This window comes from Eptesicus fuscus, chromosome 6 (assembly GCF_027574615.1).
Source record: "Eptesicus fuscus isolate TK198812 chromosome 6, DD_ASM_mEF_20220401, whole genome shotgun sequence".
Classification (NCBI taxonomy): Eukaryota; Metazoa; Chordata; class Mammalia; order Chiroptera; family Vespertilionidae; genus Eptesicus; species Eptesicus fuscus.
The window spans coordinates 22362863-22434253 of NC_072478.1; the positions used below are offsets into that span (position 1 = coordinate 22362863).

Below are 71391 nucleotides of genomic sequence, written 5' to 3' on the forward strand. Positions count from 1 at the left end.
CAAGAAAGGTCTGTATTTACAAAATAAAGAGAAGGAAGCCCTTCATTCAGAAGGAGAAGAAAGCCCAACGGGAATAGGGAAACAATTAAGAAAGAGGGGAGGGACAAGTGAGGTTCGACCTTTGAGCCCAGGAGTTACCATAGTAACCAGTCTAAGGGAATAGTGACCAATCAGAGGGGATATCAAGGCACCAGGATCTGCAGCCTTTATAAGCCACAGGGAAGAGGAACCCAGTGGGACCCTTTCCTCCTCCCTACGTGGGACTCAGTTCTATGGGAGTCTGTACTCATTCTTCAGTAAGTCTCCACCCTTGCTCTACCACTTTCTGTCCGTGGACTCAATCTTCGATTCCGGCGGACAAAGAATTCGGGTTCCAGTCCAAAATAATTCGGTATCACAGGCTAGGACGTCACCGGCCAGAACCCAGTGCTCTGGGATTCTTTCTCTTAAGGACAGAATGGCTGGGGGTGAGGAAGGGATGGGTGGAAGGTGTCAAGGCTGGGCCTCAGCAAAGACTGCAATGGGGCCAGAGTCATTTAAAGACGTCCCCGTCACATTCCATTGTCTGTGTTTCTAAACAAGGGTCACGGTTTCCTACGTGGACTCCCAACTCTTGGGTTAAGACCTTAACCCCCTCGAGGCATAAGACCCTCTCATTCCAGCCTGGCCCTGCCTGCTGAGTCACCCTCAGGTTCCTCGGAATTCCATTCGAAATTTCCCGTGCCCAGGTGATGGCAAAGAGCTGAGCACGGCCAGCCCAAACCCAGGAAAGGGATCTATCTGAATGCAAATATACCAGGCGCGGCCGGGTTCCGCGGCGTTCAGGGTAGTCAGGCTCATCCTCCCGCCTACTGTCACTCAGACGCGAGGGGGCGGGGTCTAGGGAAAGTACCCAATCAAGGACGCCGCTGGGGCAGGTGGGTGGGGTGAGGCGCCGAGGGGCGTGCCCGTGCCTTCCGGCTCCAAGCCTGGCTGGGGTTTGCAAATCCCCTCCCGCTAACCAGTCCCCGGTGGCTCAGCCGCACCCCTTGTGCGGTCTGCACGGGTCGTGGGATTCGTAGGAAGGACTCGGGGCGACCCCGGAAACCCCGAAATGGTGAGTGTGCGGGGGGCCGGATCAGAAGACCCGGCCGAGGGGCTGGTGGAATCATGGGCGGGACGGCCTCCCCTCGGTCAAGTGCGGAGTCTTCGGACCCGAGTCCCCCGGGGGGCGCCGCTAGGACCTGCGTCCCCTCCGGCTCGCGGCGTGGGGGCTGAGCCGGCAGCCCCGCCGGGCGCCCTGTCCCGTGCCCGCGCGGGCACTTCCACCCGGCTGTGGTCAGCTCTGCGCGCACAGCCCAGCATCTTTCCAGATGGTGAGGTGACCACGTGGAGGGTGTCGTGGGGGCCACCGTACTCGGCCTCCCGGAATTCCGACGTGGGGAGGAGCTGTGGTCCATGAGGTCCCCAGTCCCAACTTTCACCTCCGGAGTGCCTGTTTTCTCCGGAGTCTTCCAAACGTTTGAGAAGCAGAGTCTGAAATTCACGACCCTTGCCCACGCCCTACTCCCCAGCCTCCGCCTAACTCTTAACTGGGACTGCCAAGAAGTCCCTAAAATTAAGATTCTCCCCCCCGCCCCCCACTGCCCCATTCCCAAGCGCCTCCTTCCCCTCTGCTTCTCACATCACTATCAACTATTTTTTCTCGCCGGTGTATTTCAAACAGACCCAGTATTTTAACTTGATCAATTTCCCCGGAGGCATGGATGGCTCATTTTTAAAGATGATATTTTACAAGAGAGGAAACGGAAAATTAACCACGTGGAACTAATTTCCATGAAATCCTTGTGCCTGCCCACCCAGGACCTTCCCTGGGCACAGAAGTCTTTTGGGCCATAGCCTGTTTGCTCAGTGGGTAGAGCGTCAGCCTGCCGACTGAGGGGTCCCGGGTTCGATTCCGGTCAAGGGCACATGCATGGGTGGTGGGCTGGATTCCCAGTGGGGGGCGTGCAGGAGGCAGCCGATCAATGATTCTCTCTAATCATTAATGTTCCTATCTCTCTCTCTCCCTCTGAAAATCAATTAAAAATTTTTTAAAAAGTCTTTGGGGGGGGGGGGTTCCTCCTGGATTAGTTACCCTTAAAAGCTTTATTCACTTCTGTAAGCCCCCGTTTTTCAGTAAGAGTAAAATGTATTTACTTAATAGTTTTAAAGACAGTTTAAAATAGTTCTGAAAGGTTAAAGTCGGTGGTGCATGGTCAGGCTAAAAAGCCATCTCATATGGGGAAAAATTGAATTTATTTAAGGAAAGGGGTTGGGGGATCGGGATATACAAAGGGAAGGGCTACACAGCGCTGAGCCAAAGGGTGTTGGGTCCATGATGGCAGCAAAAATATACTTAGGACAGTGGACAGGGAAGAGCTTAGGAGCCACAGGAAAGCCTAGGCGGGGCTGCTTTGGCTCACTGAGGAGTCTGAGAGGGGTCTTGATGAGCTGCTGCTGACCTTTGTTCTCGGGGTTGCAAGTCTCCAGGGGTCCGGGTAGAAGTTGGAGGAAACGTGCCTGTGGGGGAAGGGAACAGCACCAGCGATGGGCGGGGTCTCTGGAGGAAGAGCATTCCCTGGGTCCTTTGTCCTGAGCTTATTTATCTCTTTCTTGCTGGTGGAAATCTTAGGGGAGTCATCAGGGGAGGTCTTCATAGAATATTCTTCAGCTTTCCAGGAGGGCTCTTTCTGGGTCAGGGTCTCCACTGATTAGTCCGTGCCAGGGGCGGGGCGGGGCGGGGGTCATTAGACAATGTAACTAGTCCTGAGGGTCACTTGTGTGGTTTTGCTACTTTTCTGGGCCTGGAGCTGAAAGGTAATTAAGACCTAGATGTTATCTTTCTTGTTTTTCAATACATTTTATTCATTTTTTAGAGAGAGGAAGGGAGAGAGGGATAGAGAGAGAGAAATATCTATGAGAGAGTAACATCCATCAACTGCCCCTGCACACTCCCTATTGGTTATGTGCCCACAACCAAGGTACATGCCCTTGACCGGAATCGAACCTGGGACCCTTGAGTCCGAAGGCCGAGGCTCTAGCCACTGAGCCAAACCAGTTAGGGCATCTTTTTTTTTTTTTTTTTTTAATAAATATTTATTGTTGAAAGTATCACATATGCCCTAACCGGTTTGGCTCAGTGGATAGAGCATCGGCCTGTGGACTCAAGGGTCCCAGGTTCAATTCCGGTCAAGGGCATGTACCTTGGTTGTGGGCACATCTCCAGTAGTGGGTGTGCAGGAGGCAGCTGATCTATGTTTCTATCTAAAGAAAGTATCCTATATGTCTCCCCTTCACTTCCCTCCCCCAATTGACCCCTTCTAGTCCCCACCCCTTCCCAGGCCTCCTGAACCCTATTGTCTGTGTCCATGGGTTATGCATACAAATTCTTTGGTTGATCTCTTCCCAACCACCCTCCCCCACCTTCTGAAATTCCACTGTCTGTTCCATGCTTTCACATCTCAATCTATTGTGAGAATAAACAAGTCATCTTTTCTGTCAAAGCACAGTTTAGACAGCCGCCATTTTGGACTTCATGACTTGGCAGCTGCCATATTGGCCACATGGCTTGCAGCTCTCCTGTTGGGTGCCATCTTGAAACCACAAAGGCCAACCCCTGAGCTCCAATCAAGAGCACAGGACAGGTCAGGAGCATCAGGGATTATACAGTTGAGACTACCTGCTCCGTGTGCAAGGGCTTCCAGACCATGTGTGATCACCCTTCTACGGAGAAGTAAATATGTTTGCCTTGCTGCCTGGCTCCCAAGTGTTTTATATTCTACCCTGACTTAGGGGGCTGGCCTTATTTCTAACAATTCTATTTTGTTCATCAGTTGATTTTGTTCATTAGATTCCACATATGAGTGAGATCATGTGATACTTGTCTTTCTCTGACTAGCTTATTTGGCTTAGCATAATACTCTCTAGGTCTCTACCATGGCTTTTTTATCCACTCATCTACTGACTAGAGGCCTGGTGCATGACATTCATGCACTGGGGGAAGGGGGAAAGGGAGGTCCCTCAGCCTGGCCTGTACCCTCTCGCAGTCCGGGACCCTTGGGGGGAGTCTAAGCCGGCAGGTGGACATCCTCCAAGGGGTCCTTAGTGCTGCTGGGGAAGCGGGAGAGGCTCCTGCCACCACTGCTGTGGTCACCAGCCATGAGCCTGGCTCTGGCTGAGCAGCGCTCCCTCTGTGGGAGCACACTGACCACCAGGGGACAGGTCCTGAATTGAGTATCTGCCCCCTGGTGGTCAGTGCGTATCATAGCGACCAGTCCTTCTGCCTTTCGGTCAATTTATATATTAGCCTTTTATTATATAGGATGGGTACTGCACTGTTTCCAGATCTTAGCTATTGTAAATTGTGCTGCTATGAACATAGGGGTGCATACATTCTTTTTGATTGGTGTTTCTCTGTGTCTAGGACTTCCAGTACTGTATTGAATAAGACTGGTGAAAGGGGACATCCCTGTCTTGTTCCTGTTCTTAGGGGAAATGCTTTTAGTTTTTGCCCATTGAGTATAATGTTTACTGTACATTTGTCATATATGGCCTTTATCATGTTGATATATGCTCCCTCTATTCCCACCTTGCTGTGAGGGTGTTGAATTTTTGTCAAATGCTTTTTCCTGTGTCTATTGACCAGTTAACTATTCCAAAACAGAAACCATCCCCATTTTCTTCCATATGCGCTGTAATATTTACAAATTTACATTACCATGATTTTCTTTACAAATCCAGAGATGTCACTAACAAATCTGATTTTAAAATTGGGCGACCAGAGTTTATATGTGAGGTTTGCGGCTATAGACACATGTGGCATGTGGGGGAGGTCCGCTGCTTGCATTTATAGATGCTTATGGCATACAAAGGGTTGATATGATCATTCGATATTTGTCTTTCAATTCATTTATCTGATGTGTCACATTTATTAATTTGCAAATATTGTACCAGCCTTGTATTCCTGGAATAAATCCCACTTGGTCATGGGGTATAATATGTTTAATATATTGCTGGATCCAATTTACTAATATTTTATTGAGGATTTAGCATCTATGTTCATTGGGGATATTGGCCTGTTAGTCTCTTTCTTTGTAGTGTCTTTATCTGGTTTTGGAAGTAGGATAGATGCTGGCCTCATAAAAAGAGCTTGGAAGTGTTCCTTCCTCTTGGATTTTCTGAAATAATTGGAGTATAGGTGTTTCTTCTCTGAATGCTTGGTAAAACTCCCCTGTGAAGCCATCTGGACCCAGGCTTTTGTTTGCTGGGAGTTTTTTGATTACTGCTTCTATTACATCAGTTGTTATTGGCCTATTCCACTTTTCTGCTTCTTCCTGATTCGGTTTTGGGAGATTATATTTTTTCAGTAATTTGTCCCTTTCATCCTCATTATCCACCTTGTTGGCATATAGTTGTTCAGAGTATTTTCTTACAACCTTTTGTATTTCTGTGGTGTCAGTGGTTACTTCTCCACTTTCATTTCTGATTTTATAGATTTGAGTCCTCTCTCTTTGTTTCTTGATAAATCTGGCTAATGGTCCATCAATCTTATTTATCCTTTCAAAGAACCAGCTCTTGGTTTCATTGATTTTTTTTTTAATATATATTTTTAGTCTCTGTATCACTTATTTCTGCTCTAATCTTTATTATTTCCTTCCTTCTACTTACTCTGGACTTTTCTTGTTCTCTTTCTAGTTCTTTAAGTTGTGGGGTTGAATAGTTTATTATTAATTTTTCTTGTTTTCTGAGGTAGTGCTTTGAACATCCTTCTCAAGGACTGCTTTTGCTGTGTGCCAGAGATTTGGGGTTGTTGAGTGTTCATTTTCATTTGTTTCCAGGAAGTTTTTTACTTATTTCTTATTTTTATTGATCTCAGAGAGGAAGGGAGAGGGAGAGAGAGACAGAAACATCGATGATGAGAGAGAACCACCAATTGGCTGCCTCCTGCATGCCCCCCACTAGGAACCGAGCCCGCAACCTGGGCATGTGCTCTTGACGTCTGCAGGCTGATGCTCTATCCACTGCGCCAAACCGGCTAGGGCTGCCTGGGAAGCTCTTTATTCACCATCTATTTGATAGCCTTGTTGGATATAGCAATCTTGGTTTCAGAACCTTGCTTTTTATTACCTTGAGTACTTCATGCCTACCTGACATTTAGAAATAGCCACAGTCCCACTCAGCAACCACAATATCTGCTTGATTTTTTGGTGTTGGGGAGGCCACGATTTCCTTATTGACAAATTCACTTTAGCCTATTTATGTCACAGAAGTTCTAGATTACTTAAATTGCCATACAATTGGCACTCCTATTAGTGATCTTGGAGTCTCCTTCACTGTAGAGGTTTTAGTGACGGTCTTTCATGCCTCCTGGAGTTAATTATCAAGGTCCATTAGCTTCTGATGCAAGAACCTGCCTTAGTCCACACACTATTTGCCATTAGAACTATAGTCATCATTATGTATTAGCATCTCTCGTAATAGAGGCGCTCATAAAGACTGAGCGTGTGGTCCTACACTGAGCTGGCCGTTGTGCCTTTAGGCTAGGAAACCACAGCAGGTGTGGACACCTACTGATACCTTGGTTCTATGGCTTCTGCCACCTGTAGGATGGTTGCTCCTTCTATACTCAGTCTATTGAAGGAGACTATGGCATTGGGATTCACTGATTGGACAGCACTGGGGACTTGCACACGCTTTCAGGATGAGAATACACATCAGTAAATGGTGGATCTTAGTGGAGAGTTGTTGTTCTTTATCCCTTAATTGGTTCATTTCTGATAGAGAACCAAAGCCCAAGAGTCACCACCGTTAACCAAGCATCCGGCATTCACCTTACTACTGGTCCACAGTTGGCCCCCTCTGCATGTGTTCACAGACTCTTGGACTGTTGTCTAAGAGTTGCCCCTTTGTGGTAACAGAACTCTGGGAATGTCTTTAATCAGATACCTGAAATATAAAGCTAGGTAACATTTGTCCATTACCAAGTCTCCACTATCAGGACTCACCAGGAAATTGCTGATCCATGTTGGAGTTCCAGACACTGATAGTTTAAATCAGTTGAATGATACATGGTGTGTTTCATCCATGTCAGTCATCAGGGGTGAATTGTAACCAATCTGTTCTTTCTTTCCCGTAATGTGCTTTTTAAAAAAGCAGTTCTAGGTTCATAGAAAAGCTGATCAGAACATACAGAGAGATCTGTGATGAATATTAAACAAGTTAAAAGCAATACTTCCCAACAAGAATGTTTTCATTTTGCCAGCTGCATTGACTACTAAAGCCCTGGAGTACTTTAGGGACAATATAGCCAGCTGGACCTTATTAAAAGTTGTATTTCCACAGCTTTCATGGACTCTCATGTGTGGTGATGGGAATGGAAGAAAAAGAGTCTAGTTCTTCATTTTGTTTTTATTGATTAAATTCTGCCTCATGGAGAACTGTATAAGGAAGGGAATGAAAGTTTCTCTCACAAAGAATTGATAGTCTTAAAATGATGCTAATTGACTGCTACGCCCTCAAAGATGAAGGCACCCTGTCCCCCAGGTGCCCAGAGCCAGCCCAAGGCTCAGATAACAAGGGCTGGCCGAGGCTTGCGCTGCCGGCAGTGGCAGCAGCAGAGGTGTGATGGGGCGTCGCCTTCCCCTGATCACCGGGTCACCTTCCGGACTGTGAGAGGGGACAGGCTGGGTTGAGGGGACCCCTCCCTCCAGTGCATGAATTTTCATGCACCAGGCCTCTAGTGTAATGTTATAACAGTAAAGGTGCACAAATAATTTCCAAGAAGTAAGTGGACAAGGGAGTAAGTTTATGATGATCAGTCATAGAACAAATGTTTGGAGACAACAGAATCATATGTAACCTTCCTATAAATGGAGTCTGAGTATCCAGGGCTGTCAGTCTCACACATCCTACTCTTATACATATCTGGGGTGTTTTAGGACTCAGTGGCCATTGAGGATGTGGTTGTGACCTTCACCCTAGAAGAGTGGGCTTTACTGGATTCTTCACAAAAGAAACTTTACAGAAATGTAATGCGACAAACTTTCAAGAACCTGGCCTCAATAGGTAAGGATGTGTACTTTCATCTCATCAATTAGGTAAGTGTTTCTTGGTGATTGCTTCTCTCCACGTCGTCCCCCCCCCACACCCAATATTTGAATTGTGAAAAGATAGGACATTGGTAAATAAAAACTAGGCATGGTCACAGCTAAAAATGGACCCATAATCTAATATTTCTCTAATATAACTATTTTAGATTTGTTTTGTTTTGCTTGCATTTCAGGAAAAAAATGGGATGATCATGATATTGAAGAACTGTATAAAAACCAGGGGAAAAAACTAAGGTGAGTCCTATTTATAATAGAAAGTAGTGGCTGATTTGAAGATTTGATTATGTTAGGAAATTTTGAAAAAAGGAAATAAAAGAAATAATCCCTGCTTCAATTTTTACTTATATAGAAAAATTTCACCAGAATGACCTTTTTATTAGACATGGATACAAGTAGCTTACTTCAAAATAGTATTGTTACATTTTATATATGATGATTACTGTTTTAGTAATAGGTAGGTTGAAATCCTCTTTCAGAACATTGTTTCATTTTCTTAAGTAATTCTTTATTGTTGAAAGTATTACATGTGTCCCCCTTCTAACCCCATTGAGAACATTTCTTATATTGACCTTTAAACAAATCAGACAGAAAGCCTACCCCCTTTTTAACTTATTATTATTGATTTTAGAGAGAGAAACATCAATCAGTTGCTTCCTGCACACACTCCAACCAACTGAACCACTCTGGCCAGGGCAAAAACCTTACCCCTTTGATACAAACCATAAAAATGCAGTTCAAATACCCTAAAAAAAAAAAATTATTAATACCATTCTTCTTGTTTTTTACAGAAATCATATGGCAGAGAGACTCTGTGAAACTAAAGTGGGTAGTCAATGTGAAGACAACTTCAATCTTATTTCAGAAATGACTTTGAACAAGAAGACCACTGCAGTAAAACCACATGAATGCAGTGCACGTGGAAAAGTCTTTACGCATCATTCAGCCCTTGATAGGCACATCAGATGTCATGTTGGACACAAATCATACGAGTGTGACAAATACAGAGAGAAGCCTTACACATTTAGGACATGTAATAAAACCAGTTATCACCATTTTTTTTATAAACATAAAAGAAATCACAGTGTAGAGAAATCTTACAAACGTAAGGAATGTGGGGAATCCTTTAGGCATCACCAGTCTGTTCACAAACATGAACAGATTCACACTGGAGAGAAATGGTATCAATGTAAACAATGTGGAAGAGTCTTTAGATCTCATCAAGCCTTCCAAAAACATAAAAAAATTCACACAGGAGAGAACCCCTATGAATGTAAGCAATGTGGTAAAGCTTTCAATTGTTCCAGTTCTTATCAAAGTCATGAAAAAACTCATGCTGGCAAGAAACCTTATGAATGTAAGGAGTGTGGGAAGGCCTTCAGTTATCACTCTTCCTTTCTATTACATGAGAGAACTCATACTGGAGAGAAACACTATACATGCAAGGAATGTGGTAGAAGCTTTCGTCGTTACCGAACCTTAAAACGGCACATGAGACTGCACACTGGAAAGAAACCCTATGAATGTAAACAATGTGGTAAAGCCTTCAGATATTTTGTTTGGTTTGAGAAGCATGAAAGAAGTCATACTTGAAACACTGAATGTGAGGAATGAGAAAAGGCCTTCTCCTATTAACAAACCTTAAAAGTACACACTAGACTGCACACAGCAGAGAAACCCTATGAAATGAGCAATGTGGTAAAGCCTTTAGACATTCCTCTTTAAAAGTCATTAAAGAAATGAGAAAAAGTCTATGAATGTAGTTTGGTAAAGCCTACAGACCTTACAGTTTCTTTGAAACACAAGAGAATTCATGAAGAAAGCTTAATAGAAATTCATGTATAGTCTAGTGTTCCAGACAACAGCACAGTTATTGATAAATGTGTAGCCCTGGCTACAGGGTCTTCTGGTCAGGGTCATATACCTCAGTTACAATTGCCCCTGCCTTGGTCAGATGCCTGCAGGAGGCAACCAACTGATGTTCTCCCTCTCCTTTCCACTATCATGTTGAAGCCTATTGGGATTGTTGGGTGAGTTGAAGACTTTTTTTTTTTTTAACTTGTATTTTTATTTCAGGGAAGAAGGGATAGAGATAGGCACATCAATGGTGAGAAACATTAATTGGCTACCTCCTGCACAACCCCTAATGGGGATCAAGCCCAAAACCCGGGCATGGGGCATGACCAGGAATTGAACCACAACCTGATTCATGGTTCTACACTCGACCACCCAGCCATACCAGTTGGGCAAAGTTTACTTCTAATATGCAGTTAAGGTTAATTTGTTATAATATTGTATTTGGTTTGTGCTAAGAAGCTATTGAAATCTGACTGGTATTTATTGGGATTTTTTTTCCAGGACAGGATATATTTTCAAGTAACTCCAAGTAGGAAACCAGAGGGAGGGGCCCAGGCTCGGACATATAATGGCTACCTCCTCCCTAGCAGAACAGGGGGAGAAGGTGGCCCTACACTCCCGCTGTCAACACAGGCCCTCCCCTGCTCACTCTGCTGCAGCAGCGTAGGGGCAGAGCCCCAACTTCCCTGGGGCTGGGGCAGTTGATTCCCAGTCTGCTTTGCCCCAGGCTCCTTCCCAAGAGCATCTTGGAGGGGAGTGTGGGCAGAACAGGAGGCAGTGAGGGTGAACATTTGGCGCTGGTAGCAGTAGCAATGACATGTCTTAAGAATGAAACATGGAACAAAAAACAACTCAACTGTCCAGAGGTAGTTTGTGAACAGGAAAGATGGAACCAGAATTGTGGGGGTTGGGGGTGGAGGGGGACAAGACTCACTCCTTGTTAGTGCCTCATGTGAGGAGGAGGAGGAGGAACAGGAGGACTAGAGTGGAAGCAGATGGAGTCAGGGGCTCACAGCCCTCCTGTGCCCCAGGGGGCGCTGGTCAACCTAGTGCAGGGCTAGGCACCTCATGGAAGAAAGGAAAGTGGGTGTGAGCCACACCTGGTGAGACACGGGTTCGTTGGGTCATCTTGGGGCCAAACAATCCTATCCATGGCCACAGGTGCTGCTGCCAGGACAGTGGAGTGGGCTTGTCAGAGTGAGATGGGGCTCAAGCTCCCTAATGGGAAGCCAGAGGTAAGAGTGGGGAAGAGACCTAAACCAGGAGCCCAGTCAGCACTGTCCCCACCACCCAGGGGGCAGGGATAGAGCAGGCGTGGGTTGTCAGCTTTGTCAGGAGGCTGGGGGAATGCACGTGGGGGTGATAGGGTGCTGGGAATCAAGACCAAAGGAAAACTTACCTACTCGGACCACCAGGCCCATCTGGCGTAGTGGGTGGTGGAGGCCGGAGGAGCTGAGCTGTCCAGTCTGCAGGTGGCACGGTCACTGCTCCTGGGACGACTCCTGCGAGATGCTTTCTTCCTCCTCCAGTTTTTGGGGTTTGCCCCTTGGTTTCCTCCCTGGAGTCGTGGTGGTTTTCTGGGTCTTGGCAGCGCCCTTGTTTTTGCTCCCCTGTGGTCTACACCAGGTCTCGGGTGTTGGCACTTGGCTGGGCTCCTTCGGAGGATGCTTTCTCGGCCTGCCCCGCCCTCGCTTCTCAGTGCCGTCCTTTTCCTGCTTGGAGGCCAAGGGCTGGCTGGACTTCGAAGTCATCTTCCCTTCTCTACTGAGCAGGCGGAGGAGCGGTGGCTGAGATGCGCGAGCTCGGCCGCCGGCCTGTGGTTTGCGCTGCGGGCTGCTAGGAGCGACGGTGCTGGGCGCTGAGGACCCGCCTGGCTTTGCCGCCACCGCCGCTGGTAGCAAATATGGATGCCTTCTTGGAGCCGCGCCAGAAATAGCCCGGGCTCGGAGTCCCAATTAGAGGCTTATTGGGATTTTTCTACTGGTCTTGTATCAATACCTGTAATATATATACTCTACCAAAAGTTCCCCTTTTGGGTGACAAGTATAAGAAGAGCTTTATGCTTATAAACAGTTGGAATAGTTAAATAAGGCAAGTCTATGCAATAATATATATGTACACATATAATACCTTAATTAAAAAAATTGAAAAAAAAAGTCAATGCAATAAAATAGTTTTATGTGAATTATTTTAATATTTGGAGTTTTACTTTTTTCTGGATATTTGCTTAATAGACTTTGATTTAAGAAGAAATACCTGTGATTGGAAAAAAATCTAGATCTGAGGTGTTCCCCTGTGGATAATGTTATTGACCAGATTATTAATTTTCATTCAGGAAGAGAGATACATAGGAGTTTCAAAGACCATCTTTTATATAATTTTCTGGATTTTCCACTTCCAATCAAGAGTATCCTCAGAACTTCAACAACTCTTTTATATTCTTTTTTTTAAAAAAGAGAAGTAGATTTTCACTGATATTTTCAGAACACCCACATCAATGATTCACCAGGATTAGCATTTTGCTGTAAACCAGAAACTGATTCAGACTTTTATCCTGTCTAATAAAATAATATGCAAATTGACCATCACTCCAACACACAGGATGGCTGCCCCCATGTGGACAAGATGGCCAGCAGGGGAGGGCAGTTGGGAGGGACCAGGTCTGCAAGGTAGGGCAGATGTGGGTGATCAGGCCAGCAGAGGAGAGAAGTTGTGGGTAACCGGGCCTGCAGGGAAGGGCAGTTGGGGGCAAACAGGCTGGCAGGGGAGCAGTTAGGCATCAATCAGGCTGGCAGGGGAGTGTTTATGGCGTGATCAGGCTGGCAGGCAGAAGCAGTTAGGGGCAATCAGGAAGGCAGACGGGGCGAGCAGTTGGGAGGCAGTACTATTGGATTGTGAGAGGGATGTCCGACTGCCCGTTGGACATCCCGCGAGGGGTCCCAGATTGGAGAGGGTGCAGGCTGGGCTGAGGGACACACCCCCGTGCACGAATTTCATGCACTGGGCCTCTAGTATTGGAATAATGTCTAATTCCCTCTTTAGATTATATAAAATCTCATTTGTATGGGAGACACCTTATACTGTCAACAGAGCTAATTGGTGTGTTCCTGATTCACTTTGTGACATCTATAATTGTGTAGTCACAAAGAAGGATATGGGAGTTAATTTCTCCACTGGCTGCTTTGACCTGGTCCTTTCATGTGAGAAATGTGAGCGTAAGCATATTTTTCCTACCTGGAAGACTGGGGTTTCCGCTTACTTGTAGCTGAATGTATTCTTTCAAAGTTCTGAATTACTTTTCATGATGTGTGAATAAAAGTATGTGTCTATTAGGTGATTTTGTATTTGTGTAAACATCATAGAGTGGGCTTACACAAACCTAAATGGTATAGCTTACTGCATACCTACACTATATGGTATAGTGAAGTCTATTACTAGACTATAAATCTATGTAGCATGTCACTGTGCTGAGTACTGAAAGAAAGAAATTGTAGCACAGTGGAACCTGTATATTTAAACATCTGAATATGGCAAAGGCACAGTAAAAATATGGTATAAAAGATAAATGATATACCTTGAAAGGTCACTTAACCATGAATGGAGCTTGCAGGACTGGAAGGTGCTGTAGGTGAGTGGTGAGTGAATGTGAAGATCTAGAGGGCATTACTATAGACGTTATAAACACTGTGCACTTAGGCTAAAATAAATTTATTAAATGTATATTTTTATTGATTTCAGGGAGGGAGAGAGAGAATCATCAATGATGAGAGAGACTCGTTGATTGGCCGCCCCCAACATGCTCCCCATTGGAGATTGAGCCCGCATCCTGAGCATGTGCCCTGACCAGGGAATGGAACCATGGCCTGGTTCAAAGGTCAAAACTCAATTACTGAGCCCTGCTGGTTTGGCAAAAAGTATTTTTAATAAGTTAAACTTAGATTACTGTAACATTTTTACTTTATAACTTTTTTTGTTAACTTTTGACTCTTGTAATAACACTTGTCTGTGTCCCTATATGCACACAATGTGTTTCAGGTAAGCTAAGTGTTATTATAAGAAGTTAATTCTATCTTGGGTAATGATAATCGTTTTTCTTTAGATGGCAGAAAAAATAACTTAATGCTAAACCTAAATTGTAAGAAGCACAAATCATATTAGTAAGAAAAGCAATTTTTGTTATTTTTATGCCTTGGAAACCCGTTCCTGATCATATGTGCAGACATGAATGCCCTGCCCAAGGTGCAGAAGGGAAGGCCACTGAAAAACAAACTGTAGTCTGGCCCCGCCAGGTCGAACCTCAGCAAGGCTGCACTCTGGATCTGCTATGGAGCTCCCAGACCTCCTGGGACTGGCCACCCAACACTGAAGCTGTCCAGGCTGCAACAGGGCCCCGAAGACTTATATCACCAGGACAGAGCCTCAGGGAATGATTGAGTTAGCAGGTAAGCCAATCTCCTTTTAATTGACTGGGGCCACTTATTCTGCCCTCTCCAAATTCACTAGCACCCTTGTCCCCACCTCAGTCTCTATTATGGGCATTGACAGACTAGTCTCACAGCCATTAGCCACCTCACTCTACACTGCGTCTTAGTAGAGACCCCTTTTATTGACTCCTTTCTTGTTGTAGCTCAGTGCCCAACAGGGGCTACCGGGCATCCCCCCATAAAACCCAGTTGTCCAGAACAGCAGTCGCCTACCTTGGTTTCACTCTCACCCCACAAAGCTGAGCCATTACCATGGATCCTAAATGCCTTATTTCCTCTATGACTGACTCCTCCTCTAGATAAGAAATATTCTCCTTTCTTGGGCTGGCTTGGTACTCTCACCTCTGGTTCCCAACTTTAGTCTTCTTGCACAGCCCCTCTATGACGCAGCGAAGGGATCCCTCACTGAGCCGTTAGATCCCGAGCCCAGCTCTGAAAACTTCTCTCACCTCAGCACCTTCTTACACCACCCCCTTCCCAAAGAGCACCTTTCTTTACTGCAAAACTGCACTTACTTAAGAGTCCTGCTCCTATCAGAAGCTGAACTCATTATCACCCAAATCTTAGCATGTTATCTCTAAGGGAAAATATGGCAGTTTTAAATCCAAGTGGCTAGAGGCCTAGAAACAGACTGAGGAGCCGGCTCCCTCCTCCCCCACCCCCAATTCCTTTTCTCCAGCCTCATATGCCTGTGCATAATTTTCCAAAGTCTTTGGTAACGTAAAGACTTTGGAGCATTGCTGGGTTAAATGATAAACATCTAAATATTTTATTTTACTATTATTTTTTAAATTTATTTTTATTGATTTCAGAGAGGAAGGGAGAAGAAGAGAGAGATAGAAACATCCTATCTAATAATAGACAAATGTGCAAATTGACCGCACCTTTGCTACGCCCAAGCCACGCCCACCAATCAATCAGGATGAATATGCAAATTACCCCCACAAAGATGGCGGCTAATTTGCATATCAAGACAGCATAGAAAGAAGCCAAGAGCTTCAGAAGGGAGCAAAGCTGCAGAGAAGCAAGCAAGCTGGGGGGAGGAGAAGGGAGGAGTGGAGGTGGGGCCGGGGGAGAAGGAAGTTGAGCAGGCGGGGCCGGGGGAGAAGGGGCGGGGCCGGGGAGAAGGGAGGAGTGGAGGCGGGGACGGGGGAGAAGGGAGGAGCGGAGGCGGGGCCGGGGGAGAAGGGAGGAGCGGAGGCGGGGCCGGGGGAGAAGGGAAAAGCAGGCAGGCTGGCGGAGAAGGCGGGCCGGGGGAGAAGGGAGGAGTGGAGGCGGGGCCAGGGGAGAAGGAAGGAGAGCGGGCTGGCGGAGAAGTTAGAAAAGCAGGGGGGCTGGTGGAGAACGCAGGGCGGGGGACAAGGGAGGAGAGCAGGCAGGGTGGGGTAGAGTGCAGCAGGAAACCCTATTGCAGGATTTTTCCTGCAACGGGAACGCTAGTCAATGATAAGAGGGAATCATTGATTGGCTGCCTCCTGCACATTGGACCGAGCCCGCAATTCAGGCATGTGCCCTTGACCAGAATCGAACCTGGGACAATTCAGTCTGCAGGCCTGTCAGGGCCAGCCTGACAGGTTGTACTGGGCTGAGGTAGGGAGGTGGGACTGAGAAAAGAAAGAAAGACAGGACAGTGGGAATCGGGAGGATTAGGTTCTGCTACGTTCCCTCTAACCTCACTTCACTGTTAATTCATTTTATTCATAAATGAATGCTGAATTTTGTCAAATGCTTTTTTTGTATTCATTGATATGATTATATGATTTGTTATTGCTGTTCATGTGGTGTATCAGGTGACTGATTTGAGAATGTTGAAGCTACCTTGCATCTGGGGAATAAATCCCACTTGATCATGGCATATGATCTTGTTAACTTATTGCTGGATTGGTTTGCTAATATATATTTTTTAAAATATATTTTATTGATTTTTTTTGCAGGAGGAAGGGAGAGGGATAGAGAGTTAGAAACATCAATGAGAGGGAAACATCGACCAGCTGCCTCCTACACACTCCCTACTGGGTATGTGCCAGCAACCAAGGTACGTGCCCTTGACCGGAATCGAACCTGGGACCCTTGAGTCCACAGGCCGATGCTCTATCCACTGAGCCAAACTGGTTAGGGCTGCTAATATTTTGTTGAAGATTTTTGCATCTATGTTTATCAGAGATATTGGCCTGTCTATTTTGCAATCAGGGTAATGCCGGCCTCATAAATAGAGTTTGACAGCCATTCTTTCTCTTGAATTTTATGGAATAGTTTGAGAAGGATAGGTATTAATTCTTTTTTCAAACTTGGTGAGATTTACCTGTGAAGCCATTCAGTCCAGGGTTTTTGTTTGTTGGGAGTTTTCGGTTAAGGATTCAATTTTATTAGCAATTAGAGGCCCGGTGCACAAAATCTGTGCACGAGGGGGGGCAGTTTGACCCTCAGCCCAGCCTGCACTCTCTCCAATCTGGAACCCCTCAGGGGATGTCCACAGGGATCGGGCCTAAACTGGCAGACGGACATCCCTCTCACAACCTGGGACTGCTGGCTCCCAACCACTCACCTGCCTGCCAGCTTGATAACCCCCTAACCTCTCCCCTGCCAGCCTGATTTACACCTAACTGCTCCCCTACCATCCCAATTGCCCCCAACTGCCCTCCTCTGCTGGCCCATTAACCCCCAATTGCCCTCCCCTGCTGGCCTGGTCACCCCCAACTGCCCTCCCCTGCAGGCCTGGTCGCCCCCAACTGCCCTTCCCTGCAGGCCTGGTCACCCCCAACTGCCCTCCCCTGCAGGCCCGGTCACCCCCAACTCCCCTCACCTGCTCGCTTGGTCACCCCCAACTGCCCTCCCCTGCCGGCCATCTTATGGTGGTCATCTTTGACCACATGGGGGCAGCCAAATTGCTTGAGGGTGTGAGGGTCAATTTGCATATTACCTCTTTATCTATACTAATAAAAGGGTAACATGCTAATTAGACCAGACGTCTTCCAGACATCCTTCCTGACAAAGCTGGGAGCATGGCCAGCCTGCAAACTGCCCCAGGCCCCTCACCCAGGCCAGCACTGCCCCCCAGGGGGGACCCCCACCCCAATCGGGGGTGTGGTTTGCCTGCACACTGACGGCCCCTTGCCCAGGAAGGCCCCATCACAGCAAGGACCCCTACCCTGATTGGGAGCGTGGCCAGCCTGCAAACCCTGAGGCCCCTGCCCTGGCAGCCCCACCCCTTAGTGGGGACCGCCCCACCCCAATCCTGGGCCCCCTTCAGGGCAGGCCAGCTGGCCCCCACCCATACACCAGGCCTCTATCCTATATAAAGGTAATATGCAAATTGACCCTAACAGCAGAAGGACCACGACCGCTGGACCAGTTACTATGAGGCACACCGCCCACCTCTTGGTCCCTTTCCCTGGCTGTCAGGCACTGATCACCCAATGGCAAACGGGGAACCAGGGGTGGGTGTTGGCGGGGGGGGGGGAGGGCCACCTGCAGGCAGCTAGAGAAGATGGTCCTGATCACAGGCCAGGCCTAGGGACTGTACCCGTGCACAAATTTTGTGTGCCAGGCCTCTAGTTATATAGGATTATATGTCTATTCAGATTTTCTGTTCTTTCTCAGTCTTGGAAGATTATATGTTTTTTGGAATTTATCCTTTTTTCTAAATTTTCAAATTTGTTGGCATATCATTATTCATAGTATTGTCTTCTAAGTTTTTGGATTTCTCTGGTGTCATTGTCAGTTAAATTCTTTCATTTCTAATTTTATGTATTTTGGTCCTATCCTTTTTTTTATGAACCCAGTTAAAATTTTATTAATTTTGTGTATTTTTTTCAAAGAACTAGCTTTTGTTTTCATTGATCTTTTATATATTTTTAGATCCTACTTTATTGTTGCTTATTTATTTTTTAAAATACGTTTTTATTGATTTTAGAGAGTGGGGAAGAGATAGGGAGAGAGAGGGAGAGAAACATAGATCTGCTGCCTCCTGCATGTCCCCTGCTGGGGTTCAAGCCCTAGAAACGTGGACACCCTGGCATGTGCCCACATTAGGAATAGAACCAGGGTCCTCTTGGTACATGGGTTGATGCTCAAACATTGAGTCACAGTGGCTGGGCTACTCATTTTCTTTATTATATCCTTTATTTGGGCTTTATTTGTTGTTGTTTTTCTAGTTTCTTTAGGTGTAAGGTTTGATTTTTTTCTTCTAAAGTTAAATTTTTTAATTGAGATTTACTTGTTTATTAGCTTTGCCTATAGTGCTATAAATTTTTCTATTAGAACTGCTTTAGCTGTGTCCCATAGATTTGGGGTCATTGTCTTTTCATTTTCATTTGCCTTAAGGTATCTTTTGAATTTTTTCCCTTGATCTCTTTGTTAACCCTACATTGTTTAGTAGAGTACTATTTAGCTTTCATGTGTTTGTGGTTTTCAGTTTTTTCTTGTAATTGGTTTATTCTTTTATCCCATTGTGATTTGTGAATATTTTTGATATGATTTCAAATTCCATAATTTATGGAGACTTATTTTGTGGCCCAACAGCTGGTGTGTCCTGGAACATGTTCTGCTGGGGTCTTTTCTGCATCTACAAGGGTTCAAGAATCTGGAGAAGGGCTGCAACATAAATTAAATAAACTAGACATGAAATATAAATTTGGGAGGCATTTTGGGGGTGCCAGACAGAAACTTAGTTCTAGCGACTAAGCTCTCCGAATCTCTGGACCCATGGCATTTAAAAAATATATTTTATTGATTTTTTATAGAGAGGAAGGGAGAGGGAGAGAGAGTTAGAAACATCGATGAGAGAGAAACAATCAGCTGCTTCCTGCACACCCCCTACTGGGGGGATATGCCCGCAACCAAGAAACATGCCCTTGACCAGAATCGAACCTGGGACCCTTGAGTCTGCAGGATGACACTCTATCCACTGAGCCAAACCAGCTAGGGCTCGACCCATGGCATTTTATTCCCACATTTTTCCCTATAGCAAAACAGATATACATATCAAAGGTAAGGGTTGGTAAACAATAAAGGACCATCAGGTTGGGGAACTGCCTTCAGCTGTCCCAGCAGCAGGTAATAATATGCAGATTTTCAGCCCTGCTGAAAGAGACCATTCAACCTTTTGAGGACTTCTTGAATTTATTATGACCCTGCTGGAATTCGCCTCCAGCAATGTTCCATATGCAAATGAAAAGGATGTATATTCTATTGCTTTGGGGTAAAATGTTCTATGTAAATCAATTAAAACTATGGGACCTAATGTGTTATTAGAGATCTCTGTTTCCATGTTGATTTTCTGTCTGGGTGATTTATCCATTGATTTCAATGGAATGTTAAAGTACCTTACTAATACAGTCCTACTGTCAGAATCTTAATTTATGCTCCTTGCTGCTCCCTCCAATACTCACTTTCTATAGTATTTAGGTGCTTCTATGTTAGAAGTTTCCAAGGGTTATATTTTCTTGTTGGATTGATCACTTTATCATTATGAAATGTCATTCTTTTTTTCTTGTTATAACCTTTGTAGTAAAATCTATTTTGTCTGGTATAAGTATTACTGGACCAGCTTTTCTTTCATCTCCAGTTGCATAAAATATCCTTTTTTATCTTTTTTACTTTTAGGTAGTGTGTGTTACTTACAATCTCAAGTGGGTCTCTAGTAGGAAAAAAATATATGTTTTTTAAAAAATCCATTTAGCCCTGACCGGTTTGGTTCAGTGGATAGAGCGTCGGCCTGTGGACTCAGGGGTCCCAGGTTCAATTCCGGTCGAGGGCATGTACCTTGGTTGCGGGCACATCCCCAGTAGGGAGTGTGGAAGAGGCAGCTGATCTATATTTCTCTCCCATCCATGTTTCTAGCTCTCTATCCCTCTCCCTTCCTCTCTGTAAAAAAATATATTAAAAATATATTAAAACAAACAAACAAACAAATCCATTTAGCCATTCTATGTCTTTTGATTGTTGCATTCAAAACATTTACATTTAAAAGTAATTAGTAATAGGAATGTCATTATTACCACTTTTTATTCATATTTTTATTTTTTTCTATCTTTTTTTTAAAGGATGTCTAACTTTTCTTGTAAAACTGGTTTAATGACACTGAACATATTTAGCTTTTTCTTGTATGGGAAAGTCTTTATCTGCTTTGTTTTTGTTTTTTTAAAGTCTGAATTATAGTGTCACTGGGTAGTGTAATCTTGGTTATAGGTCCTTTCTTATCATTACTAGGAATATTCCATGCTGACCCTAGCCAATGTGGCTAAGTTGGTTAGACATTGTCCTGCCCACAGAAAGGTTGTCAGTTTGAGACCTTGTCAGGGCACATATCCATGTTGCTGGTTCCATCCCTGGTTGAGATGGGTGTAGGAGGCAACCCATTGATGTTTTTCTCCCACATCTCTCTCTCTCTCTCTCTCTCTCTCTCTCTCTCTCTCTCTCTCATCAATAAAAATATTCCAGGCCAAATCCTTCTGGCCTACAAAGTTGCTATTAAGAATCCAGCTGACACTTTTATGGGATTTCCCTTGTATGTAACCAGCTGGCTTTCTCTTACTGCCTCTAAGATGATCTTTGTCTTTGATCTGTGGCAATTTAATTATGATGTGTCTTAAAATGAACCTTTGGTAAATCTTGCTTGGGACTGTCTGTACTTCCTGGACTTGTGCCTTCACTGGGTCACCTGGGCAGATGGCATTAGCAACACATTGTTCTCTCAAACCTCCGTCCTTGAAATGGCCTTTAGTTCTCCATCAGTGGGCAGAACATATATCCCAAGGACAGGGGTGGGAGGAAGGAATCTGATTGCCCAGTTATAGCTCATTGGTTGACCAGCTGTGGCAACTTCTCAATGACCCTCCCACAGAGCAGTTGCTTGAACCGTGTGTAACTCTTTCCATTAGGGCCATATGCCAAGGCTACGGGGAAAATCTATACATACAAGGAACTCCTTGTGCCTTGTCAGTGGAGCTCTTTGGCTGAAAAGATCATCTTGTAGGGTGAGTCTTGAAATCTCATGGTCTCCATGGTGCAGGTGGATGCAGCAACACTAAGTCTATTCTGGCCCTTGTGTTCGTCATGATGGAGACTACAGGAACCACCTGCTCTTACCCCCTAATGTATCACCAATGGATTTCATGTGAGGCGAACGTGATAACCACTACACTACGGAAACAACTGGCTACCAATGGATTTCATGTAACCCACTTGGATCTTCTCTTCTGATTGTAATATATAAAACTAGAGGCCCAATGCACGAAATTCATGCAAGAGTAGGCCTTCCTTCTCCTGGCTGCTGGCACCAGCTTCCCTCTAGCACCCAGGACCTGGGCTTCCCTCTCAGCCCCAGCTTTGTCTGAAAGGACACCTGGTCTAATTAATATATTACACTTTTATTATTATAGACTAGATGCCTAGTGCATGAAATTCATGCACTGGGGGGAGAGGAGGTGGCCCTAAGCCCAGCCTGCACCCTCTCCAATCTGGGACTCTTCGGGGTATGATCTTGGGGGTGAGATCAGGCTGGCAGTTGGACATCCCTCTCACAATCCGGGACTGCTGGCTCCTAACCACTCACCTGCCTGCCTGCCTGATTGCCCCTAACCACTTCTGCCTGTCTGCCTGATCACTCCCTAACTGCTCCCCTGCCGGCCTAATGAAACCTAACTGCTCCCCTGCTGGCACGATCACCCACAACAGCCTTCCCCTGCTGGCCTGGTCACCCCCACTTCCCTCCCCTGCAAGCCTGGTCCCCCTCAACTGCCCTCCCCTGCTGGCCTGATGGTCCCCCACTGCCCTCCCCTGCCAGCCTGATCTCACCCCCAATTGCCCTCCTCTGCCGGCCAATTTGGTTCTGATTGGTCAGTTTCTATGCCAGTCAGCATCAAAAGCTTTGCCTCCTAGGCAGCCATTGGCTCCTCACAGTTGACCCATATTTAATTCTGATTGGTTGATTTCTATGCCAGTCAGCATCTATGGGCCTATCAACAGGGCCTGATCAGAAAGGCAGGGCTGATCACCAGCCCTGGGTCACCATGGCAACCCAGTGCTGACTGCAGGACTGACTTCCTGTTGGTAGATCCTCCTGGTCATTTTGGATGTGACAGACCCAAGGTTTTTATATATTAGGATAAGGTACAAAACTGCCATTCTCTGGGGCAATATATCAATCCATTGATATTTTACTTCTTTTTTTTTTTTTAAATATATTTTTATTGATTTTTTACAGAGAGGAAGGGAGAGGGATAGAGAGCTAGAAACATCGATGAGAGAGAAACATCGACCAGCTGCCTCCTGCACACCCCCTACCGGGGATGTGCCCGCAACCAATGTACATGCCCTTGACCGGAATCGAACCTGGGACCTTTCAGTCCGCAGGCCGACGCTCTATCCACTGAGCCAAACCGGTTTCGGCGATATTTTACTTCTTGACAATAATTCACAAAAATTCTCTTTAGGTTTGAATGATTCTTACATTGACAGATGAAACCCAGTTTTCTGATAAATCTCATCATTGCTGGATTAAACAGTGTAACCGTGGTAGGCAACAGGAATGGCACCAGGTTTCTGACTGGGCTCAGACCAAACATGGGTTCAGCAGCCTGGGTACTTGGGTTCTGGCTAGGAAAGAAATCAGAGCAAGACCCAAAGTGTAAGAGAACATTTACTGGGTAAATTACAGAGGTGTGAGAAATAATACTTAGAAGAAATGGGCTTAGGAAAGGAGTTAAGGAGGTAACAGAAGGGCCCTTGGAACTTGAGAGTACAAGCTAATGGTAACTTGCCTTGGGGGGAGGAGATGGAAGGGAAGGGAAAGGTACAGGTGTGCTCCAGGGAGGGAGAGCCCACTGGGTCCTCCTTCCTAAAGGTTTTAGGGTGGAGATTTCAGGGGAGGTCCCAGGGGAAGACTGAATGGAATATTCTGTAGCTTTCCAGGTGTGTACATTCAGGTATGTGGTCTCCACTGATGGATTGGCTGGCACCAGAGCAGGGGTCATTATTCAATGCAGCTGGTCCTGATGTCAGCCCTGGCATTTTGTTGCTTATCTGGGCCTGGAGCTAGAGGAGGAAAAGTCACCCTGGGGACAAGGTCCCACCCTACAATTGACTGCCCATTGCTGGACACCTGGGCTCTCCACCCTGGTGACCTCTGTACCTGGCCCATCTCCTTGCTCTGCGTGGGTCTGTGGAACTGCCCACAAGATAACCACAAGTAAGGGGTGGCTCATGACCTCAGAGGACCGTGACTGAATCACCAGTGGGAACACATCTTTTCACGTGAAAAACATTTTCTAAAGGTAACCATTCTAAATACGCAAAAGCTCACTTTTCCCGCTGGACACGGTGGCTTGTTTCTGTTTTCAATGCTCTTTTTGGGAATCTGGCTGTAGTTCTGGAAGGATTCCACCCTAAGGCATCCCTGGTCCCTGAGCCTGTGCACCTTTTTGGCAAATGCACACGTCAGACTCCAGTTGTCAACAAAGATCAAAATGGAGCCAGATTCATTAGGTGCCTTTTCAGTGTGTGTGTTTGCAAGGAAGGACCACTGTTCCCTGGGGACTCTCAGCGCTGCCTCTCAGTGCAAATGTCCCTGGACAGGAGTTGTGGCTGCTTCAGGCTCAGGTCCCCCAGGCGCTAGGGGGCGATGTCTGCGAACTGAATGTCAGCTGAGCTGGGCGCCTGGTGGGTGCAGCTGCGGTGGTGTTTGCTACCACGCGGAAGTTCACTCAGGTCGCATCTCCCTCGCACTTCCGTCTTTCGTCCACCTGCGGTCTGTAAGGTGGTGGGAGCCGCAGGCGGGACTCAGGGGGCCCAGGAAACCAGAAATGGTGAGTGTGCGGCCGGGCGCGGAGACGGGGAGGAGGGGCGGGTGGAGCCGCCGGGGCGGGACCGTCTCTCCTCGGTCAGGTCCGGGGCCTGCGGACCCCAGGCGCCCGGGGGCTCCGCTGAAACCGCAGGCCCCTCGGGCTCGCAGTGTGGGCCCAGCCGGGACCCGGGGTCCGGTTTGTCCCCGCGGCAGGGCCTTCGGCTGCGGAGCGAGTCTGGGCAGCTCTGCACCCACATCCCGCGGCTCCGCAGTTGGTGCGGTGACCACGGGGAGGGTCAGTGGGGACAGTGGTGACTCGGTCTCCGCGGTTCGTGCCTGGGAGGAGCTGTGGTCTGTGGGTCCCTGTCCCTCCTTTCTCCCCAGAAGGATCCCGTTTTCTCCTGAGTTTTGATGTTTGTGGAGCAGGCTCTCAAGTCCACCCCCTGTCCCCCAGGCCCTGCTCTGCAGCCAATGCCTGCATTTCCAGTCTCTCCCGAAATCCTAACCGCCAACTTTCCTTCTGAGTCACAGCATCTTTATCAGCTGTTTGTTTTGTGGTGCTTTTCAAACGGTTAAAAACAAAATTCAGCTGAGTAAGTGGAAGGTCTAACTGGCTTGATTCCCATCTAGTAAATAGAATTTGAGGAGCTGTTCAAAATGGAAGGCGTTTACAATAGGCAGAAAGAAGTGGCTTTGACAGTTTATTAGTAAAAGAAAAGAGGGGATTGCTTCAGACAGGGTCACCTTCCTTAGGGGAAGGAACAGCAGGAGGCTTTTAGACAGATTAGTGTTGAACAGCAAGTTGCAGAGTGACTGGGTTAGAATTTTACTCCTGGGAGAGGTGAAACTGCAGTTACATACAGGCATGCACCCTGAACCTGGGGAGTCCATCTTGAGGCTGTTTTGTTGTTTTCAGTTCTCTTACACACACCTGCATGGTGTTTCCTACTACACACCTAGGCCATATGGTGTAGCCTGTGGGTCCTAGGCAGCAAACCTGTACAACATGCTACTGTACTGAATACTGTAGGCAATTGTAATGCAGTGGTAGTAAGCATTTATGAAAAGGTGCAGTAAAAATGTGGTGTGCAAGGTAGAAAATGGTACATCCGTGTGGGCACTGACCCTGAATGGGCTACAGGACTGGAGGCTGCTCTGCAGGAGTCAGTGATTGGTGAGTGAATATGAAGGCCTAGGACGTTACTGGGCACGACTGCAGACTTTATCACACTGTACACTTAGGCCAGGAAATGTACAAAACACAGGTTCAATCAAGCCCAGGAGGCAATGATGCAATCAAAAGGCACAGTCAGCACAAGACCTCTGAGGCTGCTGCCCGCATCAAACAGCATACTGCTTCACAGCAAAGTTTTCTGTCACTAAGTAGAAAGCTCACACAGATAAAGAGGATAGTATAGCAAATACAGGAACCAGTTTCTCATCTTCAGGTTTCTATGTAGTGAGCGTAACTGTATGTGCTGGACTTTCACAGGACTGGCCGCACAGGAAGCTTGTTTACACCAGCATCATCATAAGCATCTGAGCAATGCATTTCCCGATGACATTGTGATGGGTATGACGTCACTAGGTGATTGCAATTTTTCAAATCCACTGTAATCTTTTAGTTTTATAGAAGGGATTTTATTTTTTATTAAGTTACTATTAACATACAACATTATATTAGTTTAAGATGTACAGCATCATCCTACATAATGCAAATTGACTATCACCCTTGCACAAGATGGCCACCCCCATGTGGTCACAAGATGGCCGCCATAAGATGGCCAGCAGGGGAGGGCAGTTGTAGGCGATCAGGCCAGCAGGGGAGGAAAGTTGGGGGTGAACGGGCCTGCAGGAGAGGGAGGACAGTTGCGGGGGACCAGGCCTGCAGGGGTGGAGAGTTGGGGGGGACCAGGCCTACAGGGGAGGGCAGTTGGGGGCAACCAGGCCTGCAGGGGAGGGCAGTTAGGGGTGCAGGCTGGCAGGGGAGGGGCAGTTAGGGGCAATCGGGCCTACAGGGGAGCAGTTAGGTGTCAATTAGGCTGGCAGGAGAGTGGTTAGAGGCAATGAAGCAGGCAGGCAGGCAGGCAAGTGGTTGGGAGCCAGAAGTCCTGGATTATGAGAGGGATGTCCCAGATTGGAGAGGGTGTAGGCTGGGCTGAGGGACCCCCCCCCCCCATGCAGGAATTTCGTGCACCAGACCTCTAGTGATTTGATATTTGTATGTAATGTGAAGTGATCATCACAATAAGTCTAGTTAGCATCAGTCATCATATATACTTACAGAATTTTTTTTTCTTGTAAAAAGAACTTTTAAGATTTACTCTTAGCAACTTTCACCTCTGAAATATGGTATTACTAACTACTGTCACCATGCTGTACACTGCATTTCCATGACTTATTTTATAACTGGAAGTTTGTACCTTTTGACACCTTTCACCCATTTGACCCCCCACCCCCACCCCGGTACACCACTCCTGCAACCTCTAGCAACCATCAGTCTGCTCTGTGTCTATGGAGTTGTTTTGTTAAAGATTCCACAGATAAGTGAGAACACGTGGCATTTCTCTTTTTCTGACTTATTTCACAAAGCATTCTGCCCTCAACGTCCATGAATGTGTTGTTAAAAGTGGCAGAATTTCTTTTTCTAGTGGCTGAATAATACAATAATACTCCTCCTCGTGTGTGTATGCACCATTTTCCTTTTCTTTATGTTTTGTTTAAAGTATTACATTTATCTCCTTTTCTCCCGATTGACCCCGCCCCTGCCACTCTCTCCCCCCAGGACAAGCCCCCACAGCCCCAGTGTCCATGTCCATTGGTTATGCTAATTTGCATGCATAGAATTCCAACCTCTCCCCTGCCTTCTCTCTGAGGTTGGACTGTCTGTTCAGTGTTTCTTAGTCTCTGGATTAATATCTGTTTATCATTTTTTGTTCATTATTTACTGCGAATGAGTGTGATCATGTGATACTTATCTTTCTCCGACTGGCTTATTTTGCTTAATATAATGCTCTCCAGGTCCATCCATGCTGTTGCAAATAGTAAAAGTTCCTTCTTTTTTATAGCAGTGTAGTAGTCCATTGTGTAGATGTACCACAGTGTTTTAATCCACTCATCTACTGATGGGCACTTAGGTTGTCTCCAAGTCATGTACCATTTTCTTTAAAAAAATGATGCAAAATCACACCCGAGGATATTTTTCCATGGGTTTTTGGAGAGAGTGGAAGAGAGAGGCAAAGACAGAGAGGAACATTGATGTGGGAGAGAAACACATCAATTGGTTGTCTCCTGCAGGAGCCCCAAGCAGAGCTGGGCCGGGGAGGAGCCTGCAACCAAGGCACATGCCCCTGACCAGAATCGAACCCGGGACCTTTCAGTCTGCAGGCCGACGCTCTATCCACTGAGCCAAACCGGTCTTGGCGCATCTTCCCCTTTTTTGTTTTGCTGAATGTACTGGTAGAAGACAGAGGGAGGCGACGAACCTTCTGCTTTGGAATATCCGATTCTGTGAATTGCATTTACTGCTCCAGTTCCGATTTTACAAGCTATGAAAAAAAAAACAAAGAGAGGAATGGTTAGTTATCTGGAATGTGTAGAGTGTGAGTACACTCCAGCAATTGCTCAGCTTCATCATCATCCCCCAGGTTATTCCCTGGGCCATTTGGGTCCAGGGACGGTGCATCATTTGGGGCTGTGGAGTCTCCAGGCCCAAATTCTTTATTTCTGGAAGAGGATTGGTCCCATGCTGTGCCATGGCAGGGTTTAATCTGGCCAGCTGGAATCCACAGTATACTATGGGGGTAGAAACGCATGCATACCCTCTCCGCCATGTTAATAATTCCTTACAAACTTTCCAACCAAGTCTCATGTGCTCCCCAACAGGTTATGAGTCAGTTGTATTTTTAAGTTTAGAGGAAACTCCATACTGACACTTGTACTTTGTGCCTTTATTGATGACTAGAAGCTCAGTGCCTGAAAATGTAGGGGAGGGGCAGAGTCCGTCAGCCCGGCCTGCCCTCTCTCACAGTCTGGGAGCCCTCAGGGGCAGGAGCCAACCCAGCGATCAGGGGAAGGCGACGCCCCCATCACACTTCTGCTGCTGCCACTGCCAGCAGCTCAAGCCTCAGCCAACCCTGCTTACCTGAGCCTTGGGCAGCCCTGGGCGGCTGGGTAGCTGCCATGCAAGGCTTGCCTGTGCCTTGGGCTGGCCCTGGGCAGCTGGAAAGCTGACATTTGATGCTTGCCTGCAACTCAAGCATCGGCTGGGCAGCCACCATCCAAGGCTTGCCTGCACCTAGGGCCAGCCCTGTGTGACTGGGCTCCCAACATCTGTGGCTTGCCTGTGTCTCGGACCAACCCTGGGTGGCTATGGGGCTGAGGGGACTGGGGGACTCTGGAGGCAGGTGCGGCATGGCTGGCCCCGCCCTCCAGACCTACCTGTGGGCGGACCCAGATGTGCTGCATGCCTGCTGCCCCAGCTGGGCTGAAGGGGCTGGGTACCGCCATCTTGTGGCTGTGGGTGATGCCATCTTTGAGGATGTGGTAGTCAATTAGCATATTCCCTCTTTTTTTTTTTTTTAATTTTTTTTAATTGAGGTATTATATGTGTACATATCTTACCATTGCCCCCCCACCCCACACCCATACATGCCCTCACCCCCCAGAGTTTTGCGTCCATTGGTTATGCTTATATGCATGCATACAAGTCCTTCGTTTGATTTCTTATCTCCCCCACCTCTCCCTAACCTTCCCCCTGCAATTTGACAGTCTGTTTGATGCTTTACTGTCTCTGTATCTATCTTTTTGTTCATCAGTTTATAATGTTCTTTATTATCCACAAATGAGTGAGATCATGTGGTATTTTTCTTTCATTGACTGGCTTATTTCACTTAGGATAATGTTCTCCAATTCCATCCAGGTTGCTGCAAATGATGAGAATTCCTTCTTTTTATTGCAGCATAGTATCCCATTGTGTAGATGTACCATAGTTTTCTGATCCAGTCATCTGATGACGGGCACCTAGGCTGTTTCCAGATCTTAGCTATGGTGAATTGTGCTGCTATGAACATAGGGGTGCATATATCCTTTCTGATTGGTGTTTCTAGTTTCTTCGGATATATTCCCAGGAGTGGGATGACTGGGTCAAATGGGAGTTCCATTTTCAGTTTTTTGAGGAAACTCCATACTGTTCTCCACAGTGGCTGCACCAGTCTGCATTCCCACCAGCAGTGCACGAGGGTTCCTTTTTCTCCGCATCCTCGCCAACACTTGTCGTTTGTTGATTTGTTGATGATAGCCATTCTGACAGGTGTGAGATGGTACCGCATTGTTGTTTTGATTTGCATCTCTCGGATAATAAGTGACTTTGAGCATGTTTTCATGTGTCTCTTGGCCTGCCTTCTGTCTTCTTTTGAAAATATTCTGTTTAGGTCTGTTGCCCATTTTTTTATTGGATCATTTATCTTCCTTTTATTAAGTTGCATAAGCTGCCTGTAGATGTTGGAGATTAAACCTTTATCAGTGATAGCATTTGCAAATATGTTCTCCCATGCAGTGGGTTTTCTTGTTGTTTTGTTGATGGTTTCTTTTGCTGTAAAAAAGCTTTTTATTTTGATGTAGTCCCATTTGTTAATTTTCTCTTTAGCTTCCATTGCCCTGGGGGTAGTGTCAGTGAAGAAGTTCTTTTGGCATATGTCTGAGATTTTGTTGCCTGTGGATTCCTCTAGTATTTTTATGATTTCCCGTCTTATGTTTAAGTCCTGTATCCATTTTGAGTTTTTTTTTGTGTATGGTGTAAGTTGGTGATCTAGTTTCATTTTTTTGCATGTATCTGTCCAATTTTCCCAACACCATTTATTGAAGAGACTGTCTTGACTCCATTGTATGTTCATGCCTCCTTTGTCAAATACTAATTGAGCATACTGGTTTGGGTCGATATCTGGATTCTCTATTCTGTTCCATTGATTTATATGTCTGTTCTCGTGCCAGTACCAGGCTGTTTTGAGAACAGTGGCTTTGTAATACAGCTTGAAATCTGGTATTGAGATCCCTCCTACTTTATTCTTCTTTCTCAGGATTGCTGTGGCTATTCGGGGTCTTTTTTAATTCCAGATGAATTTTTGGAGAGTTCTTTCTAGGTCTGTGAAATATGCTGTTGGTATTTTGATGGGGAGTGCATTGAATCTGTAGATTGCTTTGGGTAGTATGGACATTTTAACGATGTTGATTCTACCAATCCATGAACATGGTATATTCTTCCATCTGTTTATGTCTTCCTCTATCTCTTTTTTCAGTGTCCTGTAGTTTTCTGCGTATAGGTCTTTTACCTCCTTAGTTAAGTTTATTCCTAGGTATCTTAATTTTTTTGGTGCGATGGTAAATGGGATTGCCTTTTTAGTTTCTCTGTCTGTAAGTTCACTATTGGTGTATAGAAATGCTATAGATTTCTTGGCGTTAATTTTGTTTATTTATTTATTTTTATATATTTTATTGATTTTTTTACAGAGAGGAAGGAAGAGGGATAGAGAGCCAGAAACATCGATGAGAGAGAAACATCAATCAGCTGCCTCCTGCACACCCCCTACAGGGATGTGCCCGCAACCAAGGTACCTGTCCCCGACCGGAATCGAACCCGGGACCCTTCAGTCCACAGGCTGACGCTCTATCCACTGAGCCAAACTGGTTTTGGCTTGGCGTTAATTTTGTATCCTGATACATTGCCAAATTCATTTATTAAGTCTATTAGTTTTTTGATGGATTCTTTTGGGTTTTTTATTTACAATATCATGTCATCTGCAAATAAGGATAGCTTCACTTCTTCTTTTCCAATTTGGATGCCTCTTATTTCTTCTTCTTGCCTAATTGCGATAGCTAATACTTCCAGTGCTATGTCAAACAGGAGTGGTGAGAGTGGGCATCCCTGTCTTGTTCCTGTTCTTAGGGGAAATGGTTTTAGTTTTTGCCCATTGAGTATGATGTTTGCTGTGGGTTTATCATATATAGCTTTTATTATGTTGAGGTATGATCCTTCTATCCCACCTTGTTGAGAGTTTTTATCAAGAAAGGGTGTTGGATTTTGTCAAATGCTTTTTCTGCATCTATTGATATGACTATGTGATTTTTATCTCTCAACTTGTTTATGTGATGTATCACATTTATTGATTTGCGGATATTGTACCATCCTTGCATTCCTGGGATAAATCCTACTTGGTCATGGTGTATGATCTTTCTGATGTGTTGCTGGAGCCGATTTGCTAGAATTTTGTTGAGGATTTTGGCATCTATGTTCATGAGGGATATTGGCCTATAATTCTCTTTCATTGTGTTGTCTTTATCTGGTTTTGGTATTAGGGTGATGCTGGCTTCATAGAAGGAGCCTGGAAGTGTTCCTTCCTCTTGAATTTTCTGGAATAGTCTGAGGAGGATAGGTTTTAGTTCTTCCTTGAATGTTTGGTAAAACTCTCCTGTGAAGCCGTCTGGCCCCGGGCTTTTGTTTGCCGGAAGCTTTTTGATGACTGCTTCAATTTCTTCCATAGTTACTGGCCTGTTGAGCTGTTTAGATTCTTCCTGATTGAGTTTTGGAAAGTTGTATTTTTCTAGGAATATGTCCATTTCCTCCAGGTTGTCCAGTTTGTTGGAATAGAGTTGTTCGTAGTATTTTGTAACAATCTTTTGTATTTCGTCGTGGTCTGTTGTTATTTCAACTCTTTCATTTCTGATTTTGTTTATTTGGGTCCTCTCTCTTTGCTTCTTGGTGAGCCTGGCTAGAGGTTCATCAATCTTGTTTATCCTTTCAAAGAACCAGCTCTTGGTTTTGTTGATCTTTTGTATTGTTTCTTTGGTCTCTGTCGTTTATCTCCGCTCTGATCTTTATTATTTCTTTCCTTCTGCTTACACTGGGCTTTTCTTGTTGCTCTCTCTCTAACTCTTTGAGTTGTTGGGTTAGGTAATTTATTACCATTGTTTCTTGTTTTTTGCAGTAGGCTTGTAGAGCTATGAACTTCCCTCTCAGGACTGCTTTTGCCGTGTCCCATAGATTTTGGATTGTTGTGTTTTCATTGTCATTTGTTGCCATGATGTTTTTTATTTCTTCCTTGATGTCTTTGGTAATCCAGTCATGGTTTAATAGCATGCTGTTTAGTCTCCAAGTGTTTGACTTCTTTGGGTTGTTTTTATTGTAGTTGATTTCCAGTTTTATGCCACTGTGATCTGAGAAGATACTTGATATGATTTCTGTCTTCTTGAATTTGGAGAGACTTTGCCTATGTCCTAGCATATGGTCTATCTTTGAAAATGACCCATGTGCACTTGAGAAGAATGTATATTCTGTGGCTTTGGGGGTGAAATGTTCTGAAGATGTCGATGAATTCCATCTGGTCTAGTGAGTCATTTAGGATTGATGTTTCTTTGCTGATTTTTTGTTTAGAGGATTTGTCCAATGGTGATAGTGGGGTATTGAAGTCTCCTACTATGATTGTATTGCTGTCAATCTCTCCTTTGATATCTTCCAGGAGTTTTTTAATGTATCTTGGTGCTCCTGTATTGGGTGCATATATGCTTACCAGAGTTATTTCTTCTTGTTGGATTGCTCCCTTTAGTATTATGAAGTGGCCTTCATTATCTCTTGTTGTGTCCTTCACTTTGATATCTAATTTGTCAGATATAAGTATTGCTACCCCAGCTTTTTTTTCATTTCCATTCGCCTGGAAAACCTTTTTCCATCCCTTTACTCTCAGTCTGTGTGCGTCCTTTTTTTTGAGGTGGGTTTCCTGTAGACAGCATATATATGGGTTTTGTTTTCTTATCCAATCAGTTACACTGTGTCTTTTGATTGGAGCATTCAATCCATTTACATTTAAAGTTATTATTGATAGGTACTTATTTGTCACCATTTTTATTAAACCCCTGTGTTTCTTCTTTGGTTCCTTTTTCTTTCTTTACCCCTTTGTTCCTTCTTTGCTTCTTTCTTTCTTTCTTTCTTTCTTTCTTTCTTTTTTACAGCAGACCCTTTAGCATTTCTTTCATTGCTGGTTTGGTGGTGATAAACTCCCTTAGTCCTTTTTTGTCTGTGAAGCTCCTGATTTCACCTTCAATTTTGATTGATAGCCTTGCTGGGTACAGTATTCTTGGATTGAAACCCTTCCTTTGCATGACTTTGTATATTTCATTCCATTCCCTTCTGGCCTGATGAGTTTCTGTTGAGAAATCAGTTGCTAGTGTGATGGGGGTTCCTTTGTATGTAACTGTCTGTCTCTCTCTGGCCGCTTTTAAGATTCTTTTTCGTTGGTGTTTACCATCTTAATTATAATGTGCCTTGGCGTTGGTCTTTTGGGGTTCATTTTGCTTGGAACTCTGTGAGCTTCTTGGATTTGTGAGGGTTTTTTCTTCCCTATATCAGGGAAGTTTTCTGTTATTATTTCTTCAAACAGGTTTTCTATTCCTTGCTCAGTTTCCTTTCCTTCTGGTACCCCTATTATCCTGATGTTGTTTTGTTTCGTGTTGTCCCGAAGTTCCCTTAGGCTCTCCTCATGCTTTCTAATTTTTGTTTCTAGAAGCTGTTGTACTTAGGTATTTTTTTCCATCGTGTCTTCTAGCTCACTTATGCAGTCCTCTGCTTCTTCTAGTCTACTCTTGATGCTTTCTATTGAGTTCTTTACAGCAGCGATGGCATTTTTCATTTCTTCTTGGTTCTTCTTCATTTCCTCTTGGTTCTTACTCATATTGTCGAATTTGTCTTCCATCCTTTTCAGCCACCTTGTGACCATTTCTCTGAATTCTTTCTCTGATAGGTTGTTTGCCTCTAATTCGTTTACTTCCTTTTCTGGCGATGCCTGCTTTTCTTTCATATGGGGGCTATTTCTTTGTCTCCTCATGGTCTCTCTTCTCCGGATGTCTGGTTATGTAGTTCTCTCTCTCCAGCGTTGATTTAAAGGTACAAAATACAACACAACCAGGCACAACACACAAGGCACTGAACAGAATTGTATTTACGATATTAATAACCTCCAATAAAGGTGACCACCAGAAAAAGACAAATTAGGCAATTGGAGAGGAAGAGGAAGAGTAAAAAGGAAGAACAACAACAAAAAAAGAGTGTGAATCTGAACGAAAAGAGAAGAAAAAAAAGGAAAGAAAAAAAAGTAAGAGAGACAAGAACGATACTAAGAGAGACAAGGGGAACAAACTATATATATGGGGAGTAAACTCCACTATAACAACCACTAATCCCAGCAAATTCCAGCAACACGAGCCTGGAGATTAATACAAACTGCAACACCAACTAATATCAAGTGAGGCAAGGGAAAACAAAAGTAAAAAACAAACAAAAACAAAGCAAACAAAAGAACCAACCAACCAAAAAAAAAGAATAATCAAAACAATCTCATAAAAAAGCATAAAAATTCAATCTAATCAACATTCAAGCAAAAAACAACAAAAGGCCAGAGAGAAAAACAATTTTTAAGGTAGCATAGAGAGAGGTATATATGGACGTGGAGCAGGGGGTTGGAAATTAGTTATATAAGTAGGGTGAAATTTTAGCAGAGGGTAGACTGAAAAAGTAGGGAAAATCTAAAGCCAGAAAGGGTTAAGATAAACAGGAGACCAAAAGGGGAAAGGTTAGGAGGAGAGTGATGGCATAATTTTAGCGTTGAGATAGGGTAAAATGATTGTAAGGGAAAGATGCAAATAGAATGTAGGACACTAATCCCAAAATAAAAGAGAAAATCAAATGAGATTAAAAAGAAAAGTAAAATAATAGTAATAATACTGATTGAAAATAAAAATGTAATAATTAAAAAGGTGAAAATTGAGTGAGGAAAAAGAAAAAAATTTAGTTTCTTAAGTAAAAGATGCAAAAATGAAAATAAAAAATTAGAATAAAAAATTAAAAAAAGAATTTAAAATAAAAAATAGGAAGACTAAAATGTGCAGTAGCGGCTGTCATTCACTTTCTCTATTATTCTGTTTGGTATGCCTGTTTCCCAGTCTGGTTGGTATTTCAGCTCCCTTCGTTCCACTGCTCCTCAGTGTTGTAAGCCAGTCCTGCTTTTTAAGCCGGCCGTGTCTTAATTTCTTGTATTTATTTTTGATTACACCAGAGGCAATTAGCATTTCGGCCCCTGGGTGGCAGTGTTTCTGAATTGACTTCCAGGTCTCTAGCTCTTTTTTTTTTTTTTTTCCCCTGTATGGCACTCACTACTGGTTTGTGGAGGTGTGCACCTCAGAGCTGCCTCTCCAATGTTCACACCCAGCTCTGCTCCCCAGGTTCTGGAAAAACAACTTCCCCCTGCAGTCTTTCAGGGTATTCCCCGACTGGGTTTTCCTATGTATTGGGCTTAGTAATCAGAGTCGGAAAGAGCCCAAGTGTGCGGACAGTGGATCTGCGCGCAAGACTAAGGAGCCTGCACTCCTTTGAAAAATCTTAGTGAGCCTCCTTGTCAGATTAAAATGAGTTGCTTTTAAGAGATCACTTCTGTTAGCAGCTCAGAGGATCCCCTTCCACATTCTCGGGTCATAGCAGCTCCAACTGCCACAGATTTTCTAGGCACAGACCTCCTGGGTCCTGCCGGTCCTGCGGCTCGCGCGCTTCCCTCTCCCACCGCGGGGACGAGAAACCACACCTTATTTCAGGCAAAATCTGACCTTTCCGTGGTGCAGTGAAGAGTTCCTTTGAGTCTGAATGTTTGTGCCGATAGGGGACTGGTGTTCTGGTGCTCACAGCTGTTCTGTGTTTGCAGTTCCATATTCCCTCTTTATTGGCTGTAGGTGCTGCCATTTTGTGAGGTTGTGATGGTAAATTAGCATATTCCCTCTTTATGAGACAGGATAGACATTCTGACAAGTTTGAGGTGATTTTTCAGTGTGGATTTAATTTCATTTTTCATATGTGTATTGGCCATCTGTATGTCCTCTTTGGGGAAGTATCTGTTCAGGTCCTTTGCCCATTTTTCTTTTCTTTTTTTTTAATGAATCTTTATTGTTCAGATTACAATTGTTTCTCCTTTTTCCCCACATATCTCCCCACCACCCAGTTCCTATCTCCCCCTCTTCCCTTACCTCACCTTCCCCCCCCCCCCCCCCCCCCCGCTTTCCTTATCCATAGGTGTATGATTTTTGTCCAGGCTCTTCCCATACTCCCCACACATACACCCCTTTCCCCCTGAGAATTATCAATCCACTCCCATTCTATGCCTGATTCTATTAAGTTCACCAGTTTATTCTGTTCCTCAGATTTTTAATTCACTTGACTTTTAGGTTCACTTGTTGATAGATATGTATTTGTTGTTCATAATTTTTATCTTTCTTCTTCTTTTTCCTCTTTTTAAAGAATACCTTTCAGCATTTCATATAATGCTGGTTTGGTGGTGATGAACTCCTTTAGCTTTTTCTTATCTGCGAAGCTCTTTATCTGCCCTTCAATTCTGAATGATAACTTTGCTGGGTAGAGTAGTCTTGGTTGTAGGTTCCTGCTATTCATCACTTTGAATATTTCTTGCCATTCCCGTCTGGCCTGCATGGTTTCTGTTGAGAAATTAGCTGATAATGGTATGGGAGCTCCCTTGTAGGTAACTAACTGTTTTTCTCTTGCTGCTTGTAAGATTCTCTCTTTGTCTTTTGCTCTTGGCATTTTAATTATGATGTGTCTTGATGTGGTCCTCTTTGGATTCCTTTTGTTTGGGGTTCTGTGTGCTTCCTGGACTTGTAACTCTATTTCTTTCATCAGGTGGGGGAAGTTTTCGTTCATTCTTTCTTCAAATAGGTTTTTAGCGTCTTGCTCTCTCTCTTCTTCTGGTACCCCCATAATTCTGATGTTGGTTCGCTTGAAGTTGTCCCAGAGGCTTCTTACACTATCTTCAACTTTCTGAATTCTCTTCTCTTCATGCTTCTCTGGAGGAGTGTCCTTGGCCTCTTTGTATTCCAAATCTTTGAGTTGATTCTTGCAATCCTCTAGTCTGCTTTTGGGTCTCTGTATAATATTTTTTATCTCAGTCAGTGTATGTTTAATTTCTAGTTGGACCTCATTGAATTTATCGGCCTTTTCCATGAAATTCTTGAAAAACCTTATAACCGTGGTTTTGAACTCTATGTCCAGTCGCTTGTTCTCCTCCATTTCTTTGGTTTGTGATCTGTTTCCTTGCCTTCTCATATTCTCTGCTTCCCTAAGTTGGTAGGGTAGTTTTGTGTACTAGGTGTCCTATTGGTTCAACGGGTCAGCCTCCCAGTTACTTGAGGTGGACACTCTTGGTGTACCCTTGTGTACTGTGTGTTCCCCAGCAGGAGCTACAGCAAGGGCTAGTTTTCTCCTCCTTTGCTTGGGCGGTTTTGGAGCAGTCTGACTGGAGCTGCAGTTGGTTAAGCTGCTCCAGAACAGGCCCTTTTATATGCAAAAGCCGCTGTGTGGAGCCGGGGCGGGTTTGTAGAATGTGCGGGGCGGGGCCTCAGGGCGGGGCCTCAGGGCTGGGTGGGGTCTCAGGGCGTCACTAGGCTGGGGCGTGGCCAACGGCGATGGCTGCCGTCAGCCGTCTCTGCCTTTCCACGTTTCCAAGTCCCTGCGCCCCGCGCTCCAGCGCAGTAAACAATGATTGCTGGGCGCACCTCTGCAAAAAAGTCACTCTCACTTTCCGACCCGATGGCCGAGAGTCCAGCTTCTCCCTGTAGGTGCCTGGGTCCCCTGAGTGTCCCCAGAAACTGGATTTCAGAGTGATCAGGAGCTTGTCTCCCTGCGGGTTGAAGAAAAGCCGCGCACCCAGCCGCCCGCCGCCGGCCTGATTCACGTGCCTCCGTACCTCAGCTTTTCAGCGATTGTGCTTCTTTCTCTTCTTAGTTGTAAATCTTCCACTGAGCCAGCTTTCCCGTGGTTCTGGGTGGTAGACGTTTTTGTCTTTTAGTTGTGTTTTTGAAATTGTTGTGTGAGGCAGCAGATTAGTTGTTTAACTATGCCGTCATCTTGGTTCCTCTCCATTTTTCTTTTTTTTAAAAAATATATTTTATTGATTTTTTACAGAGAGGAAGGGAGAGGGATAGAGAGCTAGAAACATTGATCAGCTGCCTCTTGCACACCCCCCACAGGGGATATGCCCGCAACCAAGGTACATGCCCTTGACCGGAATCGAACCTGGGACCTTTATCTTTTTTTTTTTTAATATATTTTGTTGATTTTTTACAGAGAGGAAGAGAGAGGGATAGAGAATTAGAAACATCGATCAGTTGCCTCTTGCACACCTCCTACTGGGGATGTGCCCACAACCAAGATACATGCCCTTGACCGGAATCGAACCTGGGACCCTTGAGGAACCTGGGACCTTTAAGTCCGCAGGCCGATGCTCTATCCACTGAGCCAAACCGGTTAGAGCTGCCCATTTTTCTTTTTATAGAAGCTGTTTTCTTTGCTGTTTTTTATTTAACATTTTTAAATCAGCACTGTCGGGTATATTTTTAATTGATGTTAGAGAGAGCTAGAGGGGAGAGAGAGGTAGAGAAAAACATCTATTGGTTTACTCCCATTCACACCCCAATTGGGAATCAAACACAAAACTGGGCATGTGCCCTGATCGGGAACTGAACCCATCACCTTTTTTAAATTATTCTTTTTGGTGTTGAGTTGTATAAATTCTTTATAAATTTTGGGTAATAACCCCTTACCAGAGGTTTCATTGGTGAATATGTTCTCCCACTGGGTTGTTTGCCTTTTTATTTTGTTGACTGTTTCCTTTTAGTTTGATGCAGTCCCATTTGTTTATTTTTTCTTTTGTTTCTCTTTCCTGGGGAGACATATCAGAAAAAGTATTGATAGGAGTAATGTCCACAATTTCATTGCCAGTTTTTTTCGGCTAGGATTTTTATGGTTTTGTGTCTTTAATTTAAGTATTTTATGCATTTTTAGTTTATTCTTGTGTATGGTGTAAGAAACTGTTCTAGTTTCCTTTTTTTGGCATTTTCCCTGCATCATTGATTGAATGTGTTATCTTTACTTTATTGTGTATTCTTATCTCCTTTGTCAAGTATTCTGTGACCATAAAGGCATGGGATTATTTCTGGGCTCTCTGTTCCGTTCCACTGATTTATATGCTGCTTTTATGCCAGGACCATGCTGTTTTAATTACTATAGCCTTGTAGTATAGTTGGATATTAGGTAGTGTGATTCATCCACATTTGTGCTTCTATCTCAAGATTGCTGTTGCTATTCAGGGTGTTTTGTGGTCCCATATAATATTTTTGAATATTTGCTCTAGTTACGTGAGATTCATCATTGGTATCTTTTTAAAAAAATATATTTTTATTGATTTCAGAGAGCAAGGGAGAGGGAGAGATAGAAACATCAATGATGAGAGAGAATCATTGATCGGCTGCCTCCTGCATGCCCCCTTCTGGGGATCGAGCCCACAACCCAGGCATATGCCCTTGACGGGAATCAAATGTGGGACCTTTCAGTCCACAGATCATGGTCTATCCACTGAGCTGAGCCAGCTAGGGTCAGCATTGGTATCTTGATAGGAATAGGATTGAAGTTATAGATTGCTTTGGGTAGTGTGGACATTTTAATGATATTAATTTTTTCTATCCATAAATACCACATATGCTTGCATTTATAGTTTACATTCCAATTACAGTTTACATTTGATTTTATTTTATATTAGTTTCAGGAGTAGAACATAGTGTTGAGACAAATTTTACAGAGTTTTATAACTGATATTTTCGTTTCCCCCCTGACCTCTTATGCACTTTGTAAGCATATGCCTTTTCAACATGAAAATATTCCAGGCTTCAATAAATACCCTATACATGCTAAGTCTTAAATTTTTCCTGAACGTCCAGGCCACAGTTACCGTGTTACAGTTCTGCCAGAATTTTGAGTGTGATCTTATGATTTCGATATACGTGTCTTATGATTTCAATATACGTATGAAGTAACCCTCAGGCTCATGAGTAGAAGAAGACTTCTGTAGAGGGCTAAGTTGCCCTGTCTTGCTCATGCCTGAGCTCTAATTCTCATGTCCTATCTTCATGAAATGAGAGAGGCAAAAAAAGTCAACCTGAGTTACTAACAAATATTATAAAAAACAAATGACCATCATACTCCTCCACAAGAATATTTTCATTCATTTAGTTGTATCTCCCTACTTCTAATAATCTGGAGTACTTCAGGACAATATGGCCACGTACATTTTGTTCTCATTGGAATTTGCACACGCTGCCTGGTCTCTCCTGGTTGGTGATGAGAATAGAAGAGAAAGCTACCAGGCCTTTATTGTAGTTACTAAAACTTTATGCAGATGTGACAGTATGTTTCATGGACTGCTGCATCCAATGGTGGTTATAGTAGAGATGAATTTTCTCACAGGGAATCGATGGGCTTAAAATAGAAGTATTACAATTTATTAATATAGAAGTTGTTCAAGGTGCTCTTTACCCTGACATTAGAGAGCAAAGAAGACTTGAAGTGATCACAGTAAAATCGTATCAATAAATTTCATGTGTTCTTGAGAAAGTGAGTGCAGCAAATTAATAACTTGATTGTTTTACAATCAAGTTATAGAGTGAATATTGGGGACCATGTGTCCTATGTGAACTTCCTATGAATTTTATATAGATCCCCTGTTCTGTCTGTCTCAACCATTCTCCTATATGTATATGTGGGATGTTTTAGGACTCAGTGGCCTTTGAGGATGTTAATGTGGAGTTCACCATGGAGGAATGGGCTTTCCTGGATCCCACCCAGAAGAAACTCTACACAGATGTGATGCTGGAAACCTTCTGGAACCTGGCATCAGTAGGTAGTTATCACAAATTCTTTTTTTTTTTTTTTAATATGTGTTTATTGATTTTAGAGAGGAAGGAGTTGGGGAGAATACCAGCATAATCAATGATGAGAGAGAATCACTGATTGACTACCTCCTGTGCACCTCACACTGGGGACCTAGCCTGCAAATGGATCCCACTGGGAATTGACCTGTTATCTCCTGGTTCATACCGGTCCATAGGTTGACGGTCAACCACAGAGTGACTCTGGCCTACACCAACTTGTTATTTATTTAATCAATTAGAAAACTACTATTGCTTGCTCATTAATGCTGTTTTAATAATTGAAATACAGAAAGGGAATACATTGGTAGTTAAATTAGGAATATCACAGCTCATTGTGTACCTAAAATCTAACCATTTTTTATATTCTTTTTTTAAAAAATATATTTTATTGATTTTCTACAGAGAGAAAGGGAGAGGGATAGAGAGTTAGAAACATCAATGGGAGAGAAACATCGATCAGCTGCCTGCTGCACAGCCCCTACTGGGGATGTGCTGGCAACCAAGGTACATGCCCTTGACCGGAATCGAACCCGGGACCTTTCAGTCCGTAGACCGACGCTATATCCACTGAGCCAAACCGGTTTCAGCCATTTTTTATATTCTTTAACACATTAAGTTCCCAGCCTGTTTTGTATTCCGGACGGAAAGTATAGTGTCAGTAACTGGTGAGTGACCAGGCATTTAAGGTGTTAATAGTTTACAATGCTTTTTCTAGCATGTATCTTAGAAGAAAAAGGTGAAGACCATGACACTGAAGATAAGTATGAATATCATGGGATGAATCTTAGGTGAGTCACTTTGACATGAGAAAGCATTAAGAGTACCTTTGTTTTTTTAAATAGGTTTTTATATATGTTATTTACTTATTCATTTAATATTTTAAATTTATTTCAGAGAGGTAGAGAGAGGGAGAAAGAGAGAGAAACATCAATGATGAGAGAGAATTATGAAGGCTGCCTCCTGCATACCCCACACTTGGTATTAAGACCACAACCTGGTCATTTGCCCTGACCAGGAATTGATCTGTGACCTTGTTCAGAGGTCTGTGCTCAACCACTTGGCCATGCAGATGGTGAGAAAATACCTTTTTATTGATTTTAGAGTGTGAAGGTGTGAGGGAAATGTAGAAAAATCGATTGGTTGCCTCCTGCATGCACTGTACTGGGGTTAATAAATCTACAGTCTGTCCATGTTCCCTTTTGGGGAATTGAACTGGCAACCCCATGGGTCCATGCTAAATCACTGAGCCACAAAACAATCTTAAAAACAGGTAATCCAATTGTATCAGCCCAGTTTTAAATTTATTGTCTCTTAGAATAATCTCATCAAAATGTTTTTTCTGAAATGTGACCTAAAGTTTAGTGTATAAAAACTTACTATATTTGGAAACAATATACAGATGTTCCATTAGTGAATATAAGTGTTTTCATAATGTCTATGATCCAGCCTATATCAGAGGTTTTAGAATATGCAATTTCAAAAATCAGAATGTACAGAAATCCTGCACTTTCCTTGAAAATGGTAAAAATGTCATCATTGTACTATTAATAAATACTAAATTATTGAGAGAGCATTAATAAAATGCTTTTGATTTTTACAGCAGTCATACGGTAGAGAGAGTCTGTACCAGGAAGGATGGTATTCGATGCAGAGAAAACTTCAGCCAGATTCCAAGTCATAATGAAAAGAGGGAAACTCCTATTGAAATAAAACAACCTAAAGTCACCTTGTGTAGGCAAATATTCATGCTTTACTTATCCTTGAATAATCACTTGAGCTCTCATATTGGACCCAACCTATACCTGTGTCAAGAATATGACGAAAACCCTTATGAAGATAAGGAAGCTGAGGAAACTTTCAGGCATCCCCACAATATTCGAAGCAATGAAGGCAGCCCCTGTGGGAAAGCTTTCTACTATTCAACCTCCCTTAGAAATCATGAAAGAACTCATACTGCGGAAAGACGCTATGAATGTAAAGTTTGTGGTAAAGTTTTCTCTTATTCAACTTCCCTCCAAAATCATAAAAGAACTCATACTGGGGAAAAACCGTATGATTGTAAACAGTGTGGAAAAGCCTTCTTTACTCTACGTGCCTTCCGATATCATGAAAGAATTCATACTGGGGTAAAACCCTATGAATGTAAGCAATGTGGGAAAGCTTTCATGGTTCTAAGTACCCTCCAACGTCACGAAAGAATTCATACTGGGGAAAAACCCTATAAATGTAAACATTGTGGCAAAACTTTCGCTAATGTATCTTCTGTCCATTGTCATGAAAGAATTCATACTGGGGAAAAACCCTATGAATGTAAGCATTGTGGCAAAGCTTTCCTTGCTCTAGGTGCCCTCCGACATCATGAAAGAATTCATACTGGGGAAAAACCTTATAAATGTAACCATTGTGGTAAAGCTTTCTCTTATGCATCTTCTCTCCGATGTCATGAAAAAATTCATACTGGGACAAAATCCTATGAATGTAAGCAATGTGGGAAAGCTTTCTTTGCTCTAGCTTCCCTCCAACGTCATGAAAGAATTCATACAGGGGAAAAACCCTATGAATGTAAGCATTGTGGCAAAACTTTCGCTAATGTATCGTCTGTCCATTGTCATGAAAGAATTCATACTGGGGAAAAACCCTATGAATGTAAGCAATGTGGGAAAGCTTTTGTTGCTCTAGGTAACCTCCGACATCATGAAAGAATTCATACTGGGGAAAAACCCTATAAATGTAAGCATTGTGACAAATGTTTTGCTAATCTAACTTCCCTTCGATGTCATGTAGGAATTCATACTGGGGAAGAACCCTATAAATGTAAGTATTGTGGTAAAGCTTTCTCTTCTGTAACTTACCTCCAATGTCATGAAAGAATTCATACTGGGGAAAAACCCTATGAATGTCAGCAATGTGGAGAGGCTTTTTGTCTTTCCCAATCTCTTAGACGTCATAAAAATATGCATAGTGGGGGCAAATCCTATGAATGTAAGCAATGTGGGAAAGCTTTCGTTGCTCTAGATACCCTCCAATATCATGAAAGAACTCATACTGGGGAAAAACCCAATGAATGTCAGCAATGTGGGAAAGACTTCAGTTGTACCTCACATCTTCAAAGACATAAAAGAACTCACAATGGAAAGAGGACTCATGAATAAGAAATGAGGTAAACTCCCCTAGCTGGTTTGGCTCAGTGGGAAGAGCGTCGACCTGCAGACTGAAAGGCCCCAGGTTCGATTCCGGTGAAGGGCATGTACCTTGGTTGCGGGCACATCTCCAGTAGGGGGTGTACAGGAGGTGGCTGATCAATGTTTCTCTCCGATCGATGTTTCTAACTCTCCCTCTCCCTTCCTCTCTGTAAAATATCAATAAAAATATTTTTTAAAAAATAAATGAGGTGAACTGTTCTGCCAACACTTTTCTCTTAGATACCATGGAATGTATGCATAGAAGAAATTCTATGAGTGCAAGCAATGTGAGAAAGCCAATTGTCATTCCAGTTCCTTATTAATGCACAAAAATTCTCATAGTGCAGAGAAACCACATCAATGCAAGGAATGTGGTAAAGCCTTCAGCTTCCCAACTCGTTTTTACAGACATGTGAAAATAAAATGTATTGATAAACTATTAATGTAAAGAATAGCCAAGAGCCTTCATTTATCTCTCAGTTGTGCCATCATGTATGATTATCCATATTGGGGATGAACACTAGAAATGTAAGAGTGTTGGAAAGCATTCGTTTCTTCCATTTTGTAAAGGATGAAAGAACTCACGGAAGAGAAGGTCTGTCATATAAAGATTGTAGAAGAGCCTTTGGCCATCCTAGTTCTTTACCAAATCATGAAGGGGCTCACACCCAACAATAAGTGTACGAACATAAGGAATGTCAATGAGCCTTTCTTGGACTTGTGAGAATGCACCTGGAGAAATAGTGTATATGTATAGAGAAGGTGGGAAAGCCTTCAGCTGTCCCTTTTTCTGTTTTTTTTTTTCTTTTTTTAAATATATTTTATTGATTTTTTTACAGAGAGGAAGGGTGAGGGATAGAGAGAAACATCGATGAGAGAGAAACATAGATGAGCTGCCTCCTGCACACCTCCTATTGGGGATGTGCCCGCAACCAAGGTACATGCCCTTGACTGGAATCGAACCTGGGACCCCTCAGTCCGCAGGCCGACGCTCTATCCACTGAGCCAAACTGGTTAGGGCTGTCCCTTTTTCTTGGAAAGGTCATTAAAAAAACTCAAAAGTTGAGAATTGTATTTAATGTAAAAATGGAGGAAAACCTTCATGTTGCCTTATGTCCCTGTAATAATACAATGTGAAAATATACACTGGATACTGTATAATTTCCTATTTTAAAAAATAACTTTAAATTTTAACAAATACTTTCAGCGTATCTTGAAAATTTCACTGGAAGGAAATCCTATTAGTGTAACTAACTGGTACATGTAAGCCTGTTCCAAATTAAGTCATATAGTTCCCAAAACTCACAGCATTAAACAAGTTTTATGAACTTTTGACAAATTTGGTCATTATCAGTACTCATTGTTTTTTGGTTAGTTTCTTTAAATCGATGCTTTAGAGTGAGGAAGGCAGAGTGGAAATGGAGAGAAACATCAATGTGAGAGAGAAACATCAATGGGTTGCCTTCCCATGTGCCCTGACAAGTAATGTGCACAGATGGGTATTGGATTAATAGGACCTACACACATAAATATTCTTTTTCAATTTTCAGTTGCACTTGAAATTCACTATTCTTTTAGTCAGTAAGTATTTGCCATATATTTGTACATATTACTGTTCACTGTAGAGTCCCCCTGTGTAATATTGTCATGTATTTTTGTGTGTGTTGCTTTTTGCTGGGAATTGTGCTATGGAGTTCATATTAAGAAGATAATATTTTAGTTTGTTATTTTCAATCTTTGCCCTGCCAGCCAAGAATATCCTCAAAACTGCCAGCCACTGCTTTACTTCCATTGATGTCGGGTGTAAACTTTACAGATGTTCACAATTCAACATTAAAGATCCAGCATAGGTTGGCTTTTCCTGCAAGCTCATAGGTGTCCACCAGGTAATAAATGTAAACTGTCATGGTTGAGGCTGTTTTCTGAAGGGTATGCTCTCTTCTGTAGATTGCATTTGCTTGAGGTCTAATTTGACTAGTAATCATCTTGTCCTGTTGATACTACTACTGACTGTGATTCAGAACCCACTGTGACAGCTACAATGGTGCAGTGCCAAGGAGCCCTGTGAGTTAGGCCCCCAACTCCTTCCCATCACCCACTCAGCCCCTGCCCAGGAGCCCCCTGGCTCAGGCCCTTCCCAGGCTGCTCAGGACCCACACGGGGCCTACCTTGGAGTGACCTGGATGCTGAGGATGTTCTCGGGACCCATGCTGCTGGGCGCCTACATTTGCAAATTAACCGCCGCTTTTGTTGGGTTAATTTGCATACTCACTCTGATTGGCTGTGGGAGTTACAGAGGTATAGTCAATTTACATGTTTGTCTATTATTAGGTAAGATACTTTAGAAATGTCTGGGTAACTTATAACTTCCCTTTTTCTGGACCCTTGGGGGCACAACCAAATGTGCTGGGTGCCAGGACACATACCACAAATTCCCTCATTATCATGTTAATTGTTTCTGCACCCAGCTAAGTATGTGTCTATCATTTTACTTTGTATTCAATCCTAAGAGGTTTCCCACTTTGCTTCCTCCTGCCTCTCTAGTCTATCACCAATGGGTTTCCTATAATCCACTTACATTCCTTTCCTTTGATTGCAATGTGTAAATACAGATGTAACCCCGCATTCTCCGGAGCATTATCTCAATTCATTGAGGTTCTGCTTCCCAGCATATGTTGACAGTTTGGCTCAAATAAACTCACAAAAATTCTTTACAGGTGTCAAAGTTTTTTTTTCATTAACAGGTAGTGGGCCCAATCCCTGGTGGGGGGCATGTAGGAGGCAGCTGATCAAAGATTCTGTCTCCTCATTGATGTTTCTATCTCTGTCCCTCTCCCTTCATCTCGGGAAATCAATAAAAAAACATTAAATATGATATTATATTAACTTTTACTAAGCCATAATGGTAACTGATATTGTGTTTTCAAATGCAGAGAGGATATATAAAATATTCCATTCTAATATGGCTTTTCAGATAATCGTTGTTACCCTTATTTAATTATACATTATGAATCATTATTATCCTGAACATACAAGATTTGATATCGTTTTCTTCAACCAAATTTTATTTTTTATCATTTTTCTAGATGATATTTTAATATCATATGTGAGCATTTATCCCAATACTAGGGATAAATATCCCAATGACATTCATGCACTGGGGGGGAGGGGTCCCTCAGCCTGGCCTGTGCCTTCTCACAGTCTGGGACCCCTTAGGGGATGTCCGCCTGCAGGCTTAGGCCTGCTCCCTGAGTCCTTAGTGCTGCTGCAGAGGCAGGAGAGGCTCCTGCCACCGCTGTTGCACTTGCCTGGCTTCTGGCTGAGTGATGCTTCCCCTGTGGGAGCGCACTGACAACCAGAGGGCAGTTCCTGCATTGAGTGTCTTCCCCCTAGTGGTCAGTGCACGTTATAGCAACCGGTTCTGCTGTTCGGGAGATTTGCACACTAGAGTTTTATTATATAGGATTGACAGCAGTATGGGAGAGCAGCAGGTCAGCCATAAAAAAATCTCTGCAGCCCCTCATAAGCCAGCTGCTTATATAGGATAAGACAAAGATTATACCCGGAAATATGAATTACAGGCATGGGGAAGTAGGAGGCTGGTGTGGGACTCTATTGTTTGAGCAACAAGGTTGTTAATCCATCCATGGGAATGGAACACATTCCAAGGTTGACTCCCAGGTCCCGGGGGCATACAACTCCCAGCCCGGTCAGAATGTCCTTTCTTTAACCCACACAAGGCAATCCTGGTTAACAGAGCATGATTAAGGTTTTCCATTAGCATAGCTAGTCCCCAATATTTGATTCTTGCCCCTAACATTTCCTCACTGCTATTTTTATGATCTCATATCTGTGAGGTTAGTTTTAGATGAAAAGACTCATCCTGCTGGACTGCATCTGCTTCTGCCTTGAAAGCAGTTCCCAGGGATGGAATATGCCAAATGTAGGATCTTGGATGTGTTTTCTATCAACTGAGAATTGTCAGAAACATTCCTTTAAAGCCCTCATAACCATGGTTATGCTGCAATGGCAAATAATCTATTGCTGCCCCATTTTTCTAGAACTGCCTCCCTGACCTGGCTCAGCTCTGGATTTATCCCAGGTATAGCCCTGGAGATGGCATTCAGGGCTTTACCATGCTACAAGCCAGTCGGGTCACTTCTACATTAAGGGGGCCTACCATGACCGGCATAACAAAAATGGTCAAAGCAATGTATGCAGCAGGGTCTAGATGATTTTGAGAGCAAATTAATTAAAGCTGAGGACAGTGAAACAAGGAAGGGAGTAGGGTAGAAGAAGCAGCAGGAGAGAGCCTGGGCAGGGCTGTGTTGGCTCACTGGAAAGCCAGAGGAAAGGGGCCCTTGGCACAGGATCAGGGGGTTAGCCTTGGATGACCAGCCACTGCCTATGGCTCCCCTGGTTGCAAGTCTCATGGGAACCTTAGAATTTAGGAGACAGTTGCTTGTGGGGGAAGAACAGGGGGGAGTGAAAGGCAGACGCATGCACCTGGAAGGGGGAGTGCGCTACCACATCTTTATTTACTCATCCCTCTGTGCACCCGTAGGTTGTTTCCATATCTTAGTGATTGTAAATAATCCTCCAGTGAAAATAGGGGTGCGGTTTTCTTTTTATATTTTTGTCAAATAAATCCACAGAAGTGGAATTGTTGAATCATATGGTATCTCCATTTTTCAATTTTTAGCGATAACATCCATAGTTTTTTTCATAGTGGCTTCATCAATTTACATTCCCACCAACAATGCACAAGGATTCTGTTATCTCTACATTCTCACCGACATTTGTTATTTCATAATTGTGGATCTTTTTTAAGTTTTAATAATGTTTGGCACTTTTCAGAGTATTTATTTTCTACTTTTATTAATTTAGTTCCATTTGATTCTATTGCAGATAGGTTTCTTTTGTTAATTTTGTTATCAGATTGTTCATTGCAGTGCATAGAAACACAGTTTATTTTTATATACTGATCTTGTATCATACCAATTTGCTGTACTAAATCATCAGTTCTAATAGCTATTTTCAGTGGGCTCCTTAGAGTTTTCTGTATACAAGATAAGTCATAGCAAGTGAAGGGAGTTTTACTACTTTCTATTCAATCTGGATACATTTTATTTCCTTTATTGTCTAAATTGTTCAGGCTAAAATCAGTAATTGCCACGTAGAAGTGGAAAGGCTGGCATGTTGGTTTTATTCCTCATTTCCAGAGAAAACATACTGATGTTTCCCATTAAACGTAGAATTACCTGTGGATGTCACATATTCGCTCATTCTCAGGTTCAAGAAAATCTCGAGTCCTAATTTGCTGAGTATTTCTATCATGAAAGAATTTCCTCTGAGTCTCTTAAGATGACCATGATATTTTCTCAAGAATTTCCTCTGAGTCTCTTAAGATGACCATGATATTTTCACTTTTTACTCTATTAGTCTGATATATTATATTAGTTGATTTTGAGATGTAACCCACGCCCACATATCTACCTGGTAATGCTGCATACTTCTTTTCAGGTGTTGCTGGATTAGGTCCAACTATTGGTTAAGGTATTTTCTTTTTTATAATCTACTAGAGGCCCAGGGCACAAAATTAGTGCACAGTTGGGGTCCCTAGCCATGGTGGCCAATCAGGGCTAATCAGGGTCTGGCAGATCAGGGCCTGAAGGCCCTGTGGGGTCAGAAAGGAGGTGACAGTGGCCAGACTGGGTGCAGAAGGAACAGACGCTGGACACCAAGGCTGCCCTCAGCACCCCGCCATCCCATGGTTCCCCGCCTCCGCGCCCCCCCACCCCCACCCGCCTTCTCTCAGTGCCACACCATCACTGGGGGCCTGCTGGTCGGGGAAGGGATGGGAGAAGGGGCCAGAGGAGGTTTTGATCCCCAGTTTGGAATGTGTAGGAGGCAGCCAATCAATGATTCTCTATCATCATTGTTGTTTCTATCTCTATTTCTGTCTCCGAAATCAATCAAATATATGTTTTTTAAATGCAAGGTTTTTAGAAAAAGACAGGTAGGGCAAGGGAGCTATTGATAGGGGGGCATTTGAGATCTGCTTACATTTCAGATAGGATAATGTGCCGCGCCAGCACAGCCAAGGGTTTGGCGAGCCTGAGGGAGGTGGTGAAGGATGGAGAAATGATAGACAAAGAGAAAAAGCTGGGTCTAGGTGGATCTTTCTGTGCCTGGCTGAGGCCACGGGACAGATCCAGACTGCAAAGCTGGTGCTTTATTTATAATCAGGGACAAACAAGGCAATCTACAATGTTGTTGTAAGTTTCACTTGTTTTGGCAGCACTTGCTGCCCCTCCCACAGCCCACTAGCTACCCAGGAAAGATCTAGGGAGCAGTTACAAGATAAAGCTTAATTAGGCTTAGAGGACTGTGCCCTCCAAGCTGGGACTTGTTTGCGACTTTGCCAGCAGGTCAGTCCGAGGCTTAACCCTATAACTGCTTCCTACAGGATAACATAAGGTGTTCCTCAGGGGGTGACAGGTGAGGAGTGGCAGTGGGTGGAGCAGGGCACTTCGGGCTGAGGAACAGTCTGTAATGACTGGGAATGTCTGTGACAATGACCCTGAGCCTGTGTTGGGGCCATATCTGGGATCATTCATCCGAAAGAGGTTTTGATTCCGGAAGGGAGGAGAAACATGGAGATCAGCAGGCCTTTCTTAGCCCAGAAGGTGATGCAGGCAGCAGGACCGGCTGCCCTGCTTCCCTACAAATGTAAACACACAGTGTCACTGCACACGGATATCAGTCATGGGCCAAATCAATTCCCTACCAGAGCTGGTGGCTCTGTCCTGCCATTCTCTGGCTGTGCTGCGGTGCTATTGGCTGGAAGGGGTTGGGGCTGAAGCCATGCCCCCAAGTGCATGTAGTATGCAAAGGGGAAGGCAGGAAGCCAGAAGCTGGAAGTCCAAGCTGAGGCGGCTGGCAGCGCTGCATATGCCATGGAGCTGGACAGGGAGTAGGTGTCAGTGCGACCGGCTTTGGAGTCGGAGGGGCTGCACTTTCTGCACATCACTGGTGAGTCCCTGTGAGCCCACAGAACACCAGCTGGGCTGGGTCAGGCCTGGCGAGGTCTTTCCCTCCTGGAGCCGTTCTTTCCAGTGTGGCAGTGTGGGCCATTTTTATTTCCTCACCCAACCCAATTTATTTTTTATTGGAAAGCAAGCTCTGGGCTTGCGGTTCCTGGTATCCCTGAGCGATAGCATGCACCTCCAGGTCTCACTGCACCTTCCTCCCCATCCTGCATTGAGTGTCTGGCTCCTGGTGGTCAGTGCACATCATAGTGACTGGTCCACCAGTTGTTCTGGTCATTATGCCATTATGGTCGCTGGACTCTTATTATATAGGATAGGATATTCACAGAAGAAATATGTCTGCAGTTGGTTTGTTTTTTGTGGTGATGCATCTGAGCTGCCCTACTGACTGCCTATGTAAGTGAGACAAGTGATTTAGCTCCCGAAGTCTCAGTTGCCTCTCTAACCAAAGGTGCTCAGATTAGTGCTTTTATGTTTAGGAGTCTGTGAAGATGGTAAGTACTGAGCCAATCCTCCCGTGGTGCTGAGTGCCTTACACTTAGTAAGCCTCTATCAGTGCATTTATTTTAAGTATTCATTTTTATATATTGGTTTTGGGTGTACTGCTCAGTGGTTAGATGTGGGGAAGCACAGGACTTGGTTGGAATTTCTGTAAAGAGGATTCTCCGAAAGGTTGGGGGGCCTCTGAGGGGACCTTGCCGAAGGTGGCGGCCCCTACCTGGACTTTTCCAAACAAGGTTGATTCCCCGGGGTGTTTTGCTAGAATCTCTATGTTTAGTCATTTAGACCCTTCCTTGTAGAAGCATATGCTTTCTCAAGGATGCTCACCTTGCTGATTGTATCTAGAGGTTAATTTTAGTTCAAGCTGTTATGACAATAAGGGCCAAAGGAGGCAGGGGAACGGGGCTACTTGCTGGTGATAGTCAAGTAGTGCCTTAGCCCTCTCTTTCACAGAAATGTGTGTTAGAGCATCATTCATCCTTTGCTCAGGGTCTGCTCAGTCCGCCCTGGCAGTTAGACAGTCATATACTATACAAGTGTTTGCGTCGTAAAGTGTCTTGATTATTAGTGTTAGCATTCCTGTTCCTATTCTCATTATCCTTTTTTTTTATATATATATTTTATTGACTTTTTACAGAGAGGAAAGGAGAGGGACAGAGAGCTAGAAACATCGATGAGAGAGAAACATCAACCAGCTGCCTCCTGCACACCCCCCACCGGGGATGTGCCCGCAACCAATGTACATGCCCATGACCGGAATCGAACCTGGGACCCTTCAGTCCGCAGACCGACGCTCTATCCACTGAGCCAAACTGGTTTCGGCCTCATTATCCTTGTCGTCATTATCTTATAAACACTAAAACAGTTGTCCAGACAGTGTGGCTCAGTGGTTGAATATCAATCATTGCACCAAGAGACTGCTGGTTTGATTCATGGTCAAGGCATATGCCAAGGTTATAGACACAGTCCCCAGTGAAGGAGGAAGCCTACCTATTTTTCTTTCTCATTGATGTTTATATCTCTCTCTCCCTCTCCTTTCTTTTCTGAAAATATGTATATACTAGTATATATACATATAGACATATATACATATCATCTTTTATTTTATTTATTTATTTTTTAAAATTTCTTTATTTATTAAGGTATCACATATTTGTCCTCATCCCCCCATTCCCATCCCACACCCCTCCCCACACATGCCCTCACCCCCCTGTTGTCCTTGACCACTGGTTAGGCTCATATGTATGCACACAAGTCCTTTGGTTGATTTCTCCCGTTTATCCCCACCCTCCCCTACCCACCCTCTGAGGTCCAGTCTGATCCATGCCTCCTTGTCTCTGGGTCTGTTCTTGTTCATCAGTCTATGTTGTTCATCATTTCCCCTACATGAGTAAGATCATGTCCTACTAGAAATACACTTATAATAAGAACCGAAAATGAGACAAGCAATATTGGTTATGCTGAAAGGCAAATGAATCAGTCTGTAGTGAGTTTCTTTCTGGGCCAACAGTTCTTTTGAGACCCAATTTCTATGTCAAACAGTTCCTTATGTGTACATGTCAGCAATAATATTTCAGTTTTGGATGGTGGACAAATGGTGGTAATGCAGGTCCGACCCTCTCTCGTTTGGTCCTGGGAAACCTGCAGTGATGCATAGCTGCTGACTGCTAGTGTGGCAAGGCAACGTCAGCGTCTTCCATCTCTGGACTGCTTCTCTTCTGTCTTCATGGCTGGAGTAGTCCTGTCAATTCCTCTCTGTTGCTGGAATCCACATGGTCTCGGAGTTGTTTCCTGAAAATATACAAACATATTCTCGACCAAAAGTTAATAAAGGAATATTTTCTATAAATTTGACTTGGGATCCTTTTTCATTTTTTTGCCAAACAATTTTCTTCTGGCTTGTTTTGACATCATGTGTGTTTTTCATGGGTGTCTTGCTGTTAGCATTACAATTAATTTTCTAAAGTACAAATTTTCTAGATGTAATTTACTTACAGGATAGTTTTCCTTACATGATATTCTTTTACTATCCCCCCTTTTTTGATTTAAATATTAGGAGGCTTTTGAAAATTTTATAATGTAGTCTTGATAGCTTTTAAATTTTATTTTTTTGCACTATAATATGACTGCTTTAGGTTCATTACATGTTATGCAATTTTATCATGAGATGAACTGCCAATAAAAATTTTAGTTAACACTTTAGGAACTGCTTTTTGTCCAGTACAATTAATTTTTCTAGAATATTCGCTTATTTCAATTAGCCAATTTAAATTAGTCTGAAAACTTGACTACTATTTTACTGTCAAATTTATTACTCTAACAACAATCTTATTTTACCCTGTAAATATTAGTGGAAAGGATTATTTGCCTTCTTGAGTAGGCCCTGAGCACTCCTGGTGGTAGGTTGGATTTAGATATCAAAAACCCACTTCCCCACACCATGAGTACAAGACAACTCAAATGAGTCTTGTTGCAGTGAGAGGGCAGCTGCTGTCGGCCAAGTCTCTGTCTGTTACCAGGGTCCCGATTTGAGCTGGGCATGGGAAGTTAAGCAGCCATGGGGGCAGGAGACTTCCCTCAGAAGAGGTGAGGGTTCAGGCCCTGCAAATTTGAGGGGGTGGAGGGTCAGTGCCCCACCTCTGTTGACCCCCAAGTTCTCTCCTGATGGCCCCTCTGCGACTGTGCCTGTCTTAGGTTGTTCCTTCCCTGAGGAATCTTACCCGTCTCTGGCTAACCAGCCATCCTGCAGGGCCAAGCAGGGTGATGTGAGGTTCAATTCTATCTCCTTGGTACCCTATGCCCCTGTGGCCTCCATACCCAGCACCTGCCTTGGGATCCCCTCACCTGCTGGCGGGGCCCCAGCAGTGATCACATATCTTGGGGAACCCGGGTTTCTTCTCCAGGGAGGGCCCAGCTCGCCCCACTGGGTGAGAGACAGATCCATGGTATCAGTCATCATGAGGCTTCAACCTTGACATGAAAGAAAGCTCAGGCAACAGCTGTGGGCAATTGGATTATGAGAAGAGGGTCCCTCTTGGCCAAAAGGGCAAGAGGGACCAATATAGAATGCTCAAGTGCCTTCCCAGGAGGACCTCTACACAATGGAAGGGATTAAATCCTTTCATGTCCTTTTTAAATTGCTGCCAGACATTCAAAGAATTAGTTTGTAAGTTTGCTTGGGATAATTGTATATTATGCTGTTGTAATTCTAAAATATCAAGAGATGTGTTACCTTTGTCTCCAAGAACCAAAAAGATGATTTTTTATTGATCCCCAAGGGTGTGACGTACTATTATAAGTAATGGGGGTAACACAAATCTGGGAAAAAATTTAATGACATTGTAGAATAATACCATGTAAGGATATTCTTTGCTCTAGGCCATGGGAATTCCATTTCAAACTGGCTGTCCATTTCTTTTCTTTCTTTCTTTCTTTTTTGTTTGTATAGACAAGGTCTTAGTTACATTTTTTACACCTCTCCCAGGGGCAAGTAGTGATAGTAGTGGCACCCTTTCTTTGGTGTCCACACAAGCCAGAAATCTTTCTTTAATTTTATACACAAAGGAGCAGTGTTTTGATTTTGTGTCATACAAAAGGGAAGCTGGGTGGATACCCCTGTGTAATTATACTTTCTTGCCCTGCCCATGGTCCTCCTGGTTGACCAAGGTGTTTCGTATTATTGGTGACTACATTAGGCGGGGGATCAGCCCATGTAAGAGGTCTTACCCATGAAGGGTCAGGAGCATAAGTCCGAAATACTTCCCCATTTGCCCCAGGTAATATTACTGTACATCTGATGATTGCTAGCATGGCCAGAGAGGCGTTCTCAGGCATTCTTGGGTTTCTGGTTACCTCACAATTTCTTCCCTGAGGTTTGACGTTCTGATTTATGTTTCTCTGTCTCTGGATCTATTTTTTTTCCCCCATCAGTTTACGTTGTTCATTATATTCCACAAATGAGTGAGATCATGTGATATTTATCTTTCTCTGCCTGGCTTATTTCACTAAGCATAATGTTCTCCATCTCCATCTATGTGGTTGCAAATGGTAAGAGCTTTTTCTTTTTTACTGCAGCGTAGTATTCTATTGTGTAGATGTACCACAGTTTTTTAATCCACTCGTCTGCTGATGGGCACTTAGGCTGTTTCCAAATCTTAGCTATGGTGAATTGTGTTGCTATGAACATAGCAGTGCATATATCCTTTCTGATTGATGTTTCTAGTTTCTTGGGATATATTCCTAGAAGTGGAATCACTGGGTCAAATGGGAGTTCCATTTTTAGTTTTTTGAGGAAACTCCATACTGTTGTCCCCAGTGGCTGCACCAGTCTGCATTCCCACCAGCAGTGCATGAGGGTTCATTTTTCTCCGCATCCTCGCCAGAACTTGTCATTTATTGATTTGTTGATAATAGCCATTCTGACAGATGTGAGATGGTACTGCATTGTTGTTTTGATTTGCATCTCTCTGATGATTAGTGACTTTGAGCAAGTTTTCATATGTCTCTTGGCCTTCCTTCTGTCTTCTTTCAAAGTGTCTATTTAGATCAGTTGCCCATTTTTTGATTGGGTTGTTTATCTTCTTTTTGTTAAGCTGCATGAGTTCCCTGTAAATGTTGGAGATTAAACCCTTATTATAGATATCATTGGCAAATATGTTCTCCCATGCAGTGGGCTTTCTTGTTGTTTTATTGATGGTTTCTTTTGCTGTATAAAAGCTTTTTATTTTGATGTAGTCCCATTTGTTTATTTTCTCTTTAGCTTCCAGTGCCCTAGGAGCAGTATCAGTGAAAAGTTCTTTCGGCACATGTCAGAAATTTTTCTGCCTATAGATTCCTCTAGTATTTTTATGGTTTCCCGTCTTATGTTTAAGTCCTTGATCCATTTTGAGTTTATTTTTGTGTATGGTATAAGTTGGTGGTCTAGTTTAATTTTTTTGCATTTATCTGTCCAATTTTCCCAAAACCATTTATTGAAGAGACTGTCTTGAGTCCATTGTATGTTCATGACTCTTTTGTCAAATATTAATTGAGCATAGCGATTTGGATCAATTTCTGGGTTCTCTATTCTATTCCATTGATCTATATGTCTGTTCTTGTGCCAATACCAGGCAGTTTTGCGAACAGTGGCTTTGTAATATAGCTTGATATCTGGTATTCAGATCCCTCCTATTTTGTTCTTCTTTCTCAGGATTGCTGTAGCTATTCGGGGCCTTTTTTTATTCCAGATGAATTTTTGGAAAGTTCATTCTAGGTCTGTGAAATATGCCGTTGGTATTTTAATGGGAAGTGCATTGAATTTACAGATTGCTTTGGGTAGTATGGACATTTTGATTATGTTGATTCTACCAATCCATAAACATGGTATGTTCTTCCATCTGTTTATGTCTTCCTCTATCTCTTTTTTCAGTGTTGTGTAGTTTTCCATGTATAGGTCTTTTACCTCCTTAGTTAAGTTTATTCCTAGGTATCTTAATTTTTTTTGGTGTGATGGTAAATGGGATTGCTTTTATAGTCTCTCTTTCTGTAAGTTTATTATTGGTGTATAGAAATGCCATAGATTTCTTGGCATTAATTTTGTATCCTGCTACTCTTCCAAATTCATTTATTAATTCTAATAATTTTTTGATGGAGTCTTTAGGGTTTTCTATGTACAGTATCGTGTCATCTGCAAATAAGGACAGTTTTACTTCTTCTTTTCCAATTTGGATGCCTTTTATTTCTTCTTCTTGTCTGATTGCAATGGCTAGTGTTTCCAGCACTATGTTGAACAGGAGTGGTGAGAGTGGGCATCACTGTCTTGTTCCTGTTCTTAGGGGAAATGGTTTTAGTTTTTGCCCATTGAGTATGATGTTGGCTGTGGGTTTGTCATATATGGCTTTTATTATGTTGAGGTATGATCCTTCTATTCCCACCTTGCTGAGAGTGTTGGATTTTGTCAAATGCTTTTTCTGCATCAATTGATATGACTACGTGATTTTTATCTCTCAATTTGTTTATGTGATGTATCACGTTTATTGATTTGTGAATATTGTACCATCCTTGCATCCCCGGGATAAATTCTACTTGGTCATGGTGTATGATCTTTCTGATGTACTGCTGGATCCAATTTGCTAGAATTTTGTTGAGGATTTTGGCATCTATGTTCATGAGGGATATTGGCCTGTAATTCTCTTTTATTGTGTTATCTTTATCTAGTTTTGGTATTAGGAGCTTGGAAGTGTTCCTTCCTCTTGAATTTTCTGGAATAATCTGAGGAGGATAGGTTTTATTTCTTCCTTGAATGTTTGGTAAAACTCCCCTGTGAAGCTGTCTGGCCCTGGGCTTTTGTTTGCTGGACGCTTTTTGATGACTGCTTCAATTTCTTCCATAGTTATCAGCCTATTGAGATTTTCAGTATCTTCCTGAGTAAGTTTTGGAAGGTTTTATTTTTCTAGGAATGTGTCCATTTCCTCCAGGTTGTCTAGTTTGTTAGAAAAGAGTTGTTCATAGTATTTTTTAATAATCCTTTGTATTTCTGTGGGGTCTATTGTTATTTGTCCTCTTTCTTTTCTGATTTTGTTTATTTGGGTCATCTCTCTTTGCTTTTTGGTGAGCCTGGCTAGAGGTTCATCAATCTTATTTATCCTTTCAAAGAACCAGCTCTTGGTTTTATTGATCTTTTGTATTGCTTTTTTTTTTTTTTTTTTGGTCTCTATGTCATTAATTTCTGCTCTGATCTTTATTATTTCCTTCCTTCTGCTCACTGTGGGTTTTTCTGTTGCTCTCTTTCTAATTATTTGAGTTGCTGAGTTAGATGATTTATTACCATTTTTTCTTGTTTTTTGAGGTAGGCCTGTAGAGCTATAAATTTTCCTCTCAGGACTGCTTTCATTGTGTCCCATAGTATTTGCATTGTTGTGTTTTTATTGTCAGTAGTCTCCAGGATGTTTTTAATTTCTTCTTTGATCTCATTGTTAACCCAATCATTGTTTAATAACATGCTATTCAGCTTCCAAGTGTTTGAATTTTTTGGAATGTTTATATTATAGTTTATTTCTAATAATATGCCATTGTGGTCTGAGAAAATGCTTGATATGATTTCAATCTTTTTTAATTTGGGGAGACTTTGTTTGTGACCCAATATGTGGTCTATTTTTTAAAATGTCCCATGTGCACTTGAGAAGAATGTATATTTAGTGGCTTTGGGGTGAAATGCTCTGAAGATGTCAATTAGGTCCATCTGATCTAGTGAGTCATTTAGAATTGCTGTTTCTTTGCTGATTTTTGTCTAGATGATTTATCCAATGATGTCAGTGATTAAAGTCTCCTACTATGATTGTATTGTTGTCAATCTCTCCCTTGATATCTTCTAGGAGTTTTTTTTATGTATTTGGGTGCTCCTGCATTGGGTGCATATATGTTTATCAGGGTTATATCCTCTTGTTGTATCGATCCCTTTATTATTATGAAGTGGCCTTCCTTATCTTTTGTTATGGCCTTTACTTTGAGGTCTATTTTGTCAGAAATAAGTACTGCTACCCCAGCTTTTTTTTTTTTTCATTTCCATTTGCCTGAAAGATGTTTTTCCATCCCTTCACTTTCAATCTGTATGAGTCCTTTTTTCTGAGGTGGGTCTCTTGTAGACAGCATATATATGGGTTGTGTTTTTTTACCCATTCAGCCACTCGATGTCTTTTGATTGGAGCATTTAGTCCGTTTACGTTTAAAGTTATTATTGAAAGGTACTTGTTTGTAGCCATTTTTATTTTTTGAGACTGTGTTCATTCTTACCTTTTTCTCTCTTCTTTTTACACCAGTCCCTTTAGCATTTCTTGCATTGCTGGCTTGGTAGTGATAAACTCCCTTAGCATTTTTTTTTTCTTGTCTGTGAAGCTCCTTATTTTCCCATCAATTTTGAATGATAACCTTGCTGGATAGAGTATTCTTGGATTCAGTCCCTTGGTTTGCATCACTTTGTAGATTTCCTTCCATTCTTTTCTGGCCTGATGTGTTTCTGTTGAGAAATCATTTGATAATCTAATGGGAGTTCCCTTGTATGTAACTTTCTGACTATCTCCTGCAGCCTTTAAGATTCTCTCTTTGTCCTAAATATTTGCCATCATAATTATGACGTGTCTTGGTGTGGGTCTTTTTGGGTTTATCCTGTTTGGGACTCTGAGCTTGTGTGACTTTTTTCTTTGTCACATCAGGGAAGTTTTCTGACATTATTTCTTCAAATAGTTCTTCTAACCCTTGTTCTTCTTCCTGTTGTTCTGGTACCCCTGTTATTCGTATGTTGCTTCATTTCATGTTGTCCCATAGCTCTCTTAGGCTCTCCTCCTGTCTTTTAATTTTTTTTCTCCAATTGCAATTCAGTTTGGCTGTGTTTTGCTTCCCTGTCTTCTAGTTCAGTAATTCGGTCCTCCGCTTCTCTTAGTCTACTGTTGAAACTTTCCATTGTGTTTTTTATTGTAGCTATATCACTCTTCATTTCTTCTTGATTCTTACATAAGTTGTTGATTTTTTCATCCATTTCTTCTTGACTCTTGCATAAGGTGTTAATTTTTTCTTCCATCTGATTTATGAACTCTATGACCCTTATTCTGAATTCTTTTTCTGACGTAGTGCATGCCTCTGTTTCACTTAGCTGTTTTTCTGGCGTTTCCTCCTTTCTTTTCCTTTGGGGGTATCTTTTTTTTACCCATTTTTGGTCTCACCGACTGATCTAGATGTCAAGTTGTGCAGGGGCTACTCCTTGGGTGGTAGTAGCTTCTCTGGCTGCAGTTGCTCCTCGGGTGGTTACGATAGCAGCTGCTTCTCAGTTGGCAGTGGTTCCTCTGGTGGGTGCTGTTCGCAGCAGTGGTGCCTCCTCTGGCTGGTGGGGGAGGCTGCTCGTATAGCTGCTGTTCCTTGGATGGGGGTGGACTGATTATGAGGTTGCTGTGGAACTGGCTGCTCCCACAGCTGCTGCTCCTTGGACAGTGGCAGACCACGTGAAGCTACTGCTCTTAGGCCTGTGGTGGGTTGCTCGTGGGTCTGCTGCTCCTCGGACAGGAGCAGGCTGCTCACGTGTCTGCTGTTCACGTGGTTGCAGTGCCCTGGGCTAAAGTGTTTGGACTGTCAGAGGGGAACCTGCTTCTGAACCTTGGGCAGCTGGAGCCTCGTTGACCATGGGATCACAGCCTAGGTAGCCTGTCCCTGGCAGGGGTGGCTGTAGAGTCCCAGGTGTTATCTGAGGGCACTCTGGTTGGAGTTGAGGTTGGGAACCCGGTTACAGCAGCTCTCTCCTTCAAAAATCTAGGCCCCTTAGGACAAGCTGGCCTTCCGGTACTGTTTGCAATGGTATCAGAAGCTGCCTAGCTGGCAAGCCTGATTAGCCTGCCCCTGAAGGTCCTGTGGGATATAACTGTGCCTCACTCACTCACTTACACACACATACCCCACCTGACCGCACACTCCTCTTTTACTCCCTCATTCGCTCATGCTCTTTCCGTCACTTCCGCATTCTTCCTGCCTCTGTAGTTGGGTCTGGGGTGTTGTTGACCCTTTCGTAGATGGAGTTTCCTCTCCAGGTGTCTGGTTATGTGGCTTGCTCTCAAGCCCCTTGGCCTGACTGGATAAAATTCAGCTCAACAAGACACAACACCGAGGGAACTAAGCACAAATGTACTCACGACACCAATAACCCCAATATAAGTGACCACCTGAGAAAAGAGAGATAGGGCAGAGGAAAGAGAGCACAAATAGTATGGAAGAGAGAGAAAAAGATATGGAATGCAAGACAAAGGAATAAGAGGATTGGGGCAGAATCTGTAGAGGCTGAGCTTAAATAGTGAAAATGAGATTAAGAATTCGATGAATATGAGGAGGACCTCAATTTAGTATTGAGGAAGTAGAAATGGAATAAGTGGATGAGACAAAAGAGAATGAGAAGAAAAAAATAATAAATTTACAAAAAAATTGATTTAAAAATGGTATAAAAAATTAAAAATAGCAAATAAAAATAGTGATGTGAACAGAAATGAAATAAAATAAAAAGCAACAACACAAAACAGGAAAATAAAGACGAAAAGAAGAAATAAAGAAAGGGGAAAAAAAAGAAAAAAGGAATAATAAAAATAAAAGTGAAAAAAAAGTGGAGTGTCTTCCTTTGGCTGGCTTATGATTCCATTTGTCTGTACTGTTCTGTTTGTCAGTTTCGGGTTGCTGGGGCTAAGGATTACTCTTTAGGCCCGTCCTGTGTCCTCAGGTAGTATTCAGATTCTTGTATTACTCAAGTTGTGGTCTGGGTGTGGCTATATTGGTTGCCTGGAGACTGGAGGGAGGGGCTATCTCTCAGGAGAAAATGGACACCAGGGTTAGATGACTCAGCACTAGACCCACCACCACCTCCCCTGGACTGCTGCCCACTCTCCCCAGATTCCACAAGCCCACACCTTCTCCCGCACCTCAGCCAGGAGCCAGGTTCAGTGGGGAAAGAAAAGCACAGGCCCCAGCGCGAGGAGGGACCGCGTCCCCGCGAGCTCCTCTCTTGCCAGCACTGCGTGGTCTGGCCAGCCCTTCAGAGCTGCCTCTGATCTCAGATCCAAAATCCAGACTCCAAGGTCCAAAATCCCCTACCTCCCGCAGTCCTGTGGTCCCTTTTTTTTTTTTTTTCACAGACTGATGCCTTGCCTGTCCTCAGGGACGCGGCCTGGCACCCTGTAGATTCCCTCTGCCCCTCTGGTCACAGAGTCTCAGCAGATTCTCCTGCCTAGAACCTTGATTTTACCTTTTTCCAGGGACTTCTGCCCTTCCCGGTGCAAACGATCTCACCAGCTGCGTCTCCTCGCCAAATTCAGGCTGAATTCCACTCGTTTCAGCTGCTCCCTCCACCCGATCTGGGACAAGGCCAAGGACACTTCCATCTATTCCACCGCCATCTTTCCTCCTTACTTATCGTTTTTCAAACATAAATCGAAACTGGCCGGTACAATAACTCTGAAGTAATGCTTTTAATATAGTTCTGTGATGACTGTTTTGATTTCATGTATGGGTGGTTATTTTTCCTCCTCTGAAATCTTCAAAATACATGCTGTGATTAGGAAGTATTCCCTTCTATACTAGATAGCAAAATGTTATTGATTCTTCCACTACTGCTTCAAACACCATGTCTACATTTCAGTCAGACCACAAGGAAAAATATTATTAAGTACAAACAAATATCTGTTCTTCTGCCATTTAAAGGTACTTCATGTTTTCTACCACAAAAAGGATCCATTGCTTCCTTATTTTCACTCAGATATAAGAGATGCTGGAGTGCAACTTGGGAGCTATCCAGTGAGCACTGAGACTGGCCCCCACACATGAAGGAGAAGGAAAGACCAAAGAAAGAGACAGACCACTCCAGATTTTTAAGTGGCCATTTTAATAAGCAAAGGAACTTGCATACCAGGGAGGTCTTGGGTGGCCATGAGAGCAGTAGACCTCCACACTGCCCCCCAGAATCTTCAAAGCTTCCCAACCTGGTGACCTCTGTGCCTGGCCCATCTCCTTGCTCTGCGTGGGTCTGTGGAACTGCCCACAAGATAACCACAAGTAAGGGGTGGCTCATGACCTCAGAGGACCGTGACTGAATCACCAGTGGGAACACATCTTTTCATGTGAAAAACATTTTCTGAAGGTAACCATTCTAAATACGCAGAAGTCACTTTTCCCGCTGGACACGATGGCTTGTTTCTGGTTTCAATGCTCTTTTTGGGAATCTGGCTGTAGTTCTGGAAGGACACCACCCTAAGGCATCCCTGGTCCCTGAGCCTGTGCACCTTTTTGGCAAATGCACACGTCAGACTCCAGTTGTCAACAAAGATCAAAATGGAGCCAGATTCATTAGGTGCCTTTTCAGTGTGTGTGTTTGCAAGGAAGGACCACTGTTCCCTGGGGACTCTCAGCGATGCCTCTCAGTGCAAACGTCCCTGGACAGGAGTTGTGGCTGCTTTGGGCTCAGGCCTGCGCACCTCAGGCGCCAGGGGGCGATGTCTGCGAAGTGTCTGTCACTAGAGCTGGGCGCCAGGTGGGTGGAGCTTCGGTGGTGTTTGCTACTACGCGGAAGTTCACTCAAATCCCATCTCCCTTGTTCTGTCCTCATCTGTGCAGCTGTGATCTGTAAGGTGGTGGGAGCCGCAGGCGGGACTCAGGGGGCCCAGGAAACCAGAAATGGTGAGTGTGCGGCCGGGCGCGGAGACGGGGAGGAGGGGCGGGTGGAGCCGCCGGGGCGGGACCGTCTCTCCTCGGTCAGGTCCGGGCCTGCGGACCCCAGGCGCCCGGGGGCTCCGCTGAAACCGCAGGCCCCTCGGGCTCGCAGTGTGGGCCCAGCCGGGACCCGGGGTCCGGTTTGTCCCCGCGGCAGGGCCTTCGGCTGCGGAGCGAGTCTGGGCAGCTCTGCACCCACATCCCGCGGCTCCGCAGTTGGTGCGGTGACCACGGGGAGGGTCAGTGGGGACAGTGGTGACTCGGTCTCCGCGGTTCGTGCCTGGGAGGAGCTGTGGTCTGTGGGTCCCCTGTCCCTCCTTTCTCCCCAGAAGGATCCCTTTTTCTCCTGGGTTTTGATGTTTGTGGAGCAGGCTCTCAAGTCCACCCTCTGTCCCCCAGGCCCTGCTCTGCAGCCAATGCCTGCATTTCCAGTCTCTCCCCCGAATCCTAAACCCCAACTTTCCTTCTGAGTCACAGCATCTTTATCAGCTGTTTGTTTTGTGGTGCTTTTCAAACGGTTAAAAACAAAATTCAGCTGAGTAAGTAAGTGGAAGGTCTAACTGGCTTGATTCCCATTCACGAAAGGGGCCGCATCCCATCTAGTAAATAGATTCTGAGGAGCTGTTCAAAGTGGAAGGCGTTTACAATAGGCAGAAAGAAGTGGCTTTGACAGTTTATTAGCCAAAGAAAAGAGGGGATTGCTTCAGGCAGGGTCACCTTCCTTAGGGGAAGGAACAGCAGGAGGCTTTTAGACAGATTAGTGCTGAACAGCAAGTTGCAGAGTGACTGGGTTAGAATTTTACTCCTGGGAGAGGTGAAACTGCAGTTACATACAGGCATGCACCCCTGAACCTGGGGAGTCCATCTTGAGGCAGTTTTGTTGTTTCCAGTTCTCTTACACACACCTGCATGGTGTTTCCTACTACACACCTAGGCCATATGGTGTAGCCTGTGGGTCCTAGGCAACAATCCTGTACAACATGCTGCTGTACTGAATACTGTAGGCCAGTGGTCAGCAAACTCATTAGTCAACAGAGCCAAATATCAAAAGTACAACGATTGAAATTTCTTTTGAGAGCCAAATTTTTTAAACTTAAACTTCTTCTAATGCCACTTCTTCAAAATAGACTCGCCCAGGCCGGGGTATTTTGTGGAAGAGCCACACTCAAGGGGCCAAAGAGCCGCATGTGTCTCGCGAGCCACAGTTTGCCGACCATGGCTGTAGGCAATTGTAATGCCGTGGTAGTAAGCATTTATGAAAAGGTGCAGTAAAAATGTGGTGTGCAAGGTAGAAAATGGTACATCCGTGTGGGCACTGACCCTGAATGGGCTACAGGACTGGAGGCTGCTCTGCAGGAGTCAGTGATTGGTGAGTGAATATGAAGGCCTAGGACGTTACTGGGCACGACTGTACTTTATCACACTGTACACTTAGGCCACGAATTTCGTGCAGGAATTTCGTGCACCGGACCTCTAGTGCAGGAATTTCGTGCACCGGACCTCTAGTGATTTGATATTTGTATGTGATGTGAAGTGATCATCACAATAAGTCTAGTTAGCATCAGTCATCATATATACTTACAGAATTTTTTTTTCTTGTAAAGAGAACTTTCAAGATTTACTCTTAGGAACTTTCACATCTGAAATATAGTATTACTAACTGCAGTCTCCATGCTGTAAGCTGCATTTCCATGACTTATTTTATAACTGGAAGTTTGTGCCTTTTGACACCCTTCATCCATTTGACCCCCACCTCACCCCCGTACACCACTCCTGCAGCCTCTAACAACCATCAGTCTGCTCTATATCTATGGAGTTGTTTTTTTACAGGTTCCACAGATAAGTGAGAACACGTGGCTTTTCTCTTTTTCTGACTTATTTCTCAAAGCATCCTGCCCTCACTCCAGAAATGTGTTGTTACAAGTGGCAGAATTTATTTTTCTAATGGCTGAATAATACAATAACAGTCCTCCTTGTGTGTATATGCACCATTTTCCTTTTCTTTTTGTTTCATTTAAAGCAGTGGTCGGCAAACTCATTAGTCAACAGAGTCAAATATCAACAGTACAACGACTGAAATTTCTTTTGAGAGCCAAAAACTGACTTCTGTGCCTGGGCCACGAAGTTTCAATCGTACTGAAAGTGCGTGCCCGCACGTGGTATTTTGTGGAAGAGCCACACTCAGGGGGCCAAAGTGCCGCATGTGGCTCGCGAGCCACAGTTTGCCGACCACTGGTTTAAAGTATTACATATATCTCCTTTTCTCCCGAATGACCCCGCCCCTGCCACTCTCTCCCCCCAGGACAAGCCCCCACAGCCCCAGTGTCCATGTCCGTTGGCTATGCTAATATGCACGCATAGAATTCCTTTGGTTGATCTCTCCCTTCCCCTGCCTTCTCTCTGAGGTTGGACTATCTGTTCAGTGTTTCTTAGTCTCTGGATTAATATCTGTTCATTATTTACTGCATATGAGTGCGATTATGTGATATTTATCTTTCTCCGACTGGCTTATTTTGCTTAATATAATGCTCTCCAGGTCCATCCATGCTGTTGCAAACAGTAAAAGTTCCTTCTCTTTTATAGCAGTGTAGTAGTCCATTGTGTAGATGTACCACAGTTTTTTAATCCACTCATCTACTGATGGGCACTTAGGTTGTCTCCAAGTCATGTACCATTTTCTTTAAAAATATGATGCAAATTCACACCCGAGGATATTTTTCCATTGATTTTTAGAGAGTGGAAGAGAGAGGCAAAGACAGAGAGGAGCATTGATGTGGGAGAGAAACACATCAATTGGTTGTCTCCTGCAGGAGCCCCAAGCAGAGCTGGGCCGGGGAGGAGCCTGCAACCAAGGTACATGCCCCGACCAGAATCGAACCAGGGACTTTTTGGTCTGCATGGTGATGTTCCATCCACTGAGCCAAACCGGCTAGGGTGTGTACTTCCGTTCAAAAAAAATTTTCTTATTTTTGAAATTATTACATATGTCGCCTTTTTTCTCCCATTGATCCTCTCCAGTCCTCTCTCTCCTCCCCCTCCCTCCTTCTCGTCCCCCACCCCAGGTGTTCAGCAACTTACTGTCTGTGTCCATGGGTTATGCATATATGCATTTAAGGCCTTTGGTTGATTTCATCCCACCCACCCTCCCCCGCCTTCCCACTGAGATTCCACACTCTTCCATGCTTCCATGTCTCTGGATCCACTCCTATTATCAGTTTATTTTCTGTTATTTAGATTCCACATATGAGTGAGATCATGTGATACTTGTCTTTCTCTGACTGACTTATGTCACTTATACTCTCCAGGTCCCTCCATGTTGTCTCAAAGGATAAGAGATTGTTCTTTTGTACTGTTGCATAGTTTTCCATGGTCTAAATGTATCGCAGCTTTTTTATCCTCTCATCTACCAATGGGCACATGGGCTGTTTCCAGATCTTAGCTATTGTAAATTGTGCTGCGGTGAACATAGGGGTGCCTACATTGTTTCTGATAGATATTTCTGGGTTTCTTAGGATATATTCCTCGAAGTGGGATGACTGGGTCAAACGGCGGATCCATATTTAATTTTTTTAGGAAACTCCATACTGTTTTCCATAAAGTTTGTACCATCTGCATTCCCACCTGCCGTGTAGTAGGGTTCCCTTTTCTCCACCTCTGGCTTTGTGTCGCTTGAAACATCAGTGGTGGGCCAGAGCAACGTCAGGGGGGAGCAGAGGCCTGAGGCCAGGTGCTTTAAGCTAAGGAAGCCCCCACGCCCATGAGCCTGCCAAGGGAAGTACTTGAAGGCCCACTGACCTTCCTGGGGAGCCTCTCCCTGCAGGTGTCCTACCTGCTCACGCCCCATGGAGGGAGCCTTTACAGTGAGAGAAGCTACAGCCCTGGAGAGCTGGGGAACTAGTGCACCTGTGGGAGGGGGTGATGCCCTTCTGAGGTTTTAGTTGTGGTCCCCCTGGGCCTGTTCCTAGGCATCGGTTGAAGTTTTGCATCCAGGGTGTGGGTGCACATTGAGAAAATCTGGGAAAGTCAGGAGGGTGTGTCCTGGGTTAGGGATGGTGAGATTGGGAGTTCATCTGGGTCAGAACCTTACACTGAATCCAGCTGAGCACCCCCCTCTCTGTGAGCTGCAGCCTGAGGGAGGAAGCACGTCTGTTGGCGGTGGCATGGTGGGAGCAGCACCTCGTGTTAGACCCATGGGGTTGGACCGGATCTGGGTTCAGCAGCAGAGGGGCTTGAATTCTGGCTGGGAATGAATTCAGAGCCAAGACTCAAACTATAAGAGAACATTTATTTAGGAAATCACAGAGGTAGAAGAAGTAATTCATAGGAGAAAAGGAATTAGGAAACAAGTTATAGAGGTAATGCAAGGTCCCCTGGCTCTTAGACGTGAGAAAGGTAGCTGTTAGAGTCCTTGGGGGATGGGTGGGTGAAGAGAGTTTGGGACATGCTCCCAGGAAGGAGAACAAGTGGGTTCTCTGTCCTATGGGGTTTAAGGGTGGAGATTTTAAGGGAGGTCCCGGGGAAAATCTCAGAATATTCAGCAGCTTTCCAGATGTGTCCCTTCAAGTCTGGGTCTCCACCAATTGATTGGTTGTGGCCATGGCCCAGGTCATCATTCAGTGCAGCTGGTCCTGAGGTCAGCCCTGCATCCCTTTTCTGGCTTTGCTGCTTTTCTGGGCCTGCAGCTAAAATAGAAGTGTGGCCTAGAGGTTATTTCTAGGGGGAAAAGGTCCGGGGTCTAAACAGCATGGCCAGCAATATGCTATGGGATGAAAGGTCACTCTGGGGATGAGGTCCCAGCCTACAATGTTCTGTTGCTAGGCATGACCTTCTGCCCCTGGCCTATTGTTTTGCTCTGCTCTTGTGTGTCTGACTGCCCAGCACACTTCCATTTATATATATATAAAAGGCTAATATGCAAATTGTCTGCTTAGGAGTTCAACCAGGAGAGTGGCAGTTCATTCGCTCACTTGCTATGACATGCGTTGACCACCAGGGGGTGGTGTGGAACATGGTAGATGGTGGCAGAGTGCTGAGGGTGCAAAGGAAAAAGGAGGCCTGGAGGTGGGGATGCCTGGTCTAGGGACCCTACCCATGCATGAATTTTGTTCACCAGGCCTCTAGTTATTAATAACGAACTACAACATTTGCTAATGAATGATTACTGTAATCGTGTTGCATTGATTTCCTTTCAGTGCCTTACGTGCAGGCACACCATTTCTCTCCACTAATACTAGCAGTGAATATTTTAGCAGCCGGTTGCCATGTCATTAGTCTTGGACTAACTTTTTTGGGCTGCATGGGGCCCACGGGCTTCAGGAAGTATTTTGCTTTCAGAGAACAAGAAAGATAGGTTTTTTTGCGTTATGCTTATTCATTTGTGCAGTGATTCAGTGTCTGGTAAGTTAATGTTCAAGATAAAATAGTAACTTTTATTAAAATGTTCTATTATTTGCCATGACTGGTTTGGCTCAGTGGATAGAATGTCGGCCTGTGGACTGAAGGGTCCCAGGTTTGATTCCGGTCAAGGGCATGTACCTTAGTTGTGGGCACAACCCAGTAGGGGGTGTGAAGGAGGCAGCTGATCGATGTTTCTCTCTCATCGATGTTTCTAACTCTCTATCCCTCTCCCTTCCTTTCTGTAAAAAATCAATAAAATATATTTTTTAAAAATGTTCTATTATTTTATGTTAACGATTAGTCATTTATTTCCGCCCTTTGTATTCAGAATGTCTCTATCAAAATAAATGTACATTTCTATGAAAATTGAAGCTTTTGTTTTTTTTTTGCAGCCCACATAAACTTAAGTGAGAGAGAATCATTGATGGCTGCCTCCTGCATGCCTCCTACTGGGAATCAAGCCTTTGAGTTTGACATGCTTGCTCAAGAGAATCTTAAAAATGGTTACATCATTGAATATTTATTGTACTTGATGTGACAACTATGAGAACATTATGTAAATGTGTGAAAATTCGATACATTTTAGGAGTTAAACTGTTATTATTTAAAGAAATTAAATTCTAGAATGGTTAAAAATAGTGTGTGTAAATTTTTGCATCTTTTGCAGCACACCTGTGAAATAGAAAAGTGCAACTTAAGACTCACTGTCCACATATGCTGGTCCCTCCAGCACTGTTTCTCCAGTTACCCCTAAATAGAGTTTTGATCATTTCTTAGCAAATGTCCCAGTGTATACCAAGTCTGGCCATTGCTACAGGATGCTCACATACATTTGTGGTTTGGCAGGGTCTCAGGAAGTCCTCAGGATGAGGAAAGCAGAGTTTATCAGATGCAAAAACAACCCAAAATTTGGCCATGTGAGGGAGGACTCTGTACAGGTGGTGCCTGGGAAGGAAAAATGGCCCCAGACCTAGAGCCGCACAACTCACTCTGCCAGATTCTTCAGGAACCTGATCTCTGCAGGATCGGACTACTAAGTGTGAGGCAGTTGGGGTTCGGGGTTTCTCTTGAGGGGAATGGGCCCATCAGGGTTGGTAGAAGGTGGGTGGAGGGGCACTCAGCCTTGAGCACCCAACTCAGTCTGTCCTAGATTCTGCCCTCACCTCAGCATGGTGGAGCCACCAGGAGGGGCGTGCTACTGGGGTCCCGAGGTGGGACTAGGGGATCTCTCTTGAGGGGGAGGCACCAGTGAGGGTCATAGAAAACATTGGGGAATGACCTCTGTCCCAGAGGCATATAGCTCAGTCACTGACACCTTAGAGTCTGCCCACACTCAGGCCCAGGCAGCTGACTCCTCAGCAGAGCACAATAGACAAGGGTTTTTCTTACCTTGTAATTAGCACTTGGACTATTCGTTTTAAAAACTATATATCTTTATTGGTTTCAGAGAAGAAGGGAGAGGGAGAGAGAGAAATATTTATGATGAAAGGGAATAACCCATAGACTGCCTCCTGCCACCCCCTCCCCCCTGGGATCGAACCTGCAACTGGTCATCTGTCCTGAACAGGGATGGAACTGTGACCTCCTGGTTCATAGGTGGATGCTCTACCACTGAGCCAGGCGGTTCGGGCAAACTATGCATTTTTTGATGGTCCCTGCTGACAGCTTGAGCCTCAGTCGCTCTTGTCCCTATTGCCTTCCACTTGAACAAGCTGATAAGAAAGCCTGGGTGGTGTCTCCTATAGACCAGGCAGGTGATTCAAACCACAGAATCCCTGTCTGTGCAGAACTCTTGCCCAGGACCATCTTTGAAGCCCCACATGACCACACCAGGCTCCATTTCTGCTCTGAAGCCAGGTCTCAGCTGCTGGAGAGGCCAGCCCGGCCCTCCTTTGAGACCTCTATGTGAGTCCTAAGGCGTTTGCTGCTCTCTTGGTTGTGGGTGTGAGGGGTGACACACCAGCATCACTCTCATCCACTCCTCTGCAG

At 44.0% G+C, this 71391-nt stretch overlaps 3 protein-coding genes across 9 annotated transcripts in view; 2 read left to right on the forward strand and 1 right to left on the reverse strand.

The window, feature by feature from the left end:
• Window positions 1-11464: 11464 nt before the first annotated feature.
• LOC103304561 (high mobility group protein HMG-I/HMG-Y-like) lies at window positions 11465-11734 on the reverse strand. The gene has a single exon (XM_054718338.1). It carries the CDS (start codon window positions 11732-11734, stop codon window positions 11465-11467), a length of 270 nt encoding a protein of 89 aa, XP_054574313.1.
• Window positions 11735-22505: 10771 nt separating this feature from the next.
• On the forward strand, window positions 22506-44453 carry LOC129149406 (zinc finger protein 14-like). 7 transcript variants are annotated; one of them, XM_054717394.1, is made up of 4 exons: window positions 22506-22579; window positions 40903-41029; window positions 41776-41848; window positions 42661-44453. In XM_054717394.1, the coding sequence occupies exons 2-4, from the start codon at window positions 40942-40944 to the stop codon at window positions 44210-44212; spliced, it is 1713 nt and encodes a 570-aa protein (XP_054573369.1). In that variant the 5' UTR covers window positions 22506-22579; window positions 40903-40941; the 3' UTR covers window positions 44213-44453. The 7 variants fall into 7 exon arrangements, with proteins under 7 accessions (XP_054573369.1, XP_054573367.1, XP_054573368.1 ...); XM_054717392.1 differs by lacking the exon at window positions 22506-22579 and adding an exon at window positions 24148-24273; XM_054717393.1 differs by lacking the exon at window positions 22506-22579 and adding an exon at window positions 24148-24273 and having other exon boundaries at window positions 42664-44453.
• A 19479-nt stretch (window positions 44454-63932) lies between these two features.
• Window positions 63933-71391, forward strand: part of LOC103304948 (zinc finger protein 670-like) — a 19146-nt gene continuing 11687 nt past the window's right edge. The window contains exon 1 of the mRNA XM_054717399.1: window positions 63933-63972. Within this exon, the coding sequence (XP_054573374.1) occupies window positions 63970-63972 (3 nt within the window). The 5' untranslated portion in view covers window positions 63933-63969. The remainder of the gene's footprint in view (window positions 63973-71391) is intronic.

Coding starts and splice junctions, on each gene's coding strand:
- LOC129149406 (XM_054717392.1), top strand. Junction 41,030..41,775: donor CTGGAACCTGGCATCAGTAG/GTAGTTATCACA, acceptor TGCTTTTTCTAG/CATGTATCTTAGAAGAAAAA. Junction 41,849..42,660: donor TATCATGGGATGAATCTTAG/GTGAGTCACTTT, acceptor TGATTTTTACAG/CAGTCATACGGTAGAGAGAG.
- LOC103304561 (XM_054718338.1), bottom strand. CDS start 11,734: ATGACTTCGAAGTCCAGCCAGCCCTTGGCCTCCAAGCAGGAAAAGGAC.